This window comes from Lynx canadensis, chromosome D1 (assembly GCF_007474595.2).
Source record: "Lynx canadensis isolate LIC74 chromosome D1, mLynCan4.pri.v2, whole genome shotgun sequence".
In the NCBI taxonomy this organism is placed as follows: domain Eukaryota; kingdom Metazoa; phylum Chordata; class Mammalia; order Carnivora; family Felidae; genus Lynx; species Lynx canadensis.
The window spans coordinates 20,848,748-20,920,836 of NC_044312.2; the positions used below are offsets into that span (position 1 = coordinate 20,848,748).

General features: G+C 40.2%; 5 protein-coding genes across 5 annotated transcripts; 3 read left to right on the forward strand and 2 right to left on the reverse strand.

Moving 5' to 3' along the window:
- Nucleotides 1–6,308: 6,308 nt before the first annotated feature.
- On the reverse strand, nt 6,309–7,244 carry LOC115525842 (olfactory receptor 8D4). The gene has a single exon (XM_030333236.1). It carries the CDS (start codon nt 7,242–7,244, stop codon nt 6,309–6,311), a length of 936 nt encoding a protein of 311 aa, XP_030189096.1.
- Nucleotides 7,245–27,123: 19,879 nt separating this feature from the next.
- On the forward strand, nt 27,124–29,851 carry TMEM225 (transmembrane protein 225). The gene is given in 5 exon segments (XM_030331308.1): nt 27,124–27,301; nt 27,917–27,982; nt 27,985–28,062; nt 28,543–28,677; nt 29,625–29,851. Coding segments are annotated over 5 exon segments (684 nt in total).
- A 21,714-nt stretch (nt 29,852–51,565) lies between these two features.
- Nucleotides 51,566–52,510, forward strand: LOC115526045 (olfactory receptor 4D5). Its single transcript, XM_030333511.1, has one exon. It carries the CDS (start codon nt 51,566–51,568, stop codon nt 52,508–52,510), a length of 945 nt encoding a protein of 314 aa, XP_030189371.1.
- Nucleotides 52,511–55,379: 2,869 nt separating this feature from the next.
- LOC115526198 (olfactory receptor 6T1) lies at nt 55,380–56,475 on the reverse strand. The gene is given in 2 exon segments (XM_030333680.1): nt 55,380–55,532; nt 55,534–56,475. Coding segments are annotated over 2 exon segments (1,095 nt in total).
- A 13,713-nt stretch (nt 56,476–70,188) lies between these two features.
- On the forward strand, nt 70,189–71,124 carry LOC115525762 (olfactory receptor 147-like). The gene has a single exon (XM_030333124.1). The coding sequence runs from the start codon at nt 70,192–70,194 to the stop codon at nt 71,122–71,124; it is 933 nt and encodes a 310-aa protein (XP_030188984.1). The 5' UTR covers nt 70,189–70,191.
- The last annotated feature ends 965 nt before the right edge of the window (nt 71,125–72,089 follow it).

Here is a 72,089-nt window from a genome sequence, read left to right on the forward strand (position 1 = left end):
ATCTGTAGTTGTGGGAAACTCACTGCTAATTCATGTATCTTATTTCATATTTTATTGTCTCTGACCCTTTGAAAATCCTTCATTAACTTGGGGTAGTACCTTTTTTCCCATTTACTGCCACCTGTTGTTCCTAGTACTGGACTGAGGCTTATTCAGGCAAAGTTACTCTTCTCATCATCTCCTCAAGACGCCTTGATTTCTAGTTTTAGGGTTCAAGTCATACTGTGATACTGGCTAACATACACTGAGTTCTTGGCATTTTGTTCCAAGAACTCTGTTAGCCACTTAAAAACTTTAAGTGGCATCAGAAAAGAATGTGTATCATCTATTCCTTAAATGCAGTATTTTGTTGCTAATTTTTAGATTTGCAGCTTTTGGTTCCATACAACCTTTTTGGTTTGAGCTGTTTCTGATAAATGAATATTAAATCATCTCAGTGATTGATTTTGAGTTTGTCATATTCTCCTGGTAGTTGTTTTAATTTATTCAAGGCTCTGCTCTTTCATATGTATAAATTCAAAAACCTTCTGAAGTAGGAAGTAGGTGTGGCTGTGATCTACATTTTGCATATGAAAACACTGAAATTTACAGAGGTTGAATAACTTACCCAAAGTCCCATAGCTAGTGTGTTCACAGAGCCAGATTCAAATATAGTTCTGTCTGACTCCAAAGCCTGTGTTCTTCAGAGATAAGCATAATATAGACTCTTACCCAACTTTTGTAGAGAGGAAAAAACAAGGTCAGAGTGGTTTAAATGAGTGGTAAGACACATAAAGCTGAATTAAGGCTCAGCTCTCTAGTTCAGCCAGAACAGAAATGTTACTGTCACCTCACGTTACAAGTCTGGAAATGCTAGCCTTGCTATGTTGAGTAATTGAATAGTCAGAATGTTTTAGATTCAGAAAAATCTCAGGATTGGAAGTGATTTTTAGGATCGTGAAGTTCTATCAAAGTCTAAATGTCAATATCCTTCCCAAATAGTTCTGTCCCCTGAGAGACTTACTATATATAGATGGCCTGTTGTATCTTTGTACAGTTCTGTACAAAATCTATCATCACATTGACCTGGAAGCTGATTACCACTTGTTTTCTGCGTTTATTCTGAAAACTCGGAATCCTTTATAAGATAAATGGAACTTTGAATCTCTACCTCTTTTTTTCTGTATCTGGGTTGTGATGAGTCCTTTCTTCTGTGAAAATAGGCCATGAATCAACAGTAATATTTGAAGCTCTTGCTTGCTCTCAAGGATTTAATTGAGAGTAGCTCTTGGGAATATGAGGTGAAAGAGGTTAATTACTACTTTGTAATTAAAGAATCTTAATCATGAAAAACCAATCACAATCACAAAGTTTAGTTGGAGATGCCAAATAGACATATTCAGGACTCCAGGGCAATTATCCCAGGGGTGTTGTTTCATTCTGTTAATCAAAGCTTGGTGGCCTGCTTTCAAGCTTTAGGGTGGCAAAACAGAAAACTTTTGGTGTTCCCCAATAACTGACAAAATTATGTTGGTTTTCCTTTCCCAGGAATGCTGGCAGTAATAATCCTTCCAACGCTCTGAAAATGATAAATTTTCCTATTTTTCCTCTGTTAAAATGAAGAAAAATTCTCTTATTGCCAAAACCTATAAAAGGTGACTTTCTCTTCATTTATTATACTAGGCTATACCTAATCCTTATAGTAGCCTAAAAATCCTTAGGCTGGTGAATTGGGGTAATGGTTAAGCTCCAGGAAGTGAATACAGACGTTTTATAAATTGACTGAATGCAATCTCCAAAAATATGGGATAGACACCTTCCCAAGCAGCCAGACATATAATGGAGAAGGGTCCAATTGATACTACTCTCTGGCAGTGACCTCCTGTGCATATTGTTTCCATGGTGGCTCTTGTCTATTTAATTCTACAACACAACATCCCTTAGTTTCTGGAGCCCATCAATTCCTCCTATCAAAGCCTTGAAACTTTGACATATCTATTAAAAGCCAGAAATTTGGATTAGATTAAAAAATCCAACTATAGTCTGGTTACTGGAGACACATCTAAAACAGAAGCAGAAATAATGGTTGATAAAGAAAAGGATACAAAAGGGATATACAGGGCAAACATTTACCAACTTTGGTAGATTGTATTATTGTTCCCAACTCTTATGTACTTTTCTTCTTTAAAAAATTTTTTTTTACCGAAATATAGTTCCCACACAATATTACCTTAGTTTCAGGTGTACAATACAGCGATTCAACAAATCTATGTGTTATTGCTATGCTGACTGCGTGTGTAGTTACTGTCTGTCACCATACGACACTATTGCAATACCATTGCCTATATTCCCTGTGTTGTGCCTTCTGCTTCCTTGACTTATTCATTCGATCCCTGGAAGTCTTCTTTTTTTATATATTTTTTTACATTTATTTATTTTTGAGAGACAGAGAGAGACAAAGTGTGAGCAGGGGAGGGGCAGAGAGAGAGGAAGACACAGAATCCAAAGCAGGCTCCAGGCTCTGAGCTGTCAACACAGAGCCTGATGTTGGGCTCGAACCCACGAACTGTGTGAGATCGTGACCTGAGCTGAAGTCAGGCGCCCAGCTGACTGAGCCACCCAGGTGCCCCTCGATCCCTGGAAGTCTTTATCACCCTCTCCCCTTCACACATTTTGCCCATCTCCCCTACTCCCTTCCCCCCTTTCTCTATAAGATGATTACGTATTTCCACTTACACATCCCATTGTTTCACTTGACTATGTGACATGCCTAAAGTGAACAATGTTTGAGCTAAAATTTGCGGCATTCTTTTATTCCCTCTGTCACAAGAATGGGATGTTGCTGGTAGTGGGTGTCTTTAGTTTGAATTTAAAATGAAAATATACGTGGAACAGAGACTGAGCAGTTTGGGATCCACCAACATGCAATGTGAGGGGAAAAAAATCCTCCAAAATTTTTGTTAGCTATTGAAATTTGGGAGATTGCTTGTTAATGCAGATAACGTAACCAAGACATAATATAACATAACCTAGACTCTAAGTCCAGAAAAAAAAATCCATCGAAAATAAATACCGTGAGAAGGGAATCTGGCAAGAGCAAATAAAGGAGGCCAGCCAGATGTCCGAGGCTAGATACTCCCCTTGCATGCTTTGGGCTTCTGTAATCTTGCTTGCCTCTTGCATCAGGCAACTGCCCGTGAAGCACAAATGATAGTGTCCTCCCCCTTGTGCAGCCAACGGAATGTTTCCAAGTACGTGGAAGTTAGCCAAGCATAAAAGAAGGCCAGCACCAGGGCTCTGGGCTCAGCCTTTGGAGGTGACTTTGCTGGGCCAGCAATGGTGTGAAATAAACAATCTTTTCTGATTCCCTGAGTGTGTGTCTCTTGTCTCTTCCTGGGCACTGAGTATTTGCTGTAACATTTTTGGGGCATTGGCCAGGAAGCTGTCTGGTAAAGTGGAACATATGAACCGGGTCCTTAAATCAGCCATGGAAACTCCCTGGTAACCCTATAAGACCAGGTGGACACTTTAGCAGCAGTACTGTTATGAAATAGAAGAGGGTTAGACCTGTTAACTGCTGAGAAGAGGGGGGAATATGTCTCTTCCTAAATGAGGAATGCCGCTTCTATGTTAACCAATCAGGGATAGTTAGAGATATGGCCCAACAACTAAAGGAATGGATCATCAAACGGAGGCAAGAATTAGCAGACTCATGGAACTCTTGGAGCAACATATGGAATTGGGCATCCTGGCTCCTCCCTTTAGCTGGTCCTCTCCTAATGCTTTTCATAGCCCTACTGTTTGGTGTTTGTATTCTTAATATTCTAGACAGCTTTGTTTCCTCTTGCCTAGAAGCTATAAAACTCCAGGTGATGCTCCAGCTGGACCATTCTAGCTATCACTACTCTCCTTTGGATGGTGAAAAACCCTAGCTGTCATACCCCTCCCTTTGACATCCTTGTCCAGCAGGAAAAAGCCAGAATGGTCTTTGCCCCTCCTCTTGTGATAGAAAGGGGTTCTCCAGCCCCTACAAACTGATTTTCTCTAAGGCTGCTATAGCAGCTTGAGAATCAAGAGTGGGGAATGAGAAGGTAAGCCAGCAAGAGCAGATGAAGGAGGCCAGCCAGATATCTGAGGCTGGATACTCCCCTTGCATGCTTTTGGCTTCTGTAATCTTGCTTGCCTCTTGCATTAGCCAACTGCCCACATAGCACAACTGATAGTGCCCCTCCACCCCCACCCTGTGCAGCCGATAGAATATTTCCAAGTACCTGGAAGCTAACCAGGCATAAAAGAAGGCCAACACCAGGATTCTGGGCTCAGCCTTTGGAGGTGACTCCATTGGGCTGGCACCAGTGCTAAATAAACAGTTTCCTGATTCCTCAAGTGCATGTTGCTTGTCTCTTCCTGGGTGCAGACTATTTGGTGTAACAACAGGGGCGCCTGGGTGGCTCAATGGGTCAAGCCTCCAACTTTGGCGTAGGTCACGATCTCGCCATTCCTGAGTTTGAGCCCTGCATCAGGCTCTATGCTGACAGTTCAGAGCCTGAAGCCTGTTTCATATTCTGTGTCTCCTCCTCTCTCTCTGCCCCTTCCCCACCCATGCTCTGTCTGTCTCTCTCAAGAATAAATAAACATTTAAAAAAATTAAAAACACACAAAATAAAGTAATTTTTAGGTAAAAAGAAATGGACACCTAAGAGTGACCATTATCAACACATTTGCACACACACAAAATACTAAAGGTAGTTATTAAAGTGGAAAAAAAATAATCCCAAGGAGAAATTATAAAGAAAGAAACTAAGAATAACATAGAAGGTAAATACATGTATAATAAGAATTAATCTTGACTTTACAAAAAAATACAATGATTTTATGAAGTTTAAAGTATATTTATAATAAAAATTCATGATAATAAAGTACAATGGAGTTCAGGATCCTAAATTTCTAACACAATTGGGGAACTAATAAAAGAGTCATTTGTACACAATTTTAATAATTTGAAGATGTATTTTTCATTTCTGGTGTAACCACTAAAAATCCCATGTATGACTAAAAATTAACAGAAAAATAGAATAATTAAAAAACTTGCTCAATCCAAAAGAAAGCAGTCAATGAAAGAAAAACAAATAAAGCTGGTTGATTAAGTAGAAAAAACAATGAGATGGAAAATATATACACAAATATGTCAGTGTATACTACACATAAATGTGTTAAAATTTCAAATTAAAAGAGCTACATCACCAGACTAGGTGCAAATCCCAACCATATAAAGACCTTAAGTTTAAAAGCACAGACATGTTAAAGGTGAAAGAATTGAAAAAGACACACTATGTAAACTTTAACAAAACAGTTTTTTTTTTTTTTAATTTTTTTTTCAACGTTTATTTTTATTTATTTTTGGGACAGAGAGAGACAGAGCATGAACGGGGGAGGGGCAGAGAGAGAGGGAGACACAGAATCGGAAACAGGCTCCAGGCTCCGAGCCATCAGCCCAGAGCCCGACGCGGGGCTCGAACTCACGGACCGGGAGATCGTGACCTGGCTGAAGTCGGACGCTTAACCGACTGCGCCACCCAGGCGCCCCAACAAAACAGTTTTTAAAAATGTTTTGTTTTTCTAGTTGTTTATGGCAGGAAATTTACTCTGATCTCAGTGATTTTATCACAGAGTGTAGAAGCTTCTCATTTATTAGAGTTTTGTTTTCTTTTGACTCAGGAATTATTCTAAGGAGTTTGGTTGTTTTTAAATGTCCAAATATAAGACTTGTTGTGCTTAAACAGCACCTACTAATTTCAGCTTTATTGTGTTGTGGTTAATGACTTCTCTGCTACTTGAATTTATTGACTTTTCCTCCATAAAATTATATCTGCTTTATACATCATGGATTGAAATGAAGAGATATTCTCAGGAGAGTACAAATTTTAATAAACAGATATTAATTTAAATGTTTATTTATTTACTTTTGAGAGAGAGAGAGCCTAGTTGAGGGTCAGAGAGAAAGAGAGAGAGAGAGAGTCCCAAGCAACCTCCACACTATTAGCACAGGGCACAATGTGGGGATCAAACTCACGAACCATGAGATAATGACCTGAACCAAAATCAAGAGTCAGACGCTGAACTAAGTCACCCAGGCGCCCCTATATTAATTACATTTTAAATATTATCAACATACTAAATATATATATATATATACACACTAATTTATAAAATTAGGTATATATTTTCACTTCACTTCAAATTACTTTTAAAGAGTCAGGGTATAAACACAAACACATGCATACTATGATTATAAATACATAAATAAGCCTTACTAAAGAGCACATTCTTTATAAAGGTATTTTTCTTTTTAAGCGTTTTATCAGTGCATCTTTCACTTCCTTGTTCCTCAGACTATATATCAGGGGATTCAACATGGGAATCACGGTGGTGTAAAATACTGAGGATACTTTCTCCTGGATGAGTGAGCTGCGGGAAGCAGGTTTGAGATACATGGACATGAGAGTCCCATAAAATGTAAGAACAGCTGTCAAGTGGGAACTGCAGGTGCTGAAGGCTTTGGACCTGCCCTCTGTCGAGTGCATGCGGAGGATGCTGGAGAGAATAAAGACATAAGAAACGATGATTGTCAGGCTGGTGGCCATCATGTTAAATCCACCAATGACAAAAATCAAAAGCTCATCAATATAAGTGCTTGAACAAGAGAGTTTAATAAGTGGGATGATGTCACAGAAATAATGTTTAATGATGTTTGAGCCACAGAAATTCAGCCTTAATATACAACCGCCATGAATCATAGCATCGGTAAATCCTATTGAGAAGCCAGAAGCCACCAGCAGAGAACAGACTCGAGGGGACATGATGACATTGTAGAGCAGGGGGCTGCAGATGGCGACATAGCGATCGTAGGCCATTGCAGCTAACATGTAGCACTCAGAAATGACAAACATACAGAAAAAAAATAGCTGAGTCATGCATCCAGAATAGGAGATAGCTGTATCCCTGCATAAAAGCTCTGCCAGCATCTTGGGAGTAATAACAGAAGAATAGCACAAATCTACCAAAGACAGACTACTGAGGAAATGGTACATAGGGGTGTGAAGTTGGGAACTGAACCTAATTATTGAGATCATGCCGAGATTTCCTACCACTGTGACTGTATAAATCCCTAAGAAGAGGCAGAAAAGAGGCAGCTGAAGCTCTGGTTGGTCAGTTAGTCCCAAAAGAAGAAACTCAGTCACTGTGGAATGATTTCTTGTGCCCATTCTCTCCTGAGAAATCTGTGGAAATGAGAGGAAGACAGGCAGGGTCCCAGCTTGCCTCCGATTCCCTGTAGCCAGGTATCCCTAGTATGGAAACATGCAACAAAGGTTATCTTATCCCCTTGACACCGAGCTTGTACCTTCATTGATGTTCAGGGACTTTGACACCCCCACCCCACCCACCTGCCCAAAGCCGATAACATAGCAAGTAAGCATCTATTTAACTATGCTATGAATAAACTTTAGCAATCTCTCCAGTGTCTCAAATTCTTTTAGCCAAGTATAAAGCCTTTAACTCTAGAGTCAGAAGACAAAAGACATAGGAGAGGCTTTCTGAAGCAAATCAGCCAAAGGTGTTCGTAAAAAAAGGGCTGTGGACTGAGAAAATACTTTTGTGAATGACACATTTGCCTAGAGCTGGCCTGCCCCTAGGATTTCCTACAGAGAAGATGTCCATTGTTAGGTCAACTATAGTTGCCACGTCAAGGTTTCCAAGGATGTTCAACAGAATTCTCAGGAGCTATTCATAGGTCTTACATGAAATAAGTAGCCCATGATTTCAGACACACAGAGTTACAGAAAGTTAAAAAGGTTTCTTAACTGAGGGATATTTCAGAATCTCCTAGTGAGCTCTGTAACATACAGTACTTTCCAAACTTATCTGATGATAGAGTCCCCCACCCACTGTTTAACAAAACCTATTTTAGACTCCAAAAACCTATTTTGGCTCAGAACCTTTTAAGAAACTGGTTTCATTTGCATGTGTGTTCCATTTTTAATCTGGTCCCAAGCTAATTTTCAGGTAGGAAGTTCATTCTTCATATACTTCAGTAAAGCGGAATGATGGTAGACTTCCCAAACGGTTTTTGCCTTCTGACTCTCTGGCCATCCTGTGGGCTAAGCCCACCTTTCTCATCAAGGCCCCTGAGCATGATTTAATGCCCTACGGCTGGCACTGATGCTTCTGGCAATGCCAACAACCAGATAGTGGTGCTTCCACTGGAAGTTCCCAGGTAGTGCATGCTATCTTCCACTCACACTTTTTCCATGAGGGGACGGGATGGCACATGGTCTGGCACTGCCTGCTCTGGGGCCAGCCAAGGCCTCATCTCTGAAAAACTGACCATTTTTCTTTAGTGTTGGGCTGTCATAAAGCCTTATCTAGACTCTCTCATGTTTACCCAGTTTATACGTAACTCTGCTCAGACATCTGGTTTAGCATTTTCTCAACCTGCTTGGCCCAGCACCTACCTTTCTGCTTGGCTCTTCAAGAAGTTCTTCACACTGTCTTACTTTCAATCTGAGGACACATGAGGACAAGGCACAGCTCCCGTGGCTACTGGCCTTCCCGGGGATGCAGGTGCCTCCTTCTGATTTCCCAAACTAATTAAAAACAAAGAAGCTTCATAACACTGGAGAGCTGTTTTCTGAGAAGGTTTCCAAATTCTGCAGAACACATGACTTTCGCAGCTGTCCTTCTCCCGTCTTTCTAAATTAATTTAATTATTTTTTTAAAGGTTTTTACTTAAGCTTGAAGGACAGCGAGAGTGAGCAGAGGAGGGGGCAGAGATAGAGGGAGACAGAGGATCCGAAGCAGGCTCCGTGCTGACAGCAGAGAGCCCGATGCGGGGCTCAAACTGTGAGATCATGACCTGAGCGAAGTCAAACGCTTAACCAACGGAAACACCCAGGCGCCCCTCTTCTTCTCCCATCATGAGGGATGCAAATAGGAGAACCATGGGCAAAAGAGAGATTGTCCAATTGCTCTTAGCCTGATGTTGAAATACCCGGGAGTCTTCCTTCCCCTTTAGCCCTTACCAATCAGCAGGCACAGATGTAGTCTAGTCTCAGAGACAACACAGAGAGAAACGTCAAAGAATGTTCAAGAAGACACATTTGCTCAGTTTTGGCTTTTAACCTCTTCCCATGTGTGCCTTCAGACCTTCCTGAGCATCGCAAACACACCAACCAGTCTGGCCATGTTCTAATTCTCCCACACTTCCCCTACCTCCTACTGGCCTCTATGGAAGTAACTTGTCCTCCATCCTGTTCCTGTTCGTTGCTCTGTTCAGGGGCCCTGAACCCATCTGCCCTTTATTCAGGTGAGGATTCCCTCTCCCATGTCTTTCCTACTCTTCCCCCATTTCAGTGATTTAGGTCCTAGCTACTCGATGCAGAGTCAACAAACCCAGCACCAGCATCATTTGGAAATTTGTAAGAAAGGCACCATCTCAAAACCTCAACCATACCAACTGCGTCAGGATCTAGATTTTAGCAAGATTCCCCACAGGATCGGTGTGCACGTTAACGTGTGAGAAGCACTGTTGGAGGTTATTCTCTCCCGGAGCTGAAATCACCTTTCCTTGTTGTTTCTTCCCCTGAATCTCTTTTTCTGCTTTTTCGATGTGCCAGAAAGCATCATGCCATCATGAAAAGCCCAGCTTTGGAGAACAGTTTTTTGTTTTTTTAATGAAGAGGTTTCTTTAGTCTTTTTTGCTTGCTTATTTATTCATTTGGTGGGGGAGGGGCAGGGGAGGAGGGGAGGGTATCTGAGGTGGGCTCTGGGCTGACAGCAGAGAGCCCGACGCAGGGCCTGAACCCACAAACTCTGAGAGTCATGACGTGAGCTGAAGCCAGATGCTCAACCGACTGAGCCACCCAGGCGCCCCTGAGAACAGCTTCTTAAGAACAGCTTTCTTGGATGAAGGATAAAAAACTGTATTTTACATTTCAGTATTTTGCCATCTGTATGTAGACTCAGAGACTTCATGGCAGTGAAATGTGCATGTCCAATAGCTTATTATGACAAATTGTATTACGCTTTTGTGTTTGCAGGGAAGACATGTTATAAAATGATACCTTAATCCACATAGAACAATGCTAGCAATGTTACACGTTAGCTTTGTTAACAATGTTAGCAACGTGAGCTAGCACACTGCAGAAAAATACTTTATTTATCATCTACTAAACAGTAAGTTCCACCATTAAGGGGTTAAAACTTTTTATGTTGTTTGGGAACACTTTCCAAAGTGATCTGCTTACACTGACTCAGACCTGATTCAGATTCTCACATAATTTCAGGAGCTCGAAAGTAATCTGGTCGTGTCAAAGGTGTTTTTAAACATTTTAATGCACCACACGGTACTGTTAAAACTATGACAATTGAAACTATTTTACAAAGGTGGAGTCCAGATTAGCATTGCCGAGTAGAAATATATGCAGGCCTATGGGTAATTTAAAATTCTAGAAGTCCATTTTTTTCCAAAAGTAAAAACAAGCAGCTGAAGTCAATTGTAATACTTCAGTTTACTTAACTTGGTATATCCAAAATTTTCTCATTTCGACATGTTAAGATATGAAAATCCTAATAAACTATTTCATGGTTTTGTGTTTTTGGTGCAGATCTTTAAAGTTGTTAATGGATTTTATACCTACAGCACTTCTCAAATCAAATTAGCCACACTTTAAACACTTAGTAGCTGCATATGGCTGGTGGCTACGATATTGGACAGCACAGGTCCAGAATATATATATTTTTAAATCTGACCTAATTGTCAAATCCCCATGACCCCCACCTTTTTAAAAAAAATTGTTTTGAAAGACAGAGAGCGTGAGTGGGGAAGAGGTAGAGATAGAGGGAGAAAGAGAAGACCAAGCGGGCTCTGCATCATCAGTGTGGAGCGCGATGTGGGGCTCGAACTCACCAACAGTGAGATCACCACCTGAGCCGAAATCAAGAGTTGGATGCTTAATTGACTGAGCCACCCCAGGCTCAAGAAGGAAACCATCAGCACAGAGATGCAAAAAGAGCACTGAACTATGAGTCATAAGATTTAGTTCAACCATGGCTCTGAGACTTACTATATAATATTGGACTCCTCGTAAATTCTCTTAGAGGTTCGTGTTTTAACCTGTAAAAGACAATAAATACTTTAATTTTTTTGTGCCAATTAAACAAGACAATAAGTATAAACACATTCTGTGCATTGCAAGGTCTATATAAATGTATTTGTAAAATTCCTACTTTAGATGTTGTGATCTCACAGCTTTATTCACAGATTCGACTCTATTTGCCCCTTTTTCTTTTTTTTTCTTTTTTTTTTTTTTTAGAATTTTTTTTCAACATTTATTTATTTTGGGACAGAGAGAGACAGAGCATGAACGGGGGAGGGGCAGAGAGAGAGGGAGACACAGAATCGGAAACAGGCTCCAGGCTCCGAGCCATCAGCCCATAGCCCGACGCGGGGCTCGAACTCACGGACCGCGAGATCGTGACCTGGCTGAAGTCGGACGCTTAACCGACTGCGCCACCCAGGCGCCCCTGCCCCTTTTTCGATGAGGGGGCAACACACAGCTGTGTCCAAGATGAGTGTCCACGGCCTCTGACAGCTATTGCTGTGGTTCAGTGGACTGCAAACGTTGGAACCTCCAGAGCTCCGGTGGATAATCAGGAGTTGATGTTAGAATCTGTTGCCATACTTCTCCAATGTGAGCATTGTGAGTGTGAAACTCCCTTTCCTCCTTGGGACATGCTTGCTGAGTGCCTCTTCCTCTTCCTATCCTTTTTACGTTAGGAATAAAGTCGGGTTAATTACACCTTTTCATCCTTAAGTGTCTACAAGGCCACAGCGAAAATGAAGAGCAGATTTAAATGAATCTGTGACTTCTAGTCTCAGTTTACGTATTGCATGTCTGGAAAAATAAAGATCAGTAATTCTCAAGAGTTTCTTATCTCCTGGGGTTTACCGTATTTGTATATTTGTAAGAACTGTCCCTATCATCCTCTTTTTACATAAGTAAACTTAGCCGATTTAATGTGGTCATGTTTCTAGAGTCATGCAATTAATATAACCCAACATTAGGAATTATTTAGGACACAATGCTAAAGAAATGGAATGGATTTAAAAAAAGTGTATTATTTTCTCATAGAAATTCTTTTAAACTATAGAAGTAGATTTCTAGTTTTATGTATATATTTTAAAGTTTATTTATTTTGAGGGAAAAAGTGAGAGAGACAGAGAGAGAGAGAGAGAGAGAGAGAGAGAGAGAGAGAATGAATTGGAGAGGGGCAAAGAGAGAGGGAGAGAGAGAGAATCCCAAGCAGGTTCCACACTATCAGTGCAGAGCTTGATGTGGGGCTTGAACTCACGAACTGTGGGATCATGACCTGAGCTGAAATCAAGTTGGCTGCTTAACCAACTGAGCCACCTAGGCGCCCCTAGTTGTACATTTTTAAATGACAAATGATGAAGCCTTTTTATTTTTTTTTAATTAAAAATTCTAGGGGCACCTGGGTGGCTCAGTCGGTTAAGTGTCTGACTTTGGCTCAGGTCATAATCTAGCAGTTCATGCGTTTGAGCTCCGTGTGGGGCTCTGTGCTGACAGCTCAGAGACTGGAGCCTGCTTCGAATTCTGTGTCTCCCTCTCTCTCTGCCCCTCCTCCACTCATGCTCTGTCTTTGTCCCTGTCTCTCTCTCTGTCTTTTTTTTTTTTTTTTTTTAATTTTTTTTTTTCAACATTTATTTATTTTTGGGACAGAGAGAGACAGAGCATGAATGGGGGAGGGGCAGAGAGAGAAGGAGACACAGAATCGGAAACAGGCTCCAGGCTCTGAGCCATCAGCCCAGAGCCTGACGCGGGGCTCGAACTCACGGACCGCGAGATCGTGACCTGGCTGAAGTCAGACGCTTAACCGACTGCGCCACCCAGGTGCCCCTCTCTCTGTCTCTTGAAAATAAACAAAAACATTAAAAAATGTTTCTAAGTTAAAAAAATTTAAATTTTTATTTAAATTCCCATTAATTCACATACAGTGTAATATTAGTTTCAGCTGTACATTATAGTGATTCAACATTTCCGTACAACACCTGGTGTTCATCACATGATGAAATCTTTTTGATTTGTTTATTAAGCATACTTAAGCCCTCTATCATAGATTAGGCATACTGAAAGAGGATTTAACATGAATCCCTTCAGAACTTTGCAATCTAGTGAGGCAGAGTATATTGTTCAACACACGACTAGCCTGACAAATGATTGTATGAATGAAGGATCGTATACAGTCCTCCGTGTACTAGACAGTGGGAAGTGTTTGAGCTCAGAGAGTAGCAGAGCACTACTGTCTATAGTGATAAAGATAATCTTTATGGAAGGGTAGATTAAACTTTTTAAAAATGTTTATTCATTTTTGAGAGACAAAGAGAGAACATGAGTGGAGAAGGGGCAGAAAGAGAGGGAGACACGGAATCTGAAGCAGGCTCCAGGCTCTGAGCTGTCAGCACAGAGCTTGATGTGGGGCTCGAGCCCATTACCATGAGATCGTGACCTGAACTGAAGTCAGACACTCAACCGACTGAGCCACCCAGACATGGCTGGGAGGGTAGATTTTACACTGAGCCTTCAAAAGTGGGGACAATTTGCTCAAACTGAGTGAATACAAAAGGATATTCAAGGAGTAGAAAGGTCCTAAGCAGAAAAAGTCTAGGAAGCAGAAAGTGGAAGGAGTATGTAAAGAACCTTGGGATAAAGGCAGCAGGGTCAATGCTTCCTCTTTTTGATTATGGGCAACTCATGTCAGGGATGGCTCTGGGGCCAGCCAGGCAGTCCCTAGCAGTGGCTTTCCGGGACGGTGAGCACCATGTGCTTGGTGACCTCCGGACGAGCCCCTAGTGGCACCCTTAACTGACAAATGCACTTGAAAACTCCAAACTTTCAGAACAAACTATTGAAAACAAACACAGGTCCAGCTGTGGCAGAAATTATGACGTTATTTGTTTTCAATGACTTCACAATTAATTAGTATCTGCTACAGTAAGACATATGCTAAATTTTTGGAAGTGGCGAAAAAGTGGATCAAACCTAGTACTTGCTGTGTAACAATTTCTTTTCTTAGGTAAAAGTGCTTTTGGTGCCAGTCATATTTCCCCAGCTATTTTTCTTGTTTTTAAATTTTTTTTGAAATGTGTTTGTTTTGTTGATTTATTTATTTATTTATTTGAGATTGAGAGAGAGAGAGAGAGAGAGAGCAGGGGAGGAGCAGAGAGAGAGGGAGAGAGAGAACCCCAGGCAGGCTCTGCGCTGTCAGCACGGAGCCTGATGCGGGGCTCGAACCCACAAACCATGAGATCATGACCCAAGCCAAAACCAAAAGCCACACATTTAACTCACTGTGCCACCCAGGCACTGCACCCCCCCCTCCCCCCATCTATCTTTCTTCTGTGCTGACCACCACTTTGGCACCTTCTTCCACCACACGTATGCACATGTACGCAGGTCTCCTTACTGTTTGGGAACTTGTGGAAAGAGGGATAATTTCTCATTCATTACTGTGTTCCTAGAACCTAACACGATGCCTGGAATATAGTTGAATTTGCTCTTTTCACCATCTTATCCCCACCAGGCATCTGATTCCATCAATATACTTTGTTTTTGGGTGCCTGGGTGGCTCAGTAGGTTAAGCATCTGACTCTTGGTTCGGCTCTCACTGCTAGCTCTCTGTCTCTCTCCGAATCTCACAGGCTTATTCTTTCTCTCTCTCTCTCTCTCTGTCTCTCTCTTTCTGTGTCAAAACAAATGAATAAACTTAAAAAAAACTTTGTTTTCTCCTATCTAGAAAATCATGATCTGAGAAACCTGAAAATAGGCCAACTTAGAGGGGGGGATTTCCATTTACCAGAAAAATTGCAAAATGAGATCAACTTTTTCATCCAGCTTTATTGAGATATAGTTGGCAAATAAAAATGGCATATATTTAAGTTGTATAATGTTATGATTTGATATACACACATGCACACACACATTGTGAATGGTTTCCACAATCAAGCTAATTAATGCATCCAAAACCTTACATACCCACAATTTTAAAAAGCTTTCATTTTTAAGATGAATAAGTTTTGGGGATCTAATACACAGCTTGGTGCCTCTAGTTCAGAATATCATATTGTATACTCAAAATTTGGTATGAGATCAACTCTTAACCAAAAGAAATCAGTCATGAATGATAAATTTTATGGTATTAGAAAAGCAGATACTTATTACACAATATTCTTCTTTATTCTTAAAATCAAATATTATCTATTTTATTTATACTTGTTCTAGCAATATTATTTCATAGGGGTCTACTGGAAGTGTATTTTAAACACAACACTTTAAGTGTAGTAAAGATACCCACTGACAGCCCATGAATCATACGTATTGCGAATAATGTTTAGTAAAATAAATCTCAGATCGCCCTATTATGGTGTGTGTGTGTGTGTGTGTGTGTGTGTGACTGCCTTGCCATGAAAGTAGTTTATTTCGGAACAAAAAGCTATTTGTGGGGTGCTTGGCTGGCTCAGTCACTAGAGCCTGTGACTCCTGATCTCAGGGTTGTAACTTTCAGCCCTGCATTGGGTGTAGAGATTACTTAAATAAGAAATTATATTTTGAAAAAGCGATTTGTAATTTGTTGTGTAAATATGTGGGGTTGTCTGATTGTAAAATGCAATATGATCCAAAGGCCAAGACAAATGTTCAGATTATCTGGTATACTTCATTGTAATATGGATAAGTCAAAGTTGAGTCAACAAAAGCAATGTCTTAATAGTTATAGCCAGAGTTCCTTCCAATGTGCAATGTTATTCTGTGTTCTACTTTATTACTATTGAATCGAAGGTGAGCTGAGACCCTATATATAACTGTTAATGTGTTGTTTGACTTAGAGTAATCATTCTTGATAGATCAAACCCTTTCTCTGATGACCCCAGTAAGTCATTGATCCTCATTCCCACACACATAATTATGTGATTTATTTTCCACCACTGGCATGGTAGAATCAACTGAAAAAGTGCTAGGGTATATGTTGCCTAGGAGGGCATTCTCTTTAATTCTTAGGCAAAGGGTATAGGATTTGAGATGTTGGATCAAGTGAAATAACTAATATGAAAACCAACTTAGATACTACTTTGCAGATAAAATTATAGAAGATTGATCTGACTTTACACCCAGTTACTCTCCCATGCCTCGTCTGGGGAAGTTTCTATAATGAAATTGAACATGGAGATCAAGAAGTCACGCAGAGATAGAAATATAAAGATAGAGAATGGTTTGGATGAAGTTCTCTTCCTTGTCTCACTTGTCTACACTCAAACACAAAGATTCAGGATGCTGTCACTAGGCAGAGAAATGAGAAAATTATACAGTCAGGTGAACTGGTATAAGGCCAGGATGCTAGAGGTGGTTTTGTGTTTTTGTTTTTGTCTTTGCTTTTGTTGTTGTATGGTTTTGTTTGTTTGTTGTTCTGCTTTTTAACCCCTTTAAAACCCAGAGCCTTCCGAGGATTTTAGTTAGCGCACTTAGGTTTGGGCCAAACTGTAAGATCCACACACAGCCTCAGATGCTCTCGTTGTCACTGTCATCAGTACTAGAAACACCCCCTTCGGGAGAGTCTACCCAAGAGTGTGGGGCAGCCTCCACCAGACGTTGCTAGCTATTCTAGCTCTAACAGAGTAGAGGTCCACCACTGAAGGTCGTAAGTGGACACAAGTTTTTACATTTGGCCTACGTGTTGTATTTTGCTAGGTGTTGATCCAAGAAATGCTAATGGTACAGCCACAGCTTACAGAGACTTCCACTAAAGTTAGATTTTTGTTTTTTGTTCCCTCCAATACCACGAAAAGGCAAAGAGAGAAGGTGCAGAGTCAAATCTCAGTGACAGCTCCGTACTGTTCTCAGATTCTATACCTCTCTGAGGGTGGATATTGTTTATTTTACTAGGTCAAACTCATCATCAAGTTCCTGCTTTGTCTTCATTTAAATTCTTCAAGAATTCTTGGCTTTGATGTAAATGGAAACTTGAAGGTGGCCCCCATTATATCATCTGATATGTCCAGATGTGTCTGTACTGCCCACTGCCCACAGACACACCACGTACACACACACACACACACACACACACACACACACACGGGGAAGATAAGGGGAAAGGACTTGATATTTGTTGAGTACTGATCCAGACATTTGGAAAACATTATCCCAGTTGCTAGCAGTAACTACTCAATGAGCTAAACATGGGACTCCATTTTACCCTTGAGATTACCCAAGCTCAGAGTAATTGCAAAATCTACTCAAGGCCACACAGCTGGCAAGTGGCAGATCCGCAAAGAAGCAAATCCACAAAGCCTCAGACCAGAGCCTATGCCCTGCCGCCCCAAGAGGACAGTGAGCAAGAAGATGGCTGCTTATATTTGGAGAGAGAAAGAGGACGTTTAGTGTCTCCTAGGGGACTTAGCCCACATCACCAAATCTGAAAAGCAAACCGATTTGGAGCAAATATTTTCCCCAATAATAGAGCCGGTGAACTTGGCTAGAGAAGTATCTGCTAATCTTTTTCTCACTGACCTCTCCAAAAAATGCACCAGACTCATAATCCGCGTAGGTATTCAGGTGATTCATGAAAAGAAGCCCCAGAAGTAAAGCCCCTCTTGTTTCAGGATTCTTGGACTCCATCTCAAAGACCCTGGGCACTGTGGAAAGGGGCCTAGAGAATAAGGAACACATCCAAAGACCAAGCACCACAACATTCCCAGGTGGTCAGTGCTATGACTGCAAGAGATTCTTAAATGTTAGTGTGCTGAAAAATCTTTCAGCACATCTGGAAAAAGTTGGTCCCCCCCACCCACCCGCAAAGTTCTGATTCCATAAATCTGGGGTTGGAAAAAACAATCTTCAACTTCCGTAAGCATTCCAGAGAGGTACTGAATCAAGAAATCCTGGGTGTGGCAAAATGTCATCACCCAGTTTTGTCCTTCAGGGAATCCTTTCTGCAAGCCCAGGCCCCACCTCAGGAAGGCATCCCGATGAAGAAGAGAACAGGGCAGCCAAGTGACAGGAAAAATCATCTGGGTGGAGGTTTAGACACAGACCACAAACATATGCTGTGTTAGACACTATCTGCCCATAAACACCACAGTTAACCACCACCACTGAGGCCAACAGGTGGAAGGGGAAATTCCAGTTTTATGTATGTGCCCCAGGGTTTCACGTTGATTCTTTATGTCTTTCTCTTCAGGAGATGTCAGGAATAGCTGTTTCAGCACAGGGAATATGATACGGTCTTGCCTTGAATACATGTTCCTCGGACAGGAATCAGACAAGCCAGGTCTCGCCAGGTCTCAGATTGTGAGGTCTGTTAGTGGATGGTCTCTCAATCCCAAACTGGAGTATTTCTGGGGGAGCACAGGGAGGTAGCCACCTTTCCCTTTATTTTTTTATTTATGTTTAAAAATTTTTTAATGTTTATTTATTTTTGAGACAGAGAGAGACAGATCATGAACGGGGGAGGGTCAGAGAGAGAGGGAGACACAGAATCTGAAACAGGCTCCATGCTCTGAGCAGTCAGCACAGAGCCCAACGCGGGGCTTGAACTCACGGACCGTGAGATCATGACCTGAGCTGAAGTCGGACGCTCAACCGACTGAGCCACCCAGGCGCCCCTCCACTTTTCCCTTTAAAGTGAAGGAAAACACTTTATCCAGGTGAGAGTCCCAGAACAGTACAGTTAATGAATTGCCCATTAATTCCCAGCCCTTGGAGACAGAGCCTCACAACGCCCTCATTCTTGAAATAATTGTTGAGATCATGGAGGTACCTAATCAAGCGAATAAGTGATGGAGATACTGATTTAGGTGAATAGTTATTCCATTTTCCTTTATGGTCTCTGGAGTTTGTTTCATTTAGGAAAAGTTTTAATTGCCCCAGATGGGACTATATTCAATTATGTACAAGGGAATCTTGTAATTGGGGATGCTACAGTATTACAGTTTCTACTTTCCATGATACCTTCAGGCGAGAGAACATTCGTACGTATGTACACAGTCCTCAGTGGATTCCAATGTTTATAACTGGACTTTCCATGGTTATCTGTCTTAGGAGTGACATGATTCATGATTTGTGCTCTACAGTTCTTTTGCCGATCCTAGTAAATGGCCAAATGTGTGCGTGGAGTGGATATTCAGAGAGAGAGAAAGAGAGAACACACATGGGTTTCTCATTTTGAAGATATTTTGAGATCCTTTCCTGCTATTTACTAGCTACGGTGTAGCCTTTGGGCGAATTATCTCCTCTTTCTAAGTAAAGTTTCTCATTGATAAGATAGATATAATTCCAACGTGTTCTAACTGAACGTTAATGTTTTTTGAAGGTCAAATAAGAAATACACGCAGAAGTGTTTTATAAGATATAAAGAGATTTGGGGTGCCTGAGTGGCTCAGTCGGTTAAGTGGCCAACTTCATTTCAGGACATAATCTTGCAGTCTGTGAGTTCGAGCCCCGCGTCGGGCTCTGTGCTGGCAGCTCAGAGCCTGGAGCCGGCTTTCGATTCTGTGTCTCCCTCCCTCTCTGCCCCTCCCCTGCTTGCTCTCTGTCTCTCTCTGTCTCAAAAATAATAAACATTAAAAAAAATTAAAAAATATAAAGAGATTATACTAATGTATCTATGGAGTACTTGGGGAGGAAGAAGGGGGGCAGGGAGACACAGTGAGGGAGTCACCGATGTGACCCCCTGACTCCTCTGATTCCACCCATTTTTCTGGATGGGTGCCTGTACAATTCATGAAAACCAACTTTTACAAAAAAAAAAAAAAGAAAGCAAACTATTTCAGGAGAATGTTATACTTTTGTATATCAACCCAATGGACTTTTGTGTGCTCATTGAAGTTATTTTAGAGTTTCTAACTGCCCATGCTATTAGCTGCATATAGTACCTTTGGTTGCAACCATGTAGAACCATGAACATGTGTCATATAACCAGAAACTGGAGGGTAACAAGCAAAAGGAAATGAGCTGTTGTTGTAGGATAGTAGGATTTATGACTTTTTTTCCTAAATATTCTGTCACGTGTTGTTCTCTTTTCTTTTTTGATTTTAATTTTTTTCTTTTCTTTAAAAAAAAATTTTTTTTAAGATTTATTTATTTTTGAGAGACAGAGCATGAGCGAAAGAGGAGCAGAGAGAGAGGGAGACATAGAATCTGAAGCAGGCTCCAGGCTCCGGAGCTGTCAGCCCAGACTCTGATGGGGGCTTGAACTTACAAACCGTGAGATCATGATCTGAGCTAAAGTTGGACGCTTATCTGACAGAGCCCCCCAGGCGTCACTTTTCTTTTCTTTTTAATAATGATGCAAAATGCTTTGTTTCTCACCAGTTAGATCTTTCTTTGCCTTTTTTTAAACAGATATTTTCTAACTTTGTCAGTTTCTAAGTCATCAGAGACTAAAAACTTCTGCCTTTCCAAGATCTGTCTCTTTAGCTCTTGCTGTTAGAGGTAGAAGGGAATGAAACTTCATTGCAATACAAGTCCGTGGTGAGAGAAAATTATATCACCCTTAGGGCCTCTTCTACATTTCCTCCGCAGCAACAACCTGGGAAAGAAAGCCCGGAGTTTTTTAAGCCTCAAGAGAACCAAATGATGGGGCAAAAAAATATCACAGTACAGGGATTGGAATGGAGGACGGAAGACAAAATGGATGAAATAAAGAAAGCATGTGTACTAATAACTGAGGGGAGAAAACATCTCACAGGTAAAACATGAAATACTCTGGTGACTATATACATAGAAATCCTATATCTGGGGGTAGAGATGAGGAACATAAATCGCTAAGCCCTCCTTTTCCAACACTTTTCTAACACCATAGGTCAGATCCTTGAGGTACTGCTTCCCTTATTCACATGTCCCCTCCTAGTGCATTTTGGGGTGGGGAAAGGTGGATGCTAGGGTGTGTGGTCAATGTCAGGACGGTGGAAATTCATCTCCCCAACAAATGTTGTATAACGGGAGACAGGCACTATTTCAGACACTGAGGATACAATTATAAACCAAAAGATATGCCTTCTAAGAGCATATGGTCTATGAAAATACACATGCCTACAAAATATTTTAAAATTTTGTAACAAATAATTCCAGAAGTATGGATAGGGTGAAGCAGAAGTACAGAAAGGAGACATTTATTGTTATGTATAATATGTGTTGAAAGGTTTGTTCCTATCAAAAAATGAGACTTGGGGTGCCTGGGTGGCTCAGTCGGTTGAGCATCCAACTCTTGATTTCAGTTCAGGTCATGATCAGGCCATGATTTTGGCTCAGGTTGTGGGATGGAGCCCTATAGGAGGCTCTGTGCTGAGCGTGGAGATTGCTTAAGATTCTCCCTCTCTTCTTTTACCCCTCTCTCCCACTTGCACGCTCTCTCTCTAAAATTAAAAATTAAAGGGGCGCCTGGGTGGCGCAGTCGGTTAAGCGTCCGACTTCAGCCAGGTCAAGATCTCGCAGTCCGTGAGTTCAAGCCCCGCATCAGGCTCTTGGCTGATGGCTCAGAGCCTGGAGCCTGTTTCCGATTCTGTGTCTCCCTCTCTCTCTGCCCCTCGCCCATTCATGCTCTGTCTCTCTCTGTCCCAAAAATAAATAAACGTTGAAAAAAAAATAAAAAAAAAATTAAAAAAAAAATGCAACCTGAAAGTGAATGATTGAATGAATAATTAGATTCCTTTTCCAATACCAAAACCACAAAGACATTGTCCGGTCATAGCGAGAAAGAAGGTACTTGACCTACTCTTTGGTTGGATTTCAGCTATGCAAATCCCAAACACTGAATGAAAACAAAGACATCTCATTTCCGTTTTCTACAGAGATTTAATACCCACACAGAGGTTTAATACCCCACATATTAAAGTTACTGCTTGAGACAGTGAGCAAGATTAAATAAAATCACCTCATTTAAACTTAAAGTTCAAAAGAAAGAAATCACTTGCCCACTAACCAAAAGGCCAGTTAGTGGCAGAATGGGGACTAGAGTGCAGGGTTGTTTTTTTTTTTTTTTTCCCCTGCTTGATAGCACCCTTTACATCGATTCACACAGATTGTTAAAGAGATTCCTCTTGGATATGCATGGAAATGTTTTACATTCTTCATAACTATTCATAGCTATATCTTAGAGGATATTCTATTCTCAAAGGCCCTAAAACTGCTCTGAGCATTTGGAAATTGCTTAAGTATTACAGGTAGTAATAAATCATCTTTGTTCCATAATTCTTCATTTTGAGACTGTTTCCTATGACACTGCTCAACATTTCTGTACTTTCTTCAATTTCTTGATGACAAATGAGGCAGAGAACCTATACAATATGTTTTTATTTACCATTTGGATATTCTCTTGTGATGTGTCTGGTTCATGTGTTTTGCACATTTTTCTACTAGAAAATTTTTCTTTCTCTTATTTATTTATAGCAGTTCCTATATATTCTGGATACCAGCCCTGTGTCAGAGATGTGTATTTCAAATGTATTCTTTTACCCAACTATAGGCTTTCCCTTTGACATAAATACAACTAAGGCTCTCTGGTGAAACTAAGGCTCTTTACTGGAACAATCTAGTGAATACTTCTGGAGGTCATGAAGGGTACCTCCTTACCACATAGTCCACAAATGCAGGAGCAGAATCCTACTGTGGTCTTGTCAGAAGGAAATAACAACATAGCAGTCTAATAGAAAGTGAAATTTATTACAAAGATGGTGAAAAAAAAGCCTTAACACTCAGGTTTGACTACTTAGATCCCGCGGAGCAGAAACTGAAAGGGCTCTACATAGGCCAAAGGAAAGACCATATCAAATGAGGCAAAATTCTGAAACTAGGTCTCTGTCACATGAAGTGAATTATATACTCAATTTTTCAAATCTTTGCTTCCTCTTTTCTCCTCACCAATTCTGAGAAGCCTGGTTTCAGATCTAGAGTACGTTCCATAGATTCCAGTGGACCTGGGGTCGATCAATGGATACACTTTTATATGAGTGCTTTAAGTTTGGTAATACTTACCAATATCACAGGATGTAATATACCCCTATTGCAACTTATTACACCAATGGTGAAGCATATTGCCTTTTGATGCTGGGTTTCTTCATTAGCAATTAATCCTCTTGGAGGAACATGGATGATAGATGTTAGCGCTCCCCATTAGAAGGGAAGAATCTCCTTCTGAGCAAGCAATCCTGAGAAGAGGTCTGATGGAGAAGAAGTCATATGAAAATGTCAAACATAACCAACAGTGAACCCTAATGTAAACTATAGACTGGGGGTTAAAACGCTGTATCAATGAGGGTTTATTAATTGTTAACAAATGTACCACTCTGGTGGGGGATGTTGATAATGGATGAGGCTGTGCATGTGTGGGGGCAGAGAACTGTCTGTGCTCAATTTTGATGTGACTCTAAAATACTCTTAAAACGTCTATTTTAAAAAATGTAGAAAAAATTCCTAAGACATAGAAAGCAGTGCAGAGAAAAAAAAATAACCTTAAATCCTGGCATATTAAAAAAGAATTTTAAGCTATCTTAAGAAATTCAAGGGGATAAAGGCAAAAAAAAAAGGGGGGGGGAATAAGGTAACAGCCTAAAGTAGTGAATATATTAAAAATAATGTTTTCGGGATACCTGGGTGGCTCAGTCAGTTAAGTGTCTGGGTCTTATTTTCGGCTTAGGTCATGCATGATCTCAGTTTGTGGGTTTGAGCCCTGCATTGGGCTCTGCTCTGGCATCGTGGAGCCTACTTGGGATTCTTTCTCTCCCTCTCTCTTGGTCTGTACCCTGTTTGCACGCTCTCTCTCAAAATAAATAAATAAACTCTAAAAAATGAAAATAAAAGACAAATATCCTACGATTTCACTTATATGTGGAATTTAAGAAACACAACAGATGAACACAGGGGAAGGGAAGGAAAAACAAAATGAAAATGGAGATGGAAGCAAACCATAAGAGTCTCAAATACAGAGAACAAACTGAGGGTTGCTGGAGGGGTTTTGGGAGGGGATGGGCTTTGTGGGTGATGGGCATTAAGGAGGGCACTTGTTGGGTTGAACAGTGGGTGTTCTATGCAAGTGATGAATCACTGGGCTCTACTCCTGAAACCAATCCTACACTTTATGTGAACTAACTTGACTTTAAATAAATTTAAAATAAATAAATAAAAAGCTACTACCTGTAAAATAAATAAAATTAAAAAATGAAATTACCTTTTAAAAAATAAAAATAATGTTTTCAAATGGATAAATACACAAGGACCTGTTGAAATGATGAACAAAAATGATAACCTCCTAATAAACCAGATTAAGGTGGGGAGGGAGAGGGAGGAAGGAAATCTACAGGAAAAAATCAATCCTTATCTTTTTGTGACACAAACAAATATTTCAAGATGAAATTGTCTGCGATTGTTTCACAATAATTCAGGGGAGGGCCATTGAAATTGGATGAAGGGTACTTGGGAATCATTATGTTGTACTCTATTTTTTCCAATATTGCACATTTCCCTCTTGAAACTACAATTCTACTTTTCTTTTTCCCTTTTTTGCTATTTATTTCATCTAGTTTCCTGTTAAAAACAAAACAACAACAAAAACTGCCTGTCTCTCTTCTGCCTCCACTCCTGCCCTCATTTTACTGAAGATGCTGTGACCCAAACCACCAGTGACATTCTGATTGTCCATAAAGTGATATTTGTTCAGCTCCTACAAAATGTGATTTCCTTACAGCATTAGCTATCATTGCCCAATCTCTCCTCAAAACTCCAGCCTCTTTTTACTTCCTCAGCAACACTTGTGTTTCTCTACCTTCTCTCTGACTGGTCCTCCTTTGCTCTTTATCATAAATATTGACATTCTCCAGAATTTCCTTCTCTGTCTCTTATTACATCCCTACATAAGGATATGCACACATTTCAACTGCCATCCCTAGACTGATTGATGACCCTTAATCTGTTGTCAAGTTCCAGAACAAAATTCTGTCTATCGTGTGCCCTGTAGACACCTTAAACTGAACCCAAACCAGTATTTACTAGCTTCTTCAACAGGCTTGTGTTTCCAGCCATATTTTACATCTTACTTAATGGCATCGTTGACTACTGTTCTCCCTAGCTGAAAACATGATTTCCTCCTTGACCCGTCTCTCGCAAATCCCTCACATCCTACCAGTTTCTCTAATCTGGCTACATCTTTATATCCTTAGTGCCATCATCTATAAGTTTAAAGGAGGCTTAAGTCTTTCAGCCCAGGAATCCTACTCTTAAGGATCTATTGCATAGAAATAAAAGCATCAATATGTAAGAGCATAATAATATAAGTTGCCATAGTGTGCTCTTATGCTATGACCCTCTTGGTCCTTCCACTACACTAGTCCCCAAGGGTCAAGGGTCAAACAAATAGGTGATTCTATGGCAGTTGGCAGCCCTAACAGCAAACTGGCCCTGATAAAGAAAGGAAAGGGGAAGGGGGGAGCTCATTTTCAAGACTACCCGAGGTGCTGGCTGCTGAGGCTCGCCGTTCCTGAGAGATAAAGGAATTGCCCTGGACGCAGAAGGGAGTTACCAGCCCAGGAACAGCCTGCATTCCAGGGCAAACTGAGCTCTCTTGCTGCACTCAGGATGACTCCAAAAGCCACACCAGGTCCAAATCTCCTGGTGGTGTTGGCTAACATTTCTTTTCTTGCAACTACATCTCAGCTCAACCTCTCCTCAAATCTGCTTCCTTAAACACTGGCAGATGTGACTCTTGGCTAAGTACTCCCCAATAAACTCTCCACACACAATTCTCTGCCTCAGAGGTGCTTTTCCAAGGAGTCCAAATTAATACTATGGTAATTGCCTACATGTCATTTGTTATGTGCCAAGAACGCTTTTTAAGTGCTTTACATTCCTAAACTCATGCAATCTTTTTACAAAATTCTTGTGTAGTAGGAAGCATTATTATCTGTAAGATCACAAAACTGCTCACCGGTAGAGCCAGGATGTAAAGCCAGGATCGTGAGTCCATTTTCTTAACCACGGAGTCTCCCTTGTGAGATTAAATATATTGAGCATTGTTTTTTACAAAAAAATTTAAAATAAAATATACCAAGATATGTACAGAGGTCTGGAAGAAAGAAAGCACAGCATGTTTGAAGCAATGAAAGAAATCCAGTTGGCCCATGGAAAGGTCAAAGAAATAGGCAGAGAGAGGCCATTAGATATGACTTTTATCTTAGTTCAGTAAAAGGCTTTTTTTCGGGGTAGGGGGAGGATTTTAATACAAGTCCTCTGACTGAGCTTACTGAATACCATAGTGGCCTACTCAAGGATCCATAAATGTCTTCTCTGACAAGTTACAAAGACAGTTGTCAAGAAATAATGGTCTGGCCTTATAAATGATATTGGAGTGCAATGCTTTGGTGTATCAAGCCAGCTTTTGTGGTTTCAAGGTGCTGGTCTACTTCACAGATGCCTACCTAACTAAACTTCTTTAGGCGTTCCAAATGAGGACACAAGTTTCTCTAAAACATCCTATATTCTGAATGGTCATTCCCTTTTGTGGTACTAGCTGGCTGACTATTCCTGTCAACGATCTTGAATGCCTTTTTCTCTTCACTGATCCCTACCTAATGTCAAGTAATCCTGGAACATATAATCCTAGCTCTAAAATTGGACCTATTTAGTCAGGCATGCCTAACCTCTTTCAAGGCCTCTAATAATCACTAAAGCTGGCAGCTCTCTCTAATATGTGATATTTTATCTCCCTCTATATTGGGTAGCTCTCTCATGACCTGTAGTCAGCCATGGTCCTCCTACTGCACCAGCCATCAGGGTCAAGGGTCAAGTCAATAGATGATTCCATGGCAGTTAGCAGCCCTGACAGCAGGGCAGGCCACATATAGGAGTAGTGGGGGGTGGGATTTATCTTCTTTGGTCCACAGGCTTTATCAGCTCTGCCCCTGCCAATACCTCAGCAATCACTAAAAGTTTAGATTTTGCTCTTCCTCTTGTGAAGAAATAATCAAATCAGAGAAGAGCCATCTGAGATATTGGTGGTGGTCTCGGCTTGAAATCCCCACTCACAATGGGGAACATATCACCCAGAGGTATCCAGGCCACCAACATGGTCTTCTCCTCCTGGGCCTTAGTCTTCTTGGCCATAGGAATCATCATGGAAGAATGGGTTGAACTGACATTGGAAACAAAGAAAAATACAGTAAGCCACAGTCCCTGGATATGTTGCACTACTCTTTGGCCAGAAGGTCAGAACTGCGCTATGGAAAGAGACGGGTGGAGAGGGAGGGTTCATCTTTCCTTGATTTCCATTTATCTCACCGGCTTACTCATTATTATTCTCTGGGGCAACTTCTGCTGGCTGCATTGTACCCAGCTCCATAATCAAGAGTCAAGGCTGACTCTAAAATTTTGCCATTTTGAATATTTTGGAGAAAAGTTTAGAAGCTCACAGACTTCACTGCTGGACATTTGAGAGACATTGGCAGTAGCAGCAGGGTGGTCAGCACATCTAGAACATAAGGGAATAAAAGAAAGGTAACTGGCAACAAGGAAAATAGCTTGTTTTGCCACTGGAGGAGGGCAGGATGAATTATATTTAACAAGAAATCTGTTCTGTGAAAAGAATAGAAGAGAAAGAAACTTACAGAAACACTAAGAGAACAGTTTCTTCTGGTTCTCTTTCCCACTCAGCTTAAGGCCCCCTACCTCTCTATTCTTTCCCCTTGTTCCTCTTTATTATTTAAAGAAATATTTTTACCTCATTCTGATTTTTACCTAGAGAATTGTGGAAATTTCCAGGTGGAAATGAGCCTAGAAAAAATATCTGTCCCTCTTTCAACATAGCGTCTGCTTTCCAACAGATGGCCTGGAAGTGGTCAGGACCATGATGATTTTGGTTCTCATCCTTTCCTTCATCCATAACTTGTTCCTGGGTTGGAATCCACCTACCTGATTCCTCAAACTAAACATACCCTCTTCATCGCTGTCTTCCTCAGTTTCTTTACAGGTAACCTCTTGGCTCCCCTAACACAGGCTTGGAGATAAATTTGGTTTAAGGATCTAGGCTGCAACCATCCTAGTTCTTTGGCTCAGATACGCAGCTTCTGAATTGAATGTACCACTTAGCAAGGTTGGGTTTTTTTTTTTTAAATGTTTGTTTATTTTTGAGAGAGAGAGCGAGAGCACAAATTGGGGAGGGGCAAAGAGAGAGGGAGACAGAATCCAAAGCAGGCTCCAGGCTCTGAACTGTCAGCACAGGGTGCAAGGTGAGGCTTGAACTCACGAACCATGAGATCATGACCTGAGCTGAAGTCAGACGCTTAACCGACCAAGCTACCCAGGGCCCCGATTTTTGAACATAGTGCAGTTGTATGTAGGAGGTTTGGAAGTCAGGCATATCTTGGGTTAAGACTTGAGTAGAAGAGCCAAAGTTCCTTAGAAGGGATTCCCCCCCCCCCCCCCCCGCCTTCTTTTGTCTGGACATTAGGTCTCCTTCTGCTCTGTGCACTCCTAATGTATCACCAAAAGCTAAGTCAAGGTAAATCCGTGTACTACTGCAGTTACAAGATCACCTGGATCATTTTCACTGCCTACTTAAATGTCTTCCTCTTTGTGGCCTCTGGTGAGTGTTTTCAGGCCCCTTGATAGGTGATTAGAACCAGTCTATCCCCGTTAGAGGAGAGTAAAAGGATGGGAAAGCGAGATGGGGAAAAGTGCCAATCCTTACATTTTAAGGGGCTAAAGTTCAGGTGACTCACTCTCTGAGGGCAGTTCCTTCAAGGGCAGAGTTGGAGAGGAGGGCTGTGTGAAATATTCAATAAGCTTGCCTCAAGGGCAGCTCTCATTTCTGCCCTTTCTACTGTCTTTCACACCATCCCCACTTCAGAACAGAGATAACCATCCGAGTCATGACTAAGGAGAGTTGCTGATGGGGAATGTTTATTGATGTGGCAAGGGACAGTATACCCTGGGTGTCCCGTGTAGTGTTGAGGCACTTGGAGGTCAGAGACAAGCAATATCTGATGTTACGTGGTCACCTGACAACCCTGGAGACCCTCATTTTCTTAAAAAGTCTTGAAAATTTCATTTGGAATTGCACTCAAAACCCAGAAGCATGTCTTCTTTCAAAATGACATGAACAGGGGCGCCTGGGTGGCGCAGTCGGTTAAGCGTCCGACTTCAGCCAGGTCACGATCTCGCGGTCCGTGAGTTCGAGCCCCGCGTCGGGCTCTGGGCTGATGGCTCGGAGCCTGGAGCCTGTTTCTGATTCTGTGTCTCCCTCTCTCTCTGCCCCTCGCCCGTTCATGCTCTGTCTCTCTCTGTCCCAAAAATAAATAAACGTTGAAAAAACAAAACAAAACAAAACAAAATGACATGAACAGCATTTAAGCTATTGTGGATACACTTCTGGTCTCTTCCACTAAAGCATTCTCCTCTCCAATGGCCTGGGGCAGTTCAAAGGGACCCACAGGGCTTTGGGTTGGAGTATCTCTGCTGACATAGAGGGAAGTATTTCTGTAACTCTCCATTGACCCCTCATCACCCTTCCCTGGCTTCTCTTTTCCCCAGGAGTCCTCTCTCTCCTACAGTACAAACAATCCATCAAGAGCTTTGCCTGCCTGACCATCCTCCGTACATCCAGCAGAGAAATTAAGGACAGACAGGAGTCTGAGAGTTCTATCAAAGTTATTTCCTTACCAGAACAGCCCGCAATGCTTCGTAGTATCGTTCACACAAAGGAAGATTTTCCAAACAGAGCACACATCCAAACACGTCGTGTAACCTGGGCTGTATGATTTGACAATGTATCTTTCAGTGTGTGCTTGTCTTAATAGAAACAGCGTTGTGTGTATGTGCATTGTGTCTCTACAGCCGTGGTGTCTTTGTTTGGCATTATTTAATGCATGTGACTGGGTTAGGGTCTGTAAGAAGATCCGGAAGGTGGTTTGTTCATTTTTATTTATTTTTTTTCGATCCTGACCTGCTGAACAGTTTCTTTTATTTGTTCTCACCATTTAATAACATTTGTTATTCATTTAATAAATATTATCATTAACTAATACTTGCTGTATTGTTAACTCTATCTATACATCACACTTATTTTATTGTGAAATATTTCAGACATTCAGAAAGAATACAAAACATGATAAACACCTGTGCACACATCACTCAGCCTTATGAAATTTTACAATTATGCCCTATTTGCTTTAGATGTTTTCAAATTAAATTTATAGACAAAACGGATGTTCCTCTAAAAAGTTCCCTAATCTCATTTCCCTCCCTTGCTGCTTGTCACAAAACACTTTCAATGATGCATCGCTGATCATTTTACATTCACATTGTCATTTTTTAGAACTTAATGCATCTTTAAAAATTATATAGATTAGCTTTCCAAATCTTCAAAGATCATTAAAAGTCAGACTGTACAGATCATTTTTGCAGCTTGTTTTTTTCACTCAACTGCGTGTATCGTTTTGTTTGACTTCATTCATTGAAACTACTGCTAAGTTTTCCATTGTAGAGATATAATGTAAAATATTCATTCTCCAGTTGATGAAAATCTAGTTGTTTTCTTTTATTCTGTTATAATTAGTGCTGTTATGAACTTTCTTATACACAACTCCCTCTGTCCATGAGCTAGAGTTTCTCTTAGGGTATTTATCTAGTACTAGAATAGCAGAAACTATCTTTATTGGGGCGCCTGGGTGGCTCAATCAGTTGGGTGTTGGACTTCGACTCGGGATTTGTGAGTTTGAGCACCGCATTGGGCTCTCTGCTGTCAGCACAGAGCCCACTTTGGATCCTCTGTCCCTCCCCCCCTTCTGCCCCTCCCCCACTTGCACACGCGCGTGTGCTCTCAAAAGTAAACATTAAAAAAAAGAAAGTATCTTCATTTTCAAGTTAACTAAATATTGACAAAGTGATGCAAAAAATGGCTGTTATAATTTACACTTCTGCCAGCAATGTATGAAAATTCTAGTTTCTTTGTACCTTGCCAGTCCTTCAGTGATCAGTCTTTTTAATCTCTGAACTATCACTGAATTTGCTCACTTTTTAAGAAAATGAGGGTCTCCAGGGTTGTCAGGTGACCACGTAACATCAGATATTGCTTGTCTCTGACCTCCAAGTGCCTCAACACTACACTGGACACTCAGGGTATACTGTCCCTTGCCACATCAATAAACATTCCCTCTCAGCAACTCTCCTTTTCATTTCATTATTGAGCTTTTGGATTTCCTCTTCTCTGAATTACTGTGCTTGACCATTTTTAGAATGAATGATTTGTCTATTTCTTATTGATTTGTAGTTCTTATATATTGGAAACTAATACTAACTGGTTGTGCCTTGGCTTTTAACCTTCTTTATGAGGTTTTTTTGTTTTACAGAGGTATTCAAATGAAATGTAATACAATAGATCAACCTTTCCCTTTTAGTTGGTGCTTTATTGTGTCTTTTTTAAAAAAAATTTTTTTTAACGTTTATTTATTTTTGAGACAGAGAGAGACAGAGCATGAACAGGGGAGGGGCAGAGAGAGAGGGAGACACAGAATCCGAAACAGGCTCTGGGCTCCGAGCTGTCAGCACAGAGCCCAACGCCGGGCTTGAACTCACGGACCGTGAGATCATGACCTGAGCCGAAGTTGGACGCCTAACCGACCAAGCCACCCAGGCGCCCCTATTGTGTCTTATTTAACAATTCCTTCCTTGCTCTCTTTACTCTTATTGGGAATAATCTCTGCGTATTATATAAGGTAAAGATCCAATTTTACCTACTTTCCATGTGGATAACTATCTATTCAGAATATTTTTATGGCTTAATTCCTTATCTTACTGCGTTGTAACATAATCTCCTACATATACTAAATATACATAAAAGTCAGTCTGTTTCTGATCTCCATAGCTTATTCCATTGGTCTATTTTTATATCCCTGCATGGCACAACGATCTTAATTACTATGTAGAGAAAGCAAGTGTTGATGTTCAATATGCCCAAGTCCTTATTCTTGTTCAAAATTATCTTGACTTGTTCTTGGTCTTTGGTCTTCATATAAATAGCAAGACTAGCTTGTATAGTTCCAGAAAAATCCTACTTATGATTTGATTCAGAATCATATTAATTTATTAACTAATTTGGGGATAATTAACAATGCTAATAATATTTTTTCATCCAATGCCAAAATATGATACTATTTATTTAGGTCTTCTTTCACGTCCTTCAATAATGTTTTGTGATTTATTTTTTCCAGACAGATCTTTCTGTTAAGGTTGATTCATAGGTAACCTGCAGTTTTATGCTTTTCTGAATTGAAATATTTTATAACATTTTCTAGTTGCCTATTACTGGTGTAAAGTTGTTGATTTTTTGTCTCTAGAAACTTTACTGAATTCTTATTTTAGTACTTATAATTTTACCTGTATGCTCTCTTAGGTTATCCTTGGAGGAAAACATATTGTCCGCAGAAAAGATGTTCACTTCATTCCAATACTTATATCACTTACTTCTTTTGTGTTGTCTTATTCATTGGCTCAGATCTCCAAGATAAGGTTGAATGCGAAAAAAGATAGTAAGAATCCTTTCTATGTTCTTTATTTTAATAAGAATGCCTCCATAATCCTAATAGTCGATATTATATGCACTGTAGAATTTGTCATATTTGCCTCATCAAATTAAAGGACTTCTTGGGGCACCTGGGTGGCTCAGTGGGTTAAGCATCTGACTTTGGCTCAGGTCATGATCTCATGGTTCGTGGGTTCAAGCCCTATGCCAGGCTCTGTGCTGACAGCTCAGAGCCTGGAGCCTGCTTCAGATTCTGTGTCTTCCTCTCTCTCTGCCCCTCCCCCGCTCATGCTCTGTCTCTCTCTGTCTCTCAAAAATGAATAAGCATTAAAAAATTAAAAAAAAAATAAAGTACTTCTTCTATATCTAATTTGCAGAGTGAGTTTACCAAAAGTAAATGATTAATTTTATTGAAAATTTCTATGCGACTATTGAGATCTGTTGATTTTTTTCCTATTCCAATAATAGGATGTATCTTTTACATAAATTATAATTTGTGAAAATTTTCTCTGTATTTTATTGTGAAATATTTTAAACATACAGAACAAAGTAGAAAGCAATGTGATAACCACTTATGTACCTATTGCCTAACTTTTTAAAACTTTAACTCTGTGCCCCATTTATTTTAGATTGTTTTAAATTAAATTTGCAGACTCATCTGATGTGCCTGTACAAATTTTACCACACCAACTTTCCTCTCTTGTTTCTCATTGTTAAACAGTTTGCATACCTGGGAAAATTCCCGTTTAGTCATGTTTCTCTTAATAAATTGCTGAAATAAATTTTCTAATTATTTTAGAATTCTTGAATCTATGTAAGTCAAATTTGGCTATGATTTCTCTTCTCGTACTCTCTTTGCCCCCTTTATTTTATTTTCATGTGTTATTTTGTTTTGGTTTTGGAAGAAAGTTTGAGTAACCTTTTTTGACATATGACACGCATATATACAAGTTCGCAAACGGTAAGCGTATAGCTCTTTAAATGTTCACAAAGAGAACACCCCTGTGTAATGAACACTCAAAAAAAGAAACAGAATCTGAACAGCACTCTAGAAGTCTCCCTCATGCCATTTGAATATAATATTTCATATTATTGTTGTAAATTTTTATTATGAATATATTATATGTATTTAAAGTTTACTTATTTATTTTGAGAGAGAGAGAGCATGCTAGAGCATGAGCAGAGAAGTGGCAGAGAGAGAAGAGAAAGAATCCCAAGCAGGTTCCACAATGTCAGCACAGAGCCCAAGGTGGGGCCCAGACTCATGAACCGTGAGATCATGACCTGAGCTGAAATCAACAGTCAGATGCTTAACCAACTGAGCCACCCAGGTGCCCCTCGTGGTAGTGGTTTTCCTTTTTAATGCTTATTCATTTTTGAGAGACAGAGAGAGCACGAGTGGGAGGAGGGGCAGAGAGAGAGAGGGAGACTCAGAATCTGGATCAGGATCCAGGCTCTGAGCTGTCAGCACAGAGCCTGATGCAGGGCTCGAACTCATGAGATCATCAGATAATGACTTGAGCCGAAGTCAGATGCTTAGCTGACTCAGCCACCCAGGCGCCCCTGCCCCTCATTGTAGTTTTGATTTGTATATCGCTAATGATAAGTGATGATGAACATCTGTCCATGTGTCTGCTGGCTGTCGGTATGTCTTCTTTGGAGAAATGTCTGTTCATGTCTTCTGCCCATTTTCTAATAGGATTATTTGTTTTTGGGGTGTTGAGTTTTATAAGTTCTTTATAGTTTTTGGATAGTAACCCTGTATCAGATATGTCAGTTGCAAATATCTTCCTCCCATTCTATAGGTTGCCTTTAGTTTTGTTGATTATTTCCTTTGCTGTGCAGCAGTTTATTTATTTTGTCCCAATAGTTTATTTTTGCTTTTGTTTCCCTTGCCTCAGGAGACATATCTAGAGAGAAGTGGCTGAAGCCCATGTCAAAGAAGTTATTGCCTGTGTTCTCTTCTAGGATTTTTGTGGTCTCATGTCTCACAGTTAGGTCTTTAACCCATTTTGAATTTATTTTTGTGTGTGGTGTGGATAGATAGATAAAGATAGAAAGTGGTATAGTTTCATTCTTTTGCATCTTCCTGTCCAGTTTTCCCAACACCATTTGCTGAAGAAACTTCTTCCTGTTAAATATTCTTTCCTGCTTTATCGAAGATTAATTGATCATATAATTGTGGGTTTATTTCTGCATTTTTTATTCTGTTCTATTGATTGATGTTCCGTTTTGTGCCAGCACCACATTATTTTGATAACTACAGCTTTGTAACGTAACTTGAAGTCCCTAATTGTCATGCCTCCAGCTTTGCTTTTCTTTTTCAAGATTGCTTTGGCTGGTTGGGGTCTTTTGTGGTTCCATACAAATTTTAGGATTCTTTGTTCTAGTTCTGTGAAAAATTCTGTTAGTATTATGATAGGGATTGCATTAAATGTGTAGATTGCTTTGGGTAGTATAACATTTCAACAATATCTGTTCTTCCTATCCATAAGCATGTAATGTCTTTCCATCCTGGGTATCTTATTATTTTGGGTGCAAGTGTAAACAGGATTATTTTTTAAATTTCTCTTTCTGCTGCTTCATTATTGGTGTACAGAAATGAGGCAGATTTCTGCACAGTTGGTTTTGTATCTTGAGACTTTACTGAATTTATTTGTTACAATAGTCAAGATATGGAAGCAGCCCAAGTGTCCACTGATTGATGAGTGGATAAAGAAGATGTATATACAATGCAGTGTTATTCAACCATAAAAAAGAATGATATCTTGCCATTTGCAACGTCGTGGATAGAGCTAGAAAGTATGCTAAGCCAAATAAGTCAGTCAGAGAAAGACAAATGCCATATGATTTCACCCATCTGTGGAGTTTAAGAAATAAAACACACAAGCAAAGGGGGGAAAATAAGAAAGAGAGACAAATCAAGAAACAGACTTTTAATTATAAAGAGCAAACTTGATGGTTACCAGAGGGGATGTGGGTAGGCAGATGGGTAAAATAGGTGATGTGTATTAAAGAGTGCACCTGTTGTGATGAGCACTGCGTGATGTATGGAAGTGTTGAATTACTACATTGTACACCTGAAACTAATATAATACTGTATATTAACTGACTGGAATTAAAATAAAACCTTAAAAAATAAAAGTAATATATATATATATAAGAGGGGAAACTAGCCTCATGAGATATCAAAACAGACTCTAAGCCTTTATATTTAGAAAGTGTGATACTGACTTGAACAGGTAAGAAGACTAGTGAAATAGAATAGAAATTCTAGAAATAGACCAAAGTACATGCAAAGGTTAATATATGATAAAGATAGAATCTCAAATAATTAGGGAAAATTTGGAATTTTTAATACATAGTGTTGGGACAACTAGTTATGTCTTTGGAAAAACATAAAATTAGATTTAAAATTAGACTTCATATCATTTATAAGGATAACTAAATGTAAGAAATAAAAATGTACAAGCATCAGATGAAAAGAGGTGATTTTTCTTTAAGATGGATTTATGGAATATTTTTCAACTATAACTCAAAATTTACATGCAACAGAAGAATAGATTGACATATTTGACTCAATAAAAGCAAAAAAAAAATTTGCATTAGAAAACACCAAAAACAAAACAAAATATTTGCAACATATATCACAGAAAAAGTGATAATCTCCACAATATAAAAAGAATTCTTAAAATTTGGAAAAAAATGTTCAAAACGTAGAAGAAAAGTGGGAAAACATATGAAAAAAAATTCACAAAGATATTCCAAAATAGTTCCTGATGTTCAATCTTACTAATGATAGAGGAAATGAAAATTAAAACCATAATGAAATACCATTTTACATATATCATTAAGTTAAAAAAATTATTTTTCAAAATTAGATACAACCCTAGTAAACACTTTTGGTCAATTTTATAAAAAGCATCAAAAAGTAATTTTCCAGAGGGCCTGGGTGACTCAATCGGTTAAGCATCCAACTTCGGCTCAGGTCATGATCTCACAGTTTGTGAGTTCGAGTCCTGTGACAGGCTCTGTGCTGACAGCCCAGAGCCTGGAGTCTGCTTTGGATTCTGTGTCCTTCTCTGTGCCCCTACCCTGCTTGCACTCTGTCTCTCTCTAAAAAATAAGTTAGATGTTATCTGGATATCAAGACCTACCAAGACAGCATGAAATGTAGTCTTTACACTGATTTCACCACTGGATACATATGTAAAAGTCCTAACATTAATACCAACAAACAAAAACAAAGCACCTTAAAGTGTCACCCAGAAATTTTAGAATCTATTTATACTAGAAACTGTACATAAATTAATTTCATGTAAACTGATCCAATTATAAATATTGATAACCTCAATAAAATAAAGCAACCATCAAAAAAATTTCAGGGGCACCTGGGTGGCTCAGTCAGTTAAGCATCTGACTTCAACTCAGGTCATGATCTTGGGGCTTTTGAGTTCAAGCCCCACGTCAGGCTCTGTGCTGACAGCTCAGAGCCTGGAGCCTGCTTCTGATTCTGTCTCCCTCTCTCTCTATTCCTCCCCTGTTCACGCTCTGTTTCTCCCTCTCTCTCAAAAATAAATAAACGTTAAAAATATTTTAAAACATTTCAAAATATTTAGTAATCTAGTAATAAAGTGATCTTCCCTCACAAGGAAAAATAAAAACCATAGGTATTAAAATAAGCGAAAGAAGACAAAGCTTTTTGCTCTCACCATTACCTAATATCTTTCTGGATTTATCGCTAAATTCAAATCAGTGAAATATACATAAATGTATTAGTTTAAAAACAAGTAAAGCTAGGATATACTGGTATGAGAATTGATAAGACTTTTCAATGAAATAAAATCAAATGTTGAAACAAATCTTGATACATATAAAAAAACTTAGTGTATGACAAAAAGTATATCACAAACCAATAGCAAAGGTATAAGTTACATAAAAAATAGAGTTTGGAAATTTAGCTTCTTAGAAAAACATTAATGCTTCACTTAAACTTCCAGACTCTCTATAGATTTAAATGGAAAATAAATAAAGGAACAAAACTGAATAAAATCTAGGTAATCTAGGATGCATATTAACTGGGAAAGGCCTTTCTAAACATAAAAAACAAATTATGAAATAATATTTAAAGCACAAAAAAGTGGGGGCACCTGGGTGGCCCAGTGGGTTAAGCATCTGACTATTTTGGCTCAGGTCATGATCTCATGGTTCATGAGATTGAGCCCTGCATGGAACTCTGTGCTGACACCACAGAGCCTGCTTGGAATTCTCTCTCTCCTCTCTCTGTCCCTCCCCTGGTTGCATGTGCTCTCTCTCTCAAAATAAATAAATAAACATTTAAAAAAAAATTTAAAACACGGCGTCTTGACCATTGAATAGTCAAGAACGTAATAGTTTATATCAATTATAAACACATATATTTAAATATATACATGCCTAGTTACATATAAATATTCATGCACATGAATATGTAAATGTGTGTTTATTTATATGTAAATACAGCTTCTCTTCTTAAAATAGCACAAAAATAAGAAAAAGTATACAAAAACAACGCACGGGAAGTCTGGGAAAGGAACAGAAAAAATACTAATATCAATATGAAAGTCTTGGAAGAATTTTGAAATGACAAAAGAAATACTACCCTCAATAATAATTTAAAAATATATTAAAATTATATTTTTAGAAATTCTATTGAATATGATGTAAAAATTGATAATATCTCTTAGTGGCAAGAAAGTGATGAGCTTGGATATCTCACATACCTGAATTGAAATAAATTTTCTGGAAATCAATATACAACAAGCATTTAGTGGACTTTGCATATCTCTGAAGAATATGTTCTAAGTTGTCTACAAATTTGAGGATTTTGTGCAGTATATAATTTTCCTCATGAATATGCATAAATATTATCAAATATACAAATGGTCTTTTAAATCTTTAACAAGAATAATTGTGCAAAAACTAGTTGGTAGAGGATAATAAAGTCTGATTAAGGTATTGGTTCAAGGTAGTTGTCTGAACTCTTTCTTTTTCAGTGAATTTGTCATTGGTTTATTTTTTTGCATTTAAATCTTTGATCTGTATAGTAATTTGGCATGGCTGTAAAATAAGATGCAAGAGAAAGATGGGAAAAGAGAATTTGCAAACAAATAATTACAAATTTAATCTTTGAATTACGGGGCTGTGAGGTGATATAGAAACATCTCCAAACTAGAGGGAGAGCAGTTAATTTATCCTACAGGGATGGTTTACTAAAGTCATTGCCCTTCCCATGGTCTGGTCCTTTATGTGGTCCCCTGTGACTTTTGGCTTGGGAGAGCACCTGGCAGGTTTGCTTACCTAACGCCTGGTATTTTATGTCTTGCTCTGTCAATAATCCCTTTGCACTAAAACTAGCAACTTCTGTTCCCCAAAGCCCTCTCAAAGGCCTGATGGAATCTTGGCAGTATTAAATATTTTGGCCTGAATTTATATATCGATCATTGGGATATCTTAAGAGGGAAGCTCCAGGTAAGTGAGCCACAGTTATTTCATGTATTTCTTGGGCTTTTTCTCATTCTTTAGGGATATTCAAGCCTGAAATTATCCATTGGAGAAACACGGAACAGAATTTAGTCGTTGAGAACTTAGCAAGTCATTTTCTTTCTCTGTCCCTCAAGTCTAACTGAATGACCTTGTATTAAAATCTAAGACCATTTTCTTGCTATGGTCTCCCCACTTTTAGGAGGAGGAATAAGATTTATGATTAGACTAAGTAGTTCCTTTCTGTTGTTGTTGTAGTTTATTGATTTTGAGACAGAGAAAACGTGAGCTGGGGAGGGGCAGAGAGAGAGGGAGGGAGAGAGAGAATCCCAAATAAGCTCCACACTGTGAGCACGGAACTGGATGTGGGGCTGGAACCCATGAACCGTGGGATCATGACCTGAGGCAAGCTGTAGTCAGACACTGAACGGGCTGAGCCATCCAGTAGTTCCTTTTTATTTTATTTTATTTTATTTTATTTTATTTTATTTTATTTTTCCCAACGTTTATTTATTTTTGGGACAGAGAGAGACAGAGCATGAACGGGCGAGGGGCAGAGAGAGAGGGAGACACAGAATCGGAAACAGGCTCCAGGCTCTGAGCCATCAGCCCAGAGCCCGATGCGGGGCTCGAACTCACGGACCGCGAGATCGTGACCTGGGTGAAGTCGGACGCTTAACCGACTGCGCCACCCAGGCGCCCCCAGTAGTTCCTTTTTAATCAGCAACACGTGTTGACTTAAATAGAGTAACTGAACAAAAAGTTCACGCATTCGTGATTCTCTTAGCCAGGGAAAATTCACAAGCTTTAAGTCATTACTTAATTTGAATGTTCAGGGGTGTCTGGGTGGCTCAGTTGGTTAAGCATCGGACTCTTGATTTAGGCTCAGGTCATGATCTCACAGTTTGTGGGTTTGAGCCCCACATCAGGCTCTGTGCTGGCTTCATGGAGCCTGCCTGTGATCCTCTCTTCCTCTCTCTCTCTGCCCCTCCCCTGCTTGTGCTCTCTCTCTCTTTCAAAGTAAATAAATAAACTTAAGAAAAAATAAATTGAATGTTCAAATGCCACAGCTGGGCAGTAATAAGCCTACGTTTGACTCCCCCATTCCCCCCGCTCATAAACTCTAAAACAGGAACTCTTTAACCTGACATTTACCTTTTCCAATATTATCTCTTATCACTATTTCTATTTTAAGTTAGACATTTTCACTTTACTCAGACATTCCTTCCACTGTCACATCTCTACATATTTTCTCCATCTGTCCCTTTACCTCTGAAGTGTATCATTTCTGTTCTACCCTATTTCGGTCACTTAAAAATCCTTTCTGAATTTCAAGACCTAGCTACCATTTACTTACATGCAAGATAGTGCTATCTAGCAGTCTTCCACTAGGCTTTGGGCTAAAAGCTTTCCGTATGTTATCTGACTTCACACTTAACCCGATCCTACAGGGTAACTGTTATGATGTTTATTTTACACTATAGAAAAGTACAAGGTAGGCATCGTTGCTCCCATTATACAGATTAGACTCAGAACAAGAGACTTTGCCCAGGTGTTCGCAGTTAATGGGCACCAAAGCAAGGGTCATTACAGATGGTGCTGGATACCTGCTATCTCCTCTGTCAAAAATTGATGGTATAGTGTTGGCAAATATTAGTTACTGAGCACCTGCAGAGATCCCAAAATGAATGAAACATACTCCTGTCCTTGAGGAGTCACAGTTCTTTGGTCCTCCAAGGAGAAGGGATATTTTCCTCCCAGTAAGGCTAGATCTAAAATCTTTCGGAGACATTTATCACATTTGAAATTTATTCTTTGATTTAACACATTTTTTTATTTTTTAAATAAATTCTACACAACACGTGGGGCTCGAACTTATGATTCCGAGATCAAGAGTCACATGCTGTATTGACTGAGCCAGCGAGGTGCCCCAAATTTATTCTTAATTTATATCTTATTTTTAATTCACAAAGTGGTTATTTCCTTGTCTTTCCATCTAAAATAATATACATAACTTGCACACTATAATAAACAACTGAACCATTACGTTTTAGTTGCTGGCTCTCTCTGCTTCAAACAAAACATTCTGAGAACAAATCATCACCGAATTGGATGGAATAGAAAATTCTCACATGTATGTATAGAATTGTACCTAACAATGTGTGTTGAAGAAAAGCCTCCCGTGCCAGTCAAAAATCTGAAATCTACCTTGACATTTCTAGTTATAAAATTTATTACAGTGAAGATCCCATAGAATCTAAGGAAAGGTTTCAGATATGATGAATTAGAGTAAAATCTTCTCCATCCTGTCCTATATGTAATAGTAAATCTGCTTAAAATCAGTTTGGGGAAAAAAATCTTACCTTATTTAGGACATTAATCATATCTTGTTTCTGTAGATACCATACTTATGATGCCTCAGTGAGGCAAACTGAGTATACTTTTTACCATTTTCATTGTACTGACAAGAAAACTCAAGTTGAGAGAGGTTAAGAAACTTTCCTAAGATCACATACATATATCAGCAAGAAAGTAGAACGAGAAGCCAGGCTCTCTGATACAGTTTGCACAGGAATACGGGCTTTTGTCAGGCTCTTTACAGGACCTTGGATTCAAACTAGCGTATTCTCTGTTGGTCCAGGCAGAACGTCTCTAATTCTTCAAGATTTTGTGGCTGATCTTACAAAGTGTTTTGTATCAGAAACAAGATTTTTTGCAGTCATTGCTTACAATTTCCTAAATAACTATTTGGTGTCAGGGAGATATTGATAGGGAATTTGAAAGCAGCACCATATCATTGTAATACAATTAGCTTTGAAGGTTATTGCTCGATTTTCATAAATGTCGTTGATCAAGTTCATTTTGAGGTCAAAATAGGGCTTTATCCTCTTTCTTCTTTCTTTCTTTCTTTCTTTCTTTCTTTCTTTCTTTCTTTCCTTTCTTTCTTTCTTCTTTCTTTCTCTTTGTTTTGCTTTTTTCTTTTAAGAGACAGAGAGTATGTGAGAGGTAGAGGGAGAGAGAGAATCTTAAGCAGACTCTGCCCAGTGCAGAGCAGACAGGGGGCTCCTATCTCACAACTCTGAGTTCATGACCTGAGCCAAAAGGTCATGACCTGAGCCAAAGGTTATTATTTTAGATGTTTAACTGACTGGGCCACTCAGGCACCTCATCTTTCTTTGTTTTAACAGTGTTGTTCAGTGGGGTGCCTGGGTGGCTCAGTCGGTTGAGCGTCCGACTTCGGCTCAGGTCATGATCTCATGGTTCGGTTCATGAGTTTGAGCCCTGCGTCGGGCTCTGTGCTGACAGCTTGGGGCCTGGAGCCTGCTTCAGATTCTGTGTCTCCCTCCCTCTCTGCTCCTCCCCTGCTCACACTCTGTCTCTCTCTCAGAAATAAAGATTAAAAAAAAAATCTTTTTTAAGTGCTGTTCAGTAGAACTTTCTGTGATGATAGAACCATTCTGTATCTGTACTGTTCAGTATGGTGGCCCCTAGCCACATGGAGCTATTGACAGTGCTTGAAATGTGTCTAGTGCATCTTAAAAACTGATCTTTCAATTTAATTTTAATTAATTTAATTTTAAATTGTCACATGCGGCCAAGGGCTCCTGTATCGGGCAGCACATATTTAGAAGATTATCCTCATTGGAGCTGAACTGTTTCAGAAAGGTGGGGATTTGAGTAGATAGTAAAAAGCCTCCCAACTAATTTTTTTTCTAGTTTTTCCCTATATCCTCCATTTTCTGGTGTTTCATTTTACTTTTTTTATTATAACATTTCCTTTAACTTTTCTTCAGGTGTTATTGAAATACATTTACTACAAATCATATAATAGAGAGCACAGTTTTCTATAAAGTAGGCACTCAGTTGGTTGGATATAGTATTATCTTTAGACTCAGGCCACAGGGACTCTTGCCCAGACCACTTATCTTCACAGGGACAAGGCATCAGAGGGACCACGGTAAAGCGCCTGTGAGTAAATCCTAGACACGGTAAAGTGCCTGTGAGTAAATCCTAGAATCCACTATTTTTCCAAGAAGTCTTGGTTCCTCTTATTAGAGACTGCATTAGAAACCAAGGTCCGAGTGCCATGTGTTTTTAGTACTGGGACCGAGCAAGGGAATATAAGAGTGTTTACTTATCCATGTAGGTACACATGTCTATAAATGTTTCAATATGTAACCATCTGTATCTTTATTAAGATAAACACCAGATCCTACTGGTGACTCCCAACTCTAGTCCATTACAACATGGGTCATTCTAGCCTTTTTTTTTCTTGTTTACACTTTCCCAACAGTGAGAAACCTGACACTTTACCATAGCCATTCACTTAATTGTTCAATTCCTGTATACATGTAGAGTGGGGCCAGAATTGTTATCCTATAGCTCCAGGGAAAACTACTTTATAACCTACAGTGCAATGCCTTTGTATAGTTACCTGCTTTTTAGTCTTACTGACTGAACTCATTTCCAAAATTACTTAGGTCAGTTCCTTTGTCCCTCCCCCTCCTCAGTGAGGTTGTTTCATACATTTGTAATACAATTAGATTGTTTTGTAACATTGTGCATTTCATCCTGGGATCTCATGACCTGTTAAACGATTTTTTTTTTTGAATGTTTATTTATATTTGAGAGACTGCAAGCAGGGGAGGGGCAGAGAGAGGGCGACAGAGGATCAAAGTGGGCTCTGTGCTGACAGCAGGGAGCCTATTGTGTGGGGCTTGAACTCATGAGCTGTGTGATCATGACCAGAGCCAAAGCCGGCTCAACCAGGTGCCTCTCCCCTACAGTGATTTAAAAAAACATTTGCATACATTAAAAAATATTCACATACATTAAGGTTCAATTTTTGTAATGTGAAAGTCTATGGGTTTTAACAAATGCAGAGTGTCCTGTATCCATCCTTACAGTATGAAACAGTGGTTTCACTGCCCTAAATACCCACCTTGTGTTTTACCTATTGAACATTCTTTTTCCATAAACATGATAACCACTGAGCATTTTATCATCTCTATTTACATTTCTACCTTTTCCAGAATATCATATAATTGGAATCATATTCTCTGCCTTTTTCAGACTAACTTTTTTCACTTAATAATACGCACTTAAGATTCATCCATGTTTTTTGTTTGTGTTTCATTTTTGTGTGTGTGGTTTGACAGCTCATTTCGTTTTATCACTGAATAATATTCCATCACACAGATGTACCCCGTGTGTTTATCTATTCATCTATTGAAGGACATCTCGTTTGCTTCCAGATTTTGGTGATGATGAATACATCTGCTATAGACATTTACGCAAAGGTTTTTGTGTGGGCGTAAGTTTTCTAATCAGTTTGATAAATACCTAAGAGTGCGACCCTTGAATTGAATGGCAAGACAATGTTTGGCTTGGGAAGAAAATGCCAAACCGTCTTCCAAAGTAGCTGTATCCTTTTTGCATTCCCACCAGCAATGAATGAGAGTTCCTGTGGCTGTCATAACCAGCAACTGATATTGTCAGCTTAAAAAAAAAATTGTAGTCATTTTAACAGGTGTATTAGGTATATTTTTTCATTGCTGTTTTAGTTTGTAATTTCCTAATGACAAATGATGTTTAGCATCTTTTAATATGCTTATTTGCCATCCAGAGATCTTCTTTGGTGGGATATCTGTTCAGATCTTTTACTCATGTAATTGGATTGTTTGCTTTCTTGCTGTTGAGGTGTGAGGTCTTTGTATATTTTGGGTTAGAATCTTTTACCAGATATATTTTGCAAATATTTTAACCCAGTTGGAGCTTACCTTTTGATTTTCTTCATAGTGTCTTTTGCAGAACAGAGCCTTTGTTTTTAATTTTGTATTAAAATTTTTTTTTCATGTTTGTTTGTTTGTTTATTTATTTATTTAGAGAAAGAAAGAGAGACAGCATGAGCAAGGGAGGGGCAGAGAGAGAGGGAAAGAAAGAATCCTAAGCAGGCTCCATACTGTTGGTGCTGAGCCTGACGGGGGACTCGATCTCACAAACCTTGAGATGATGACCTGAGCCAAAATCAAGAGTCAGATGCTTAACCAACTGAGCCACCCATGTGCCCCAGAAGTCTTTAATTTTAAGAAAGTCCAGTTTATAATTTTTTTCTTTTCTGGATTATGCTTTTGCTGTTGCATATAAAAACTGATCACCACACCCCAAATTATATAAACTTTCTCCTATTTTTTTGTAGAAATATTATAGCTTGAATTTTACATTTAGGTCTAGGTTTCATTTTGAGTTAATTTTCATGAACGGTATAAAATCTATACAGTTTCTTTTTTGTATACGGATGTCCAATGGTTCCAGCACATTTGTGGAAGAGACAATCTTTTCCCCATTGAATTTCCTTTGCTTCTTTGGCAAATATCAGTTGTTCATATTTGTGCATGTTTTTTTTTTTTTTTTTTTCTGGACTGTCTATTATATTCCATTGGTCTATGTTTCTATTTTTCTCTATTTAGTGTCATGCTGCTTTGATTATGGTAACTTTATAGCAAGTGATGAGATCACTTAGTGTGAGTCACCCAAGATTGTTTGTCTTCACTATTGTGTTAGCTGTTTTGGTTTTTTGCTTTTTCATATAAATTTTAGAATCAGCTTACTGACATCTACAATATAGCTTGCTGGGATGTTGATTGAGATTTTGTTACATTTATAGGTCAGAGTGATGTGGGGCTGCTGAGTGAACAGTCAATAAAGAATGTTCCTGAGACATTTTTGGTGCAAAAAGACGTTTTGATTAAACTACAGGGGCAGGACTCATGGGCAGAAAAAGCTGCACTGTGATCGTGGGCAGTGATTGTTTATACACTTTTAAGTTGGGGGGTGGTAGAGATAAAGGAAGTCTCTAAAGAGATTTTCCTACATTAAAGAACACTTACAGGATCCTGGAGGTCTGGCTCTCATTAAGCTAAGGTGGCCTTTTGCCTCTAGCAAATCATTAAGGTAGCTAGTGAGTTCCTTGAGAAATAGCCACTCTCTGCCTCAGGTATTTATCAGTGGGCTGCAAGTTGTAAGGAAATTTAATTGTATCTACATTTCCTTTGCCTTTGTTCTCCAGATCAAGAGTCTTCTCATTTCCTCCCTCCCTGACTGGATTGAATTTTGTACCCTCCCCCCATTCATATGTTAAAGTTCTACCCCTAGTGTCTCAGAATGTGACTCTATTTTAAGACATCTCCTTTACAGTGGTAATTGAGCTAAAATGAGGTCCTTAGAATTGGCGTTAATGCAATGTGACTGGTGTCCTTACAAAAGGGAATATTTGAAGTCACAGGCCATGTGAAGATGAAGGCGCAGATGTAGGTGATGCTTTTACAAGCTAAGGAATGCCAAGCATTGCCAGCAAACCACCAGAAGGGGGCCTAGAAACAAGAAAGAGAGTCACTCGCAGCTCCCAGAAAGAACCAGTTCTGACAACAACTTGAGCTGGAACCTTTACCCTCCAGAACTGGGACAATACATTTTTGCCGCTAGATCACTTAATTCGGGGTGCTTTGTTATGGCAGCCCTAGCAAACGAATGCACTCCCGTCCCTATGACATTGCTGTCATCCTTTCACTTACTCATAACTTATTTATTTATCCGTAACCTAATGTATTGTTAGTTTTCTTTTAAGAATAAGAAAAAGTTAAAAAGCTATCTTCTCTTCATTTATTCTTTCTCTGACACTCTTCTTTTCTTTATGTCCGTGAGGAATAAGCCCTCTGACCCGGATAAAGGAGGGACACAGAGCCTGGGAGCGCAGTGAAGTGAGGCTGTCGTCAAGGTTCTCACACAAGCGGGTGTCTGATGGACAGGCACACTCAGGGTGGTTAGGCAGACAATTTATCTCCTAGCGTGCAAATCCCTCCCCCGATTCCTCATTGGCTGAGTGCTACAGAGGCTACAGCCTTACCCGGAAGTCTCCTATGCTCACGTAAGGCCAAAAATATTCTGATTGGATCAAAGGAACATTTCCTGGGGTGAGGTAGAGGCTTTCAGTCCCTCCTTTGTTCTTTGGCGCATGCTCATTGCAAAGCTTGGGATAATAAGCCTGAGAAACAGAGAGGGGAAGGAGAACCAGGAAGTGGAGTGTCCAAGGGCTTGGGACTCCGTAATGGGGAGCAGTTTCATATCTGTTTCCAATAGGCTGTAAACCTACTGTTAGTTAGGCAACACAGCTTTTCTTTGTTTGTTTGTTTTAAATTTTTAAATGTTTATTTATTTTTGCGAGAGAGCGTGTGTGCAAACTCACACCTGCAGAAGAGGGGCAGAGGACGGGCAGAGAGAGGGTGACAGAGGTTCTAAACGGGCTTCACGCTGTGGGACAGCAGAGAGCCCAATGTAGGGACTGAACTCAGGAACAGTGGAATCATGACCTGAGCTGAAGTTGGAAGCTTTAACGGACTGAACCACCCAGGCGCCCTTGGTATGTCTGAAAATGAATCATCTCCCTTACTTCTCACAATGTAATCCAACTTTCTGATCTATATCATTTTCTTTCTCTCTATAATAACTCCTTTTTAACATTTCTTGCAGGGCAAGTCTGCTAGCGATGAATTCTTTCAGCTGTTATTTGCCTGAGAAATTCTTTATTTCCCTTTAATGCTTAGAAAATAATTTTGCTGGATTTAGACTTCTAGACTGGTGTTCTTTTTTTTTTTTTTAAGTTTATTTATTTATTTGAGAGAGATGGACACAGCATGAGCAGGATTGGGGCAGAGAGAGAATCTGAAGCAGGCTCTGTGCTCTCAGCACAGCCTCCCGGATGGGGGGCTCGAAGTCAGGAACTGTGAGATCATGACCTGAGCCAAAACCAAGAGTTGGACGTTTAACCAACGGAACTACCCAAGCGCCCCTAGGCTGGTGTTCTTTTTCTCTCTTTCAACACTTGAAATGTATCAGTCCACTTATTTCCTGTTTTCTTGGTTTCTGACAAGACTTGCCTTGTAATTCTTATTTTTGTTCCTCTATTGTTGACAGTTTTTTTCCTCTAACTTCTTTCAAGATTTTTCTCCTTGTCTTTGGTTTTCTGTTGTTGAATATGACATACCTAGGTGTATATTATATATATTTCTTTATTTTTGGTATTCTGTTTGGTGTGCTTTGGCCTTCCTGGATCTGTGGTTTCATGTATATCATTATTTTCAGAACATTGTCAGTGATTATTATTTCAGGTACTTCTTTTACTTCATTCTGTTGTTCCTTCTGGTCTTCCGATTACATTATGTTGCATCTTTTAAAACTATCCCAGGGGCGCCTGGGCGGCTCAGCTCAGTTGGTTCAGCTTAGGACTCTTGGTTTTGGTTCAGGTCATGATCTCGAGGTTTTGTGAGTTACAACCCCACGTCGGTCTCCGTGCTCACAGCATGGAGTCTGCTTGGGATTTCCTCTCCTTTGCCCCTCCTTCACTCCCGCTGTCTCTGTCTCTCTCAAAATAAATAAATAAACACTTAAAAAAAAAAACTATCCCCAAATTCTTGGATGCTTTATTCTGTTTTTCTTTTCCGTTTCTAGCCTTTGCATTTCAGTTTGGGAGTTTAAGCTTACTTATTCTTTCCTTGGCTGTGTCCAGCCTACTGAGGACCCCATCAAAGCATTCTTTATTTCTGTTACAGTGTTTTGGACTTCTAGTATTTCATTTTGATACGTTCATAAAATTTCCATCGCTCTCCTTACAGTGCCAATGCAAGTTGCTCACTTTCTCTGTGGGAATCCTTAACACAGTAATGAAAGCTGTCTCAACTTCCTTGCTTGATAATCCTAACATCTGTATGATACAGGAGTTTAGTTCTCTTGTTTACTTTGTCTCTTCAGACTGTGTTTCTGCTTGCCTTTTAGCACGACTCGTGATGTTTTTGTTGAATAGCCCAACATAAAATAATAGGAACCGTCAGGTCACGGGAACTGAGGTGAAGAAACTTTAGCGTGAGAATTGTTGTGAATCCGCCTGGGCCTGGTAGTTGCCGTAGTTGGAGAAGGCACCTCTTGCATTGCCTTCAGGCATCCTGAAGTACTTGTCCTTAGAGTCTGTGTCTTGTGGTTGTTTCAGCTGTAACCCACTGTTTTCACACTGGAGCCCTGCTGGTGTGGAGAGAAGGTCCCTGAAGGAGAGAAGCTTTCTACAGTCTTGTGATTAAACTTCAGTCTTTAGTCAGTCTGCCTCCCTACACTCACCCCCATAGGTGATACCACAAGGCTATAGGGCGCTGAAGGGGGGAAAATGTCCTTCTCCCAGGTGGGATACGGCTCTAGCAAAGCTTTTCGTTCTAGACAATAGATATTTTACTTCTCCTCACACTCTTCCAGTGCTAGGAGAGTATCTTTCGTCATTCTTCACTGTGGAGATCGAACCGTTGAAAGTGTAGGGTTTCCCTAAGATGGCAGCCCCCAGGAGTTTCCCACCGGCATGCTAGGCCACGCTCAGCCTCCAGCAGTTTGTCAGAATTGCTAGTTAGGTGCTCCTCTCTGTGTATGACTCCAGTGTTCTGTGCCAGGTAAGCGGATCTCCACTACGACTTCCTCTTGCCTCCCTTGTCCCTCCAGGGTTTGAGGTAGCGTTTTGCCCTGTAACCTTCAGTCTCTGATGGCTCCGAGAAAAGTCATTGCCTGTCACGCTGTTTAGCTTTTTCTTATTTCAAAGATGAAAGGCTTGACTTCCAAGTTCTTCCCACTGGAAACTGACTGGAAAGCCCAATGTTGTGTATTCGAAACATTTCCTTGAAATGAAGATGAAATAGGAGTGCCTGGGTGGCTCAGGTGGTTTAAGCTCCCAGCTCTTGACCTTGGCTCAGGTCATCTCACGGTTCATGGGATCAAGCCCCACATTGGGCTCTGAGCTGACAGGGCAGAGTCTGCTTGGGATTCTCTATCCCTCTCTCTCTCTCTTTCTCTGCCCCTCCCCTGTTCACTCTCTTTGTCTGTCTCTTTCTCAAAATAAATAAATAAAATTTTAAAATTAAGATGGAGGGTGCCTGGGTGGCTCAGTCAGTTGAGCGTCTGACTTCAGCTCAGGTCATGATCTCGTGGTCCATGAGTTTGAGCCCTGCGTTGGGCTCCGTGCTGACAGCTCAGAGCCTGGAGCTTGCCTCGGATTCTGTCTCCCCTCTCTCCGCCCCTCCCCCGCCCATGCTCTGTCTCTCTCTGTCTCAAAAATAAACATTAAAAAAATTAAAATAAAATAAAATAAAATTAAGATGAAATAAATACATAGAGATTAATAAAGAAAACCAGGGAAGCATGGGCTGAGCATGGCAAGTTCAAGGAACTTCGGGTAGCTCTGTATATATCATTGTGTATGTGTGAGGAGACTATGCATAAAATGATGAAGCTGGAGGGGTGGATAGGTGTCAGAAGGTGAAAGTTCTATGCAAAATGTGTCATGGGTCTTATTTTCGAAAATTTCTCAGTGTTTAATATAGTGCTTAGTAAATAGAAGATGCTTAGTACATGTTTATCGAATAAAGAAAGAACAAAGGCAGGAAAATATAATTGAAAAGTCATAATTAAAATTAAGGGCGGAATGACACGTCACACTTCCATTGAAGAGTATGAAGACATTAATTCTAGAAGTCTCACCAATAGCCAGCTTTTGAACATACTTAAATATACAAAACACCCTTTTTATTTTTAAGGGTTTCAAATGTTGAGGCAGCTTTGCACGTAGATAGTGATTTTTTACCTTCAGATAATATTTGTGGCCTTCTCTTGCTGCTTCTCATATGAAAAAGCAATTAATTCTTTGGATGATGTCCCTGAAATTAACACTGACACACACATTTTTGGGGGGCAGTTCAGTATTCTAGTTGCTTTTCCCTGTGTTTCCCCGGGGACTATAGTTTCTCTGGGTTTCCCAGAGCCACTGGACAGGAAGCTTCTTCTTCCACATGTTTTCTTATCTAACTTTAAGAAGACAGCAGTTCACGACCTTTATAGGTCTAAATATTTGGCCTGGGGGAATTTTTCGGGTTTTCTAAATAAAGGCTATCTATAGCTATGAGATATTAGACTGCAGGAGAGCGTGCAGTTATTTTGGCTAATTGACATCATGGATGAGGGGAGTGAGACAGAATTTTGGAAGATCGTTCATGTTTTAGACCGCTAGGTACTGGGAGAAGTGACATTTACTTCCGGGGTTGCAGTTTTTTCTCTGTGTATCACTTCTCAAGTTTTGAAGGCTGATTATTTTTGATTTTCATGAACTATAAATAGTAGCAGTGTTACCCTGAGTTTTACGCTCCTGTGCTTGATTATACCAATATGGGATGTTCCAATGCCTGGTTTCCTATAGAACTTCTTAGGATAGTCGTCTTATAGTAAATGAGACAGGGGAGGATTCCCCAGAGAGGGCAGAGGAAATGATCACAGAGAAGCTGGTGGATCCCGTGACAAGTATGTGCGTTTTCTTCAGCAGGTTCGCTTACCAGGTTATACCGAACGGATGAATCCAGCAAATCATTCCCAGGTGACAGGCTTTGTCCTCCTGGGGCTCTCTCAGGTATGGGGGCTTCGGTTCCTCTTCTTTATTATCTTCTCTGTTGTGTATCTTATGACCGTAGCTGGAAATCTCCTTATTGTGGCCATAGTGACCTGTGACTCACGCCTCCACACAACCATGTACTTTCTCTTAGGCAACCTTTCTTTCCTAGACCTTTGCTACTCTTCCATCACAGCACCTAGGATGCTGTTTGACTTGCTCTCAGACAACCCCATCATTTCCTTCGGCAGCTGCCTGACTCAGCTCTTCTTCTTCCACTTCATTGGAGGCATCAAGATCTTCCTGCTGACGGTGATGGCATATGACCGCTATGTTGCCATCTCCCAGCCATTGCGCTACATGCTTGTGATGAACCGCACAGTCTGTGGGCTCCTCATGGTAGCCTCCTGGGTGGGGGGCTTCATCCACTCCATTGTGCAGATTGGACTGACTATCCAGCTGCCATTCTGTGGGCCTGACAAGCTGGACAACTTTTACTGTGACGTGCCTCAGCTGATCAAATTAGCCTGCACGGATACCTTTGTCTTAGAGCTTCTGATGGTGTCTAACAATGGCCTGGTGACTTTGATGTGTTTTCTGGTGCTCCTGGGATCCTACACGGCACTGCTAGTCATGCTCCGAGGCCACTCACGGGAGGGCCAGAGCAAAGCCCTATCCACTTGTGCCTCTCACATTGCTGTAGTGACCTTAATTTTTGTGCCTTGTGTCTACATCTATGCGAGGCCATTTCGGACATTCCCTATGGACAAGGCGGTCTCTGTTCTGTACACAATGGTCACTCCCATGCTGAATCCTGCCATCTATACCCTGAGAAACAAGGAAGTGATCGTGGCCATGAAGAAACTGTGGAGGAGGCAGAAAGAACTTCTGGGTCCCCTGGAGCACTGACCGCCCCCCCCCCCCCCCCCAGATTAGCAGAAGCAGAGACCTGAGAATCTGAGAGCTGTTTCTCTGGGGCAGCCTGCTCAAGAAGACCTACAGAGTAGCTAAAACCACTTGTCTACTCTATTACTTACCTGGATTACTACTTACTTCTGTGCTGTTCTCAACCTCAGTCAAGTTCTGGTGACCTGAACTTTTAACACAGCTAGAAAATGGAATGAGTACCCTAGAACTTCTCCCAAGTGCCTCCTAGAGAAAAAGTCTCAGCTGCTATGCAGGCTTGATGTTTGGGTCAGATGGCACTTGCTCCTATGATGATGTTGGCCCTGTTGAGAAAGTTCTAGCTGAAGTAGGCATGAAGGTCGTACATCTGGTGTTTCTTTTCTGGCATTTCTTCTTGGACACAAAATATATCCGAGGAGCTCAAAACAATTCTTTTTTAACAAGTTTTTATTTATTTATTTATTTTGAGAGAGAGAGAGAGAGAAACAGAGAGAGAGAGAGAATGCATAAGCAGGGGAGGGGCCAAGAGAGAGGGAGAGAGAATCCCACTGCCTGTTGTAAAGTCATAACTAGCACATCTGTCTCCAAATCCATGCAATAGCTTCCTACTCAATTCTCTAAAATCCACTTTGTTTCTCTCTAACCTGTTGTCCCCACAGCAGCCAATTGATTTTTTAAAATATGATTTGATCACTTCCTTGCTTAAAACCCTTCAAAGGCTTTACATTGCCTTATGAAGGAAGAAAGATCCCCATAAACCTTGTAGATAAGGTCCTATCTGAACGGACCTCAGCCCACCTCTCCTTCTCCAGTCCTCATGTGCATTTGTTTCTCTTATTCCCTCATCTGACTCTGGGTCCTTGCAAATACTACTCGTTCTCTCCGGAATGCTGCTCCCCTACTTTCTCCCTGGATAATTGCTGCTCAGTCTGAGGCCTCAGTATAGAGCTCATTTCCTCGGAGGTATGTTCCCTGGTCTTTAATCCAGATTAATTTTCCTTACTAGTCCCTCTAACAAAACTCGGCTCTTTTCTCAAAAGCATTTGTCACAAATTGCAACTACATAGTAATGTGTGTATTTAGGTTTTCTTGTTTGTTTGTCTGTATGTTTTTTCTTTTCTTGCCAGCCATCCCAATTACACTATAAATTGTATAAAAGTGAGGGCTTTGTCTATCTTGTTTACTACTACATACTCAAGGTCTAGCGTTGCAGACTTTGAGTCTGGAATTCTCTCTTGTCCAGCAAGAAAGTGGATGCAGAATTGAATATGAGAGAGGCTAATGTCTGGGAAGAGACAAGAACCCTGAGTAAAGATCCTTGCTCCGTATTTATTAGGATCAGAAGGCTTATAAATGTGATACACGTGCAGAAAGAGACAGTAAAACAGTGGCCATTAACTCATGTGTGAGAGAAAGGGGGTTTCGAAGGTATGCAGTGTTAGGGGTTAGGGTAAATACAAATCAAAGTCCTGGCGCTGAGCAGATGGCTGTTTACTGCAGGCACCAGGCACCAGGTCTGTTTATCTTAACTTTTCTAGGGGCTAAGACAGATAGAGCATGCTATCTCAGGGTTAAAAAGGCATTTTTCTTGCTAATTAGCTCTGGGCGTGTTGGCCCTGTAGCGGCTTTCCACTCTATGCTTGTTTTACTTAATGATAAATCCTGGGCGTTTTCACCCTGCTGTGGCGGCTTTCTGCCTCTACCTGTTCTTGGACGCTTTTGTTCTGTGGAAGCGGCTTTCTGCTCTATGCTTTGTTCTACGCTGGGTGCTTTCACCCTGTGGTGGCTTTCCGCCCTGAGTCTTGTTAACCCATTGGTGCAAGCTCAGGAAGCTCTTTTTATTTATTTCTTTATTTATTTTATTAAAAAAATTTCTTTTAATGTTATTTATTTTTGAGACAGAGAGAAACAGAGCATGAGCAAGGGAGGGGCAGAGAGAGAGAGGGAGACACAGAACCTGAAGCAGGCTCCAGGCTCTGAGCTGTCAACACAGAGCCTGACGCGGGGCTCGAACTCATGGACTGTGAGATGATGACCTGAGCCGAAGTCGGACGCCCAAGCGACTGAGCCACCCAGGCGCCCCATGGAAGCTCTTAAACTTATTCCCCACAGTCTAGCTCCACAACCCAGATTCAAGAGCAGCAACGGAGGGGCCTTGATGCAGCACCAAGGAAGCATATGCTCTCAGGATTGTGCACAACCACGTGGGTGTGTGTCTCTTTAAAATTTGTGCCCTAGACCTCTCCCTTGGCCCTAGACGTCACCCTAGTCCCAACCCTGCCTAGCTCAGTGCCTTAATCCTACTGGGTATTTAATAATATTTCTTAAATAAGTGATTGGATGATTGGCTTTGTGTTTAGAGTCTATCAGGTAGAAGTTGACTTGGGAATTTGGGATATCTAAATATTTCACTGGTCGCAGTGTTTTTCCTTCGGGAGATTCCTATAGGAGCTGCTAGTCACCTAAACAGAAATGGCAAGCGAAGATCAAAGTAACAGTTATTACCACAGCCAAAATGGAATTTCCCAATGTTTGGGTTCTGGTTAATCTTGTTTGTAATAGTCTAGATGGAAGTCATCAGAACCCTTCTTCTTACTCCCCTCTAAGCTCCAGATCTGAGTCTCCGTATTTTTAGCATTCTCTGATTGGCTCTGCATTACAGGACCCTGAAGCAGTAGTAAGTATGCTTGAGCATACACATACGGAAGAAGAGGAATGGCCTCCCTGAAGGAAGTCCACACGCTTACCTGCCCCGAGGGAAATGTGTCCTAACCAGAATTCTGAAGTGTGGCCAACTGGATCAGCCTTCCCTATGGGGAGGGGAGGGCATCAGGAAGAGAGGAGAGAGGAAAACGAAGGCTCTCTCTCTCTTTCATGATGCGTCATTCTGGAGGCTAGTTTTTAATTGTCTGAGAAAAGTGCAGGGTGTTGTTGGACTGATTTGAACTTCAAATACATTTTTACAAATTGCATACATTTTTAACCTCTTAATCCAATATTTCCTTTTACTTGTGACCCTCATAGTCTCTCGAAGCCATGGTTCTGTGCCACATCAGGGCATCTCTTAGGGCCTGCTTCACCTTATCGTTGCGGAGACCGAAGATGAATGGGTTCAGGAGGGGTGTGATGATACAGCTCAGGACGGAGGCCCCTTTGTGGAGCAGCGTGGACTGAGCCTCTGACATACGGAGGTAGAGAAAAATGGAGCTGCCATAGACAATGATGACCACTGTAAGGTGTGAGGCACAAGTGGAGAATGCTTTTTTTCGCTCCACAGGTGTGGGGGCCCTGAAAACAGTGGCAAGAATGCAGGCGTAGGAAACCGAGGTCAGTGCCAGCGAGCCCAGTAACACTGACGTGGAGAGCACGAAAGCCACCAGCTCCAGTAAGCGGGTGTCTCCGCAAGAGAGCCTCAGCAAGGGCCAACTGTCACAGAAAAAGTGGTCGATACCATTGGGGCCACAGAAAGGTAAGTTGGCCACGAGGATGGTGGGGCACAGGACCCAGAGGAATCCAGCTAACCAGGAGGCCAGAACCAGGTGGGAACAGACACGGCCATTCATTAGAGTCTCATAGTGGAGAGGTCGGCAGATTGCCAAGTAACGATCTAGAGACATGACAGCTAAGAGGAAGAAGTCGGTGGTGCCTAGGAGGAAGTAGAAGTAAGACTGGATGATGCAGGTGGCGAATGAGATGGAGTGGTCCCCCGTAAGAATGATGACAAGCATCTTGGGAACCACAACAGACACGAGCAACAGCTCCAGGAAGGACAGATGCCTCAGGAAGAAGTACATCTGTGTGTGCAGGTGTCGATCCGTCCAACTGAGCCCAATGATGAGCAGGTTGCCTGTGGCCGTTACAGCGTAGGCTGCCATCAAAGCCAGGAACAGCAGGAACTGCAGGATGTGGCTTCTGGGGAAACCCAGAAGGACAAACCCTGTCACGTGAGTCCAGTTTTCAGGACTCATCTCTGGTCATCGGCAGGAGGAACGAAACAGAACTTTATAACTGGATCTACAGCCACAAGTCATCAATTAATCAATCAGTAAAATAATAGGCACCTAGCGCTTGATTACATTCTGAGAATATATTAATCTGTCTGCTTACTGGTGACTTACACAAAATTATGATAGCAAGAGCATACTAATAATAACACAGATGATATTGAACACTAAGTATGTATTGGGAAATTTTGGATGCAGTATCTCCTCTCATGGCAGCTCTCAGAGATAGATATAACTGTTCTCATCTTACAGATAAGGGAAGGAAGACTGAAGAAGTTTAGGGAAATTTTCTATGATCAAATAGAGAGCAGTAGAGGCAGAATTTCCTGCCAGCTTTCTGTGTCTCTCACGCACATACTGCTTTCCCTGTTTCACTTAGGCTGGGTACCACTTGAGTAGTGTGAACTTAGAAGAATCCAGAAGAAGGAAGGGGTCAGAGAACAAATGTACTATGAAAAAATCTTACTGGGATCAAGAACTCTGAATGTTTGTGGTCCTTCTGTTTCCTGGCTTAGCATAAAACAACAATAAAAGTCAGGGCTTTCAGTGACTTTAGAGATCTTAGTTTCCTTAATCAGCCAGAGAGCCACAGGGCATGAAAACATGCAGAGCCCCAGTTCTGATTGTGTGTGTGTGTGTGTGTGTGTGTGTGTGTGTGTGTGTGTTTTACCAAGACTTCCTTCTGTAGGTTACAGGAAATCCCTCTTCCTGGGTTAACATTGACCAGTCTTCCCTCCTCCTCAGCTCTCCCAACATGTTCATGGCATAAGGTGAGAAGGGAGAGGGAACCTTACCAAAGGGCATAGTATGTATCAACTTGCCTTTTCAACTTTTGCTTTGCTTTGGAGACAACCTCATCTTGTCCTCGGAGCTTTGGGTGCCACGTGAAATTTATCCATAGATTTTGAAGGGTTGGGTTTCACTAGAAATCTTGGTTCTAGGCTCCTTTTCTCACGTCCAGCATCAAATACTCTGAACTTCACAGCTCCTGCCTGTGAGTTCAGGAAAATGTTGAAAACATTCTAAGACAGAAAGAATACAAGTTACCACCAAATTACTTTAGTTAATTGACAAGGAATGAAGCGTTGAGAGTTTTGGCATAGTTTAATCCCAGATCATCCATTAGTCTAGACTTCCAGCATTAAAGATGGGGAGCATAAGTATTTTCTGTATTCTGTCTGAAGCAGCCTTAAGAAAAATGATCAGCCAAGGCAGGGAATCTTAGTTACAAGGCCGAAAGAGAAAGGCACTCAGGGCAAGTTCTGGTTGTGTCAATAAGGAATAGTCCTGGGGTTGAGTAGCTAGCTGATAATAAAGCTTTATTCTGTTAGCCTAGAGATTATATCTCCTAAATCAATGAAATACCTCAATACAACCCAGTGTAGGAGACTAGAGCACTATTTCAGGATGACATAGTCATTTCAGATAAGGAAAATGTGCTAACTGTGGCTTTTTCCAAAGGATCAGGTAAATGTTATGATTAAAAATAGCTTATAAAGCCTAGCTGTCAAATGTTTAATATTATCTTTTATCTACTATTATAAAACACATACACTACATACACACATTTCCCATTTGCTCTGCACCATGACTTAACCCACACAATTACATAGCTACTCTTGCTGTCCACTTTACAACTGAGCAAACTGGAACAGAGCAGGTTTAAAAAACCTCAGAGGTAGAGCTAAGATGAACATTTAAGGTTATCCAACCCTGATGTCAGATGGTGGCACTAGTAAGTATGGCTATTTTGACTTGAAACTTGAACCTGCCAGAGGGAAAAAGGGCATTGATTTGGAATAGCACAATATAATAATGCCTCACAATATAACAACAGCTAGCATTTACTCAGTAGCTATTATGTGTCAGGAAAGGAACTTTTCATTCATTTCATTTTTAAATCTCTCAGAAACTGCAAGATAAGCATTACTTAAGCATTACTTCCACCCTACAGGCAAGGGAATTAGTTAGAAATTAAGGACCCATATCTACTGAGTTAGGGATTGGAATTTTAGAAAGTCTGACTTTGGAGGCTTCACTTGTAACTGCTCAGCCATCATATCTTAGGTGAGAGAGAGTTTGTGACTATGAATTTGATTTGATGTCAGCTTCCAATTGTTATCCTGCTTCCTTTGTGGGCTAACGATAAGAATTCTACGTATAGAAATTAGTTAATGTAGTTTAAAGCTTTGATCTTGAAAAAATGAAAATACTCTTCAGAATGCGTGCTAGACTGAGTCTTATCTCAGAGGATTTCAGCTCCCCTTACAGAGCAATAACAGGTAGGTGTTTGGACCCCAATCACTCCTGAAGAAGATGGCCTCCCTTACCTGAGTACATTGCAGAAATTTGTGCTCCTTGTCTTTCAAGTTCTATCACAGGATATTCTAGATCTCTCTCATGTAGAAAGTGGAGCATTCTGCTTGGAGTTTATAGATCTAGAATCACACACAGGTACCTACCTACTTTATCATTCCCAATAGGTACTCCCTCATGGCATTACACATTGGGCTTCTTATCCTAAATCTGGTTGGAATCATCAAAGCCCTCCCATCTCCTTTTTGAAAGATAGGACCTTCCTGCCAGGACTTACCGTAAACCTATGCTTACGAGACCCCTCTCTCAGTGTCTTCACCCACATGGACCATTTGGTCTTGTAAATTTCCAGTTTCCATGAGGTATGTCCACGTGTCCGTTTAGTCCTCCAAGCTCCTTATCATCCACCCAGTGCTCCTCATGCTTCCCTTCTCCATTTTCTCTTTTCTCCTCTTTAGGTATGATCTTGGCATCTTGAAGTTTGAGTAATTTTTAAATTTTTATTTATTTATTTATTATTATTATTATTAAGAGAGAGCACACAAGCAGGAGAGGAGCAGAGGGAGGAGAGGATTTCAAGCAGGCTCCACACCCAGTGCAGAGCCCAATGTGGGGCTTGATCTCACAACCGTGAGATCATGACCTGAGCCAAAATCAAGAGTCAGGTGCCTAATTGAGCCACCCAGGCACCCCTTGAACAAATTTTATGCCTTATTAACCAAGGGTGAATCTAGGTTTATTGAATATTTCCTAAGAGCATGGAGAACCTGCATCAGAAGTTTAGTTTGTCTATTAAAAAGACAGTTTGATGGGGCGCCTGGGTGGCGCAGTCGGTTGAGCGTCCGACTTCAGCCAGGTCACGATCTCGCGGACCGTGAGTTCGAGCCCCGTGTTGGGCTCTGGGCTGATGGCTCAGAGCCTGGAGCCCGTTTCCGATTCTGTGTCTCCCTCTCTCTCTGCCCCTCCCCCATTCATGCTCTGTCTCTCTCTGTCCCAAAAATAAATAAACGTTGAAAAAAAAAATTAAAAAAAAAAAAAGACAGTTTGGGGGCGCCCAGGTGGCGCAGTCGGTTAAGCATCCGACTTCAGCCAGGTCACGATCTCATGGTCTGTGAGTTCGAGCCCCGCGTCAGGCTCTGGGCTGATGGCTCAGAGCCTGGAGCCTGTTTCCGATTCTGTGTCTCCCTCTCTCTGACCCTCCCCCATTCATGCTCTGTCTCTCTCTGTCCCAAAAAAAATAAATAAAACGTTGAAAAAAAAATTAAAAAAAAAAAAAAGACAGTTTGTCTATTAAAAATGCTGACTTCTAGGCTCTACCTATAAAAATGCAATAATTCTCTGGGGTTAGGGCCCAAGAATACAGGTTTTTGACAATTTCTCTGGGTTAATCTTATTTACCTTAAAGTTTGAGAAATACTGGGTTTAGAGAGAAAGAAGACAGAGTCGGGCAGTTTGAATGTGATTAGGAAATAGGGACTGAGGTATAAGAGAAGGCTAAGTGGAAGGTTGGATACAGAAGAGTCCACAAATGGGAAGCCTAGTTTTCTAAACTAAAACCATCACCAACTTTGTAATGTGGTAGTACAGCTAACTTTACAGACGACCAGAGAAGCAATAATCCACACTTGTAATTCTCACAACATTCCAGATGGCTGGCTCATGCCCCAGTGTGCCTGTGAATAGGGAATGGGCCAGCTAAGTACTCCCCATACATACAAGATCAGATACAATCTTGAACACTTCGTGCCAGGAGTTCTCCCCGATACTGGAGACACAAAGTTGTGTAAATTACTAAGGAGCCATAGTGTTGTAAGGGTTAGATATATTGATTGCAAGTGATAAGTTCCATTAGAATTCATTGAAGGCTCTGGTAAATGTAAAATCAAAGTCGTGTGGGGGCAGAGAAGAGAAAGGTACGTTTGTTTGGGGGCAGCATGGAATACTTCGTAAGGTTGATAGCATTTAACTGAGCCATTAAGGATGAATATTTGCAGATCAAGAAGGGATAGGAGACTTTCAGGTTTTAAGTAACCCAAAGTATCAAAACTTTTGAGCTTTTCAATAGGAAAATGAGATGATAAAGATTACTCGTTTCTTATTATCAAACTACTGCATAAAATACTCTTATAATTATTATGTAAGTATATTCCTCTTTAAAGATAGCCAAGACAAGCACATACTATTTGTTGGATGAAGAATGATTCAAACCTGATGGGGCTTAAAGGCTCGTAGGAACAAAAACTGGATTGGCTCTTGAGACAGATGGAACTTAATTTTTACTTTTGGATCCTTCCCATTTCTGCTAGCAGTGTCTTTGTATACCTATTACATGGATTTTTGCTTTTAGGTTTGTCGAATAATCATTCGAATTGTCGAATAATCATTAATGTGTTAATTTAAAAAGAGATGCGACTATTTTGACTTATTTACTTCTTATTAAAAATAATTTAGTTCTTAAAGGCTTGAAGTTGGGATGATTAACACAGTAACTGTAGAATAAAAATTTTCCCCAAAATTGTATTATCTGGGGCAGCATACTTTGGGCTCTTTCAAATACAGTAGGTTACCAGTTACTTCTATACATGCAGCACATGATTCTCACATGAAACGTTAGTGAGAAGAATAAGGACAAAGTTTTCCAAAAGCTGGAGATGCGGTGCTTGAGCCCTTAATGAAAGAGAAATTTGTTAGTCTCATTATCTGGGTATTCAGAACATAAAAATCAGAGCTTCCTGTAGTGAGCACGATATTGGCTCAAGTATCGATCTATGTGTGTAGAACTCAACGGCCAAAAGTAGGAATGAAGAGTTCTCATTCCTATCTTCCTTTAGAAAAACAGAAATTGTATTACAATATGCAATGAAATATACCGTATTTTTAGTACTCTAAAACTAGAAGCCTTAATGAGACTTAATTCCACCAAGTTCCTTTCTAATTCAGGAGTAAGAATAAATTGTGAGCATACAAAGTTGTCTGAGATTGGAAGCTGATAGAAATTGGCTTGTACCTGTTCTAATACTGCATTCCTGAGGCTTCTTCCCCTGGCCAATTTGAAGAATGTGCAGTCAGAGGACTTATGACTCCTGTTTATGGTCAATGAAGCACACAGAAGGCTTCTTGTTATCAATACCTGTGTGCTTCAAGTGATACCAAGAAAAACCCCTCTGTGGTGTTGAAAGAAAAGTTCTTATAACTTGCATGATTATTTCTTCCTATACCCAATCAATTAAAATTTACCTTAACTTGCTTTGAACTTGCTTTGAAATCCCAAAAGGGAACAACTTTGGCCCAACTTTATTGAAAATAAACAATGTAATTAGTCCTTTGAGGTTATAGGAAGTACAGTATTTGAGATTTGTCATAGACTGGCAGCCATACTCTTTTAATAAAAAAAAAAAATAGAGCTATTTCTTGAGTAGAGGGTAGAAGAAAATTTGCTACTATATCCAACCTTTGGGAAATTCTTCTAAACTTGGTAGTGACTCAGTGAGACTTTGGGGATCTTGATAGTGTAATAAAATTACAAAAATTAAATCTATATATTCACAGCACTAATAAGAAAATAAATCCTATTTTAAAAATACTGGATATTGAATTACATACTAGTTATGACACAACTAGCTGCATGAACTTGAATATATTACTTAAATTCTCTGAGCTTCAGAGAATATACTTACATCGGCAAAATGTGTTTCATAGGGCTTTTAAGAGAATGGGTTGTGTATAGTTTGCACTAAGATAATCAATAAAGATTAGAAAAATCATTTAAGGGGTGCCTGGGTGGCATCAGTTAAGCATCCGACTCTTGATTTTGGCTCAGGTCATGAGCTCCTGGTTTGTGGGATGGAGCCCCGCCCATGGGGGGGAGAATCCTGCTTGGGATTCTCTCTTGCCTTCTCTCTCTGCCCCTCCCCCCGCACACTCTCTCTGTCTCAAAATAAGTAAATATACTTAAAAAAAAAGAAAAATTATTTAAATGTTCATTGTCAAGCAGAATAAAAATTCTCTTCTCACATACATGAATTCCACAAGCTCGGAGTGTCCATTTTTTTTCTCTGTTTCCTCCACCTCCCATCCCCTGAATAAATATTGAACTTACAGTCCTTTAAGGCAACACTGTGAACTGTTAGGAGCCTGAACTTTGTTAGATGCCACTCTACTAAAAAATTCTGCACACTCTGGAGCATGAAGTGGATTGTGAATGCTATTGGCTTAGCAGAGATATAATAAAATCAAAAGAACGATTTTAAAAGTTCCATTGATGGTTGTCCAAACTTAGAATTAGGGAATACAGTCATGTCAGACCGTGTATTGGCGATTTTTATTTGTAGCTAATTATGTCTTTTCCCCCTCTCTCCTCGAAAATGAGAAGATAGTCTATGATATACTCTTAGGGCTCATAGGCTAAATAAATTACAGTTTGAAATACACAATAGTTAAAAGATAATTTTGCACTGATTAGAATTATTGGTCTAGTGAAAAGTTACTGAGGGTGAGTTCTGCCCACTTTGATTCTCACCTCTCCAGTGGGTCAGATTTGCAGAGGACGAGGAGTCAATCCTGGAGTTCCAGTCTAGAATCCATTTCCTAAGTGCAGCTGGTGATTTTCTAAGCACTTAATTCCCTGTAATCCTCTTTGCTTAAAATTCCTAGAATAGTTTGTTTCCTTCACTGAAATCTAACTGATATAAATTCCAATTAGAGTGAGACTTCTATAAAGTGTGCCAGATAATCACCTTACCCTGAGGATGTTTTTGTGCTATACTTGACCCCAAAGCTTTCTCTCATAGGAACAGGCCAAGAAACAAGAAATGAGTCTAAATGGGTTGTTCAATACGCACCTTGTGATATCTACATTCATTCTCCTATCCAAGTACTAAGCAGGCCTGCCCCTACTTAGCTTCCAAGATCAGATGAGATGGGGTGCATTCAGGGTGGTATGGCCATAGACAATTCTGAGAAAATTTCACCTTAGACTAAAGAAGGAATGTCAGTCTGAGGGGAGATTGGTATTATTGTTATCTTTTCCAAGACATTTCCCCCCTTCTCTTTTCTTCTTTTTTCTTTATGCCTGTTTGCTTTGGATAATCAATGAAAATGTTAGGGAAAATGGAACTCTCTACTGGCTGAGTTAGCTCAGAAAGTACTCTATAATAACATTAAATTATCATTTGGGATGCTGTCCAGGTTGAGAATATGTGTTGAAGTATGTGAACGTTGTCCTCGATGCCTTCTAGATCCTTTTCTGGAATCTGATCATCTTCTTCCTAAACAAGATCATTTATTGGCTATTTAAATACTCATGGCAAGTACTTCTTATTCTTTGTCCCTCGCCATCAAAATTTACCCTCACTTGTCATCCAAGTTGGGTATATACAAGAAAGGGGTGGATTACTGACTGTGCCATAACACTCCCAAAGGCACTAGCATAAAAAAATTCATAGTTTAGCAAAGAAGAGTACCAGATTGGTAAAAGTTCAGGCAGGCAGTTCCAAAAATGAATGAAAAAATATCTTTCAGTGTGGGGACATCTTTGTGATGGTAGGGTTCTCCCTCAACACCAACAACTCAGGTAATATGTATTTTATCTGAAGTTATTAACAAAACTTCAGTTTGATTCCAAGTAGAAACTGAGAGAGACTGAATTTGAATTATGGTAGAACATGTCATCTAGAGATGAATTATTGAATTGTGCTTTTATATTTTGAGGGAAACATGAAGGTGATGCATAGAATAGTAATTTAGTAACCACGATAATATTGGGAACATTGGTATTATTAATATAATAGTAATAACATTATTATTACACCAGTGCATATTTATTTGGCTATTTCAGTTAATATGCTACATTCTTTACATTCATTAGCATACTCAGATCTCACAACAGCTCAATATGGTGATAATGACACTTGACAATGAGTGCTTTCTTTGTATACCAAGTACTTTGCAAGCAGAATCTTATTTAATCTTCAACAATGCTATGAAGCAGGAACCATTTTGTCCCTATTCTAAAGATTAGGAAATTGAGTTTTAGAGAAAACAGCTTGCCTAAGATCAGGCAGCTAACAAGAAGATGATGTAAAATTTAAAAACAGCCATTTTAAAGAATATGTGGTATATATATATACACACACACACGTGTATACACACACACACACACACACACAATGGAATATTACTCAGCCATCAAAAAGAATGAAATCTTGCCATTTGCAATGATACGGATGCAGCTAGAGTGTATTATGCTAAGCAAAAGAAAGCAGTCAGAAAAAAGACAAATACCATATGATTTCACTCACGTGGAATTTAGGAAACAATAGAGATGAATATATGGGAAGGGAAAAAGAGAGAGGGAAACAAACCATAAGAGACTCCTAACAATAGAGAACTAACTGAGGGTTGATGGAGGGAGGTGGGTGGGGGATGGGCTAGATGGGTGATGGGCATTAAGGAGGGCACTTGTTATGATGAGCACTGGGTGTTGTGTGTAAGTGATGAATGAACCACTGAATTCTACTCCTGAAACCAATATTGCATGGTATGATAACTAACTAGAATTTAAATAAAAATTTGAAAAAAAAAAAATGGTCATTTGCCTTAGGAGCTAGGCTATTACCCACTTCCCACTTTATTACACTGTTTTCCTCATATGTGTGATTATTTCACAAATATAATCTGATGGCAGCATCTATTCTTTGTCCCTCGCCATCATTGACATCATTTGCCATCAAACGACAAACATTTATTGAGCACCTGGTCTGTGCCAGATCCTGTTTCCTAGCATTTCAGAAATATTTATTCTTTCCTCTCACATTTCCATGGAGGAAAGGACTTCCTTTCTTCTCCACATACTGGAAATTTGGGCTTTTTCTACCTTTTACCCGATTTCATAAGAGAAGAGAAATAGCTAATATGAAGGGTCTAAAATTCTTTGAGCCATACCTTTACCACTAGGTGGAGCTATTGTGCTTCAAAAGCAAGAAGACCGCGCCCTCCTCCTCTTTGGACCAGTTCATTTATAAACAGAAAAATGACACTTTTTGGCACTATCTCTCCACCCTTACTCCTGCAACGTAATTGATACATGGAATCCCTTTTCTGTCTGTAGGGAATGTCCACAATTTCCTTTTGTTTACAGTGGATCAGACAAGCGGGAATAGGCAAGAGGCTTCATTTGGCTTTAAGATGAAGGTGTAGTTTTCCAGTCCAATATTTACTAGAGAGTTCTGCTTTCTACAGATAATGGTCCACCTGCCCATTGCTTCAGCTGATTCATTTATCTTATTTGACTACAGGCCTTCGTGTATTTCTTTACTGATTAGATTTTAGAGAAGAATTAATCTTAGGATGAGCTAACTTAAAAAAATGCTTATGATTTATTCATCCTTAAAAAAAAAGAAAGAAATTCTGTATCCATTCATCAGTTGATGAACATTAGGGCTCTTTCCATAATTTGGCCATTGTTGATAGCACTGCTATAAACATTGGGGTGCATGTGCCCCTTCGAATCAGCATTTTTGCCTCCTTTGGATAAATACCTAGTAGTGCAATTGCTGGGTCATAAGGTAGTTGTAATTTTAACTCTTTGAAAAACCTCCATACTGTTTTTCCAGACTGGCTGCTTTTGAAACAATATAGATGGACCTGGAGGACATTATGCTCCGTGAAGTAAGGCAGCTATGAAAAGACAAATATTGCATGATTTCACATATATATGTAGTCTAAACATGTCAAACTTATGAAAGCAGAGAGTAGAATGATGGTTGTCAGGGGCTGGGGAGTGGCCAAAAGGGGTCGCTTCTCTTCAAAGGGGACAAAGTTTCAGTTATGCAAGATGTATAAGTTATGGAGATCTAATGTACAACCTTGCAACTATAGTTAACAATACTGTATTATATACTTGAAATTTGCTAAGAGAGTTGACCTTAAGTGTTCTCACTGCAAAAAATTCGTAATTACATGAGGTAATGAGTATGTTACATGGCTTGGTTGTGATTATCATTTTATAATGTATACATATATAAAAACATCATGCTCAATGTTAAGATACATGGTTTCATATTCTGCATCCTTAGAAAATATAGCATCACATAAAGGTTTAATTGCCCCTGATTTTGACAGGTTAGAACATATCGGGCTTGTGTTACTTAAAAAGGAGTCAGGCAAGGGCAAGAGGTGCTGTGATACATTTCAGGGAAAAGATGACCATTTAGCATTGTTATAACTGAATTAGGCTAAGGTGACCATTATGCAGGTGGGAGAAAGGAAGGGAGGAAATGAGAGTTTTGTGACATAAGGCTAAGCCCAGAATCTTCTATAATCACTCCACACTTGCCCAGAATCTCCTATAATCACTCCACACTTGCCCATATTTACATGGTGTGTATTAAACATGAAAAAATACTTTCAGCTCTAGCTTAGAACCTTAGCCCTAGATTTTTCTTATTAATGTGATTTGATAGAGTTTGGAGGGAGCATTTCTGGTTATTGTATCAGTTAAAAAAGAGTTTGTAACTTTCCATAGAAAATGCATTTTTACCAGGTGCCTGGGTGGCTCAGTCAATTAAGTGTCTGATTCTTGGTTTCCGCTCAGGTCATAATCTCATGGTTCATGAGTTCAAGTCCTGGCAGCGCGGAGCCTGCTCGACATTCTCTCTCTCTCCCCTTCTCTCTGCCCCTCCCCTGCTTGCACACTCTCTCTCTCAAAAAAAAAAAAAAAAAAAAAACAAACAAACAAACTTTAAAAAACAACTTAAAAAAAAAAAAGAAGTTTTTCTTCATCACTGCTGCAGTCCAAGGCATGTCTGTCCAGTGAGACACTGTTCAAGTTTGGTCTGAGGAATATTTAGTCCCCTAGTAATTTTGAGGGGTCTGAGAATGATAATTGGGACTCATTTCAGTCACTGTTTGGTTTTAAATTATCCTAAGCATAAAACCCACAATTGGAGGATTTCTCAAATTTTCTTCTTGCCCGGGGCGCCTGGGTGGCGCAGTCGGTTAAGCGTCCGACTTCAGCCAGGTCACGATCTCGCGGTCCAGGAGTTCGAGCCCCGCGTCGGGCTCTGGGCTGATGGCTCGGAGCCTGGAGCCTGTTTCCGATTCTGTGTCTCCCTCTCTCTCTGCCCCTCCCCCGTTCATGCTCTGTCTCTCTCTGTCCCAAAAATGAATAAACGTTGAAAAAAAAATTAAAAAAAAAAAAGAAAAAAAAATTTTCTTCTTGCCCTTCTAATCTTTTTCTCTTTATTTTCTCTCACTGGGTTTACCTGATCCCATGGCTTTAGCCTCCAGGGAAACCATCCCCAAATCTTCTTCTCATGTACCAACCTTCCTCCTTTTCCTTCTTACATTTATTTGACCTTAGTTGGGCATTTTCCTAACATGCGCTTATGCTTGGATGTCCTGTTAGCAGCTGGCACTCATCATGTTCAACACTGAATGTATGATTGTTATAAATATCTCCAATATTTTTGAGTTATTTTTGTTTGCAGGATAATAGCATAGTTTATCCAAACACCTAAGCTAGTATCTTTTGGAATTTTTTTTTTTTTTTTGTCTATTTCTACTTTCTTTGTAAGAAGTCCTAGTGGATCTTCCTTTGCAACATCTCTAAGAGTATGTTTGTTTCTTGGAATTACTCACAGTAGCACTATTAACTCAGGGCACTTAAAAATCATTCACTGGTTTTTGTGATTGCCCCCCAAAGCTGACCCTGCCTCTTGCTTTCCTTATACCAGTCCATCTTGCTGGTGCACACTGTGTTAATCTTCTCGAGTCTGCATTTTGATTATTTCAATCCTGTGCCAAAAAAGAAATAAAAATCCTAATGCCCTCCCATCATGAGCTGACCTGGATTTTGGCATTTTAGAGCTTCGTATACTAATCCAAATCTGTCTTTTGATCTGAGTGTATGCTGTAGTCCCTGGGGAGAGACATCGGGACCTCTCTGAGAGCCTGTGGAAGTCCTCTATGTGACATTCAGAGAGGAGGAAGATTATATTCTTTCTTTGAGTTCAATACTTTTGATCTGAAGTGCTCCTACATGACCACTAAGAGTTCCGCAGTGGCCTTCACTTACCATACTAGTGTTTTTCCTGTTCTACACTCGGGTGTGCAAAGAAAAGGGTTGACACCACGTTAGCCTTTGCCTGTGGGGCAAGAATTCTGTTGTAGTGTCCAGGAAGGATGGAAAAAAGGGATTCTCATTCATTCATTTAATTAAACAAATATTTATTCAGTACCTACTATATATGCTTGGTAATACTTTAAGTTGCTACGGAAAGAGTACTGAAGAAAACAGACAAAAGCCTGCCCCCTTTGAAACTTAAATTAACGTGGATGTGAGTATATGAAGGTATGTGTGTATCGATTGTGAAAAGACACAACAAACCAACAAATAATGTATAGTATTTCATGTAGCAAGAGGTGCTGTGGATGCAGGAAAGATCATCTGCTTTTCTACTTGGGGATATGCCCTATTTGGCAACAGACCAAAATGTATGTAAAAGGGTAAATTCCAATAATGTAGTGTTATTATAATGAACTAGGCTACAAATGCAGAGTAGGTAATTTTGCTACAAAGCCTGATCTCTGGGGAAAACACTGGGAGAAATGTCTTCCAATATTTAATCAGGTCTCTAGGATTTCCTAACTCATGAAAACCCTTGAGGTCATATTAGCAGGGGGCTCTCTGGGCATGAGTAGATACTATTTACTACCCGCTAGCCTGGAGAAAAATACTCTGGGCAAAGCCACCATTAGATATCATGATCTATAACTCACGGCTTCTCAGAAGTCTGTGCTCTGGTTCCTTTCATACAAAATTCCCTCAGAACAAACCCAGTAACAAAGAAGAATCTCCGTTTTGGGCTGCTTGCCTGGAAAATTCATCAGAGCCACTTGTGCCCCCTTGAAAATAAGGGAGAAGGGTTAGCACAGCCCAACAGTGAAATTCCGATGCAGAAGGGTGAGTGATGAATTTTATGTATCCCCTTATTTTTCCAAACCTCAGCTATGAGGCTGAAGATCTGAAATGCCATGATCTCCTGTCTGCTAAGACAGCCATTGAGCATTAGGTGGGGCTGAGGGACTGTGAAAGCTGAAGTAGAGCAGAGATGATGGAGTCCTGATCCCTCACAGGGGTACTCAGTTACCCCTACAGCACTTGCCTGCTGGTGTTTTTGATAGACATCTTTAAACACTCTCAGCCTTTATCCAATGGAGACAGCAAAGGCACACAGGAGGGTGGGTGTGAGTTAATTCTAATTCTGGGACTCTGTCTCATTATGGAGGGATTGGGGGAAGAGGGCTGGGTGCTCATTTTTATGTCACCCTCTGTCCTGTTCTCACAGATACGCCCTAGGGAACATGGCAGCAGGCAATGACTCTTCAGTGACCCAGTTTATCCTGCTGGGTTTAACACAACAGCCAGAACTCCAGCTGCCTCTCTTCTTCATTTTCTTAGGAATCTACGTGGTCACCGTGATGGGGAACATGGGCTTGATTATTCTGATTGGTCTGAAGCCTCACCTGCACACTCCCATGTACTACTTTCTCTTCAACCTTTCCTTCATTGATCTCTGCTACTCGTCTGTCATAATGCCTAGAATACTGATAGGTTTTGTAAAGCAAAACACCATCTCTTACGCAGAGTGCGTGGCTCAGCTCTGTTTCTTCTCCTTCTTTGTCATTGATGAGTGCTATATTTTGACATCGATGGCCTATGACCGGTATGTGGCCATCTGTAAGCCCCTGCTTTACAAGGCCATCATGTCCCACCAGGTCTGCCTCATGCTGATGGCAGGAACATATGCAATGGGGTTTGTGGGTGCCATGGCCCACACCGGGTGCATGCTGAGGCTCACGTTCTGTGATGGCAACATCATTCATCATTACATGTGTGACATACCTCCTCTCCTTCAGCTCTCCTGCACAAGCACCTACGTCAACGAGCTGGTGGTTTTCATTGTGGTGGGAATCAATGTAATAATGCCCAGTCTCACCATCACCATTTCTTACACCTTGATTGTCTCCAACATCCTCCGTATCCGTTCTACAGGGGGCAGGTCCAAAGCCTTCAGTACCTGCACCTCCCACATAGTTACTGTTTCTCTCTTCTTTGGAGCATCGGCATTCATGTATCTAAGGCCTTTTTCTACTGGGTATTTGGATCAAGATAAGGTATCCACACTTTTTTATACCATTGTGGGGCCAATGATGAATCCTTTTATCTATAGTCTGAGGAACAAAGATGTCAAAATTGCACTGAGTAAGACTTTTAAGAAAAGGGTGTTCTCTTGAATAGAAACGGTGTTAGTTACAGATGCCAACTCCTAGTAAAGGCAGACAGTGTATGAAGCTATGGAGAGAACAGTAAGAAATCAAAGTAGAAATGCAAATGATTCAAATATAGGGTAAATTAAGCTAATTATTTATAAGTTATTTCACAAAGACAATATAAGGAGGAGGAGGATCAGTCCTTTATCTTTTCATAGGAAGTAAAAAAACAGTTCATTTGCCATTCTCCAGCTTATTTTTAGAAGTTATAAAGTTTTCAGTATAAAAGGTTGAATGATGGTAAATCCAAAAATGGTAACATTTGGATTTTTGACTGAGGCATGTCTGGAATTCCTGTGAAGCTTTGTCTTGGATATGTGGACTTTGGTGGACTTTAGCTTTGGCCTTGTATTCATTTGTTCAATAAACCTGTATGGAAAGATTATGGTGGCCATGAGAGTGGTCTATTTGAGTGCTGTAGGGCATTTTGTTCGGGGAGACTCCTTCATTTCCCAAATGAAGATAAAAATAGGAAGATGTTCTTCTGCATCTGGTCTCTGGTCTCAAAGGACTGTGGTAAATGGAGATTTCCTCCTGATGCTGGATCCTAAGGACAAGAAACTGAGGTAACTTTATAGAGCCATCAGGAATAAAGGGAACCTATACTGGGTTTTGCCTCTTGGGACTTCAGGGCAGGAAATATAGGTACTAGGAGAGGCTATATTAATTTTACTAGAAACATTTACCAATTATTGGTAGTGGAATGTTTGTCCTTTTCTCAAATAGACCTAATAATCTCTAATCCCATAGCAATCAGCATTTTCCCTTTATTATTTTCACTCCGCCTGTTTTTTTACTACCTGTGCCAGAGGTTTGCTGGCACAAACGATGTAGTTATTTAATGAGTAAACAGATACTGAGCACCTATCCTATACCACCCTCTGTTTTTAAACATCGCAGACACAGAAGTAAAAGACACACAGTGTCTG

Coding starts and splice junctions, on each gene's coding strand:
- LOC115525842 (XM_030333236.1), bottom strand. CDS start 7,244: ATGGGCACAAGAAATCATTCCACAGTGACTGAGTTTCTTCTTTTGGGA.
- LOC115526045 (XM_030333511.1), top strand. CDS start 51,566: ATGAATCCAGCAAATCATTCCCAGGTGACAGGCTTTGTCCTCCTGGGG.
- LOC115525762 (XM_030333124.1), top strand. CDS start 70,192: ATGGCAGCAGGCAATGACTCTTCAGTGACCCAGTTTATCCTGCTGGGT.